This window comes from Hordeum vulgare, chromosome 5H, assembly GCF_904849725.1.
Source record: "Hordeum vulgare subsp. vulgare chromosome 5H, MorexV3_pseudomolecules_assembly, whole genome shotgun sequence".
In the NCBI taxonomy this organism is placed as follows: Eukaryota; Viridiplantae; Streptophyta; class Magnoliopsida; order Poales; family Poaceae; genus Hordeum; species Hordeum vulgare.
The window spans coordinates 272,372,684-272,444,772 of NC_058522.1; the positions used below are offsets into that span (position 1 = coordinate 272,372,684).

Below are 72,089 nucleotides of genomic sequence, written 5' to 3' on the forward strand. Positions count from 1 at the left end.
TCCCGTCTTATCAATCATGTTGTTGGACAACAATGAACCTGCAAATTATGAAGAAGCAATGGTGGGCCCAGATTCCAACAAATGGCTAGAAGCCATGAAGTCCGAGATAGGATCCATGTATGAGAACAAAGTGTAGACTTTGGAAGTACTGCCTGAGGGCCGCAAGGCTATTCAGAACAAATGGATCTTTAAGAGGAAGACGGACGCTGACGGCAATGTGACCGTTTATAAAGCTCGACTTGTGGCAAAGGGTTTTTCACAATTCAAGGAGTTGACTACGATGAGACATTCTCACCCGTAGCGATGCTTAAGTCCGTCAGAATCATGTTAGCAATAGCTGCATTTTTCGATTATGAAATCTGGCAGATGGATGTCAAAACGACGTTCCTTAACGGTTTCCTTAAGGAAGAATTGTATATGATGCAACCCGAAGGTTTTGTCGATCCTAAGAATGCTAACAAAGTGTGCAAGCTCCAGCGATCCATTTATGGACTGGTGCAAGCATCTCGGAGTTGGAACAAACGCTTTGATGAGGTGATCAAAGCATTTGGGTTTATACAAGTGGTTGGAGAATCTTGTATTTACAAGGAAGTGAGTGGGAGCTCTGTGGCGTTTCTAATATTATATGTGGATGACATATTGTTGATTGGAAACAACGTAGAGTTTTCGGAGAGCATAAAGGATTACTTGAATAAAAGTTTCTCTATGAAGGACCTAGGAGAAGCTGCTTACATTCTAGGCATTAAGATCTATAGGGATAGATCAAAACGCCTGATAGGACTTTCACAAAGCACATACCTTGATAAAGTTTTGAAGAGGTTCAAAATGGAACAGTCCAAGAAAGGGTTCTTGCCAGTTTTACAAGGTACGAGATTGAGTAAGTCTTAGTGCCCAGCAACTGATGAGGATAGAGAGCATATGCGCTCCGTCCCCTATGCTTCAGCCATAGGTTCTATCATGTATGCAATGCTGTGCACTATACCGGACGTTAGCCTGGCCATAAGTATGGCAGGTAGGTTCCAGAGTAATCCGGGAGTGGATCACTGGACGGCGGTCAAGAATATCCTGAAGTACCTGAAAAGGACTAAGGAGATGTTTCTCGTGTATGGAGGTGACGAAGAGCTCGCCGTAAAAGGTTACGTCGATGCAAGCTTTGACACAGATCCGGACGACTCTAAGTCGCAAACCGGATACGTATTTATTCTTAATGGGGGTGCGGTAAGCTGGTGCAGTTCCAAGCAAAGCGTTGTAGCAGATTCTACATGTGAAGCGGAGTACATGGCTGCCTCGGAGGAGGCTAAGGAGGTTGTCTGGATGAAGCAGTTCATGACGGATCATGGAGTGGTGCCAAGCGCACTGAATCCAATAACCTTGTTCTATGACAACACGAGTGCCATTGCCTTAGCAAAGGAACCACGGTTTCACAAGAAGTCCAGACACATCAAACGACGCTTCAACCTCATCCGCGACTACGTCGAAGGGGAGGACGTAAATATATGCACATGGATCTGAATGTAGCAGACCCGCTGACTAAACCTCTTCCACGGCCAAAGCATGATCAACACGAGAACTGTATGGGTGTTAGATTTATTACAATGTAATTCGCATGATGATGTGAGGGCAAGATTATTGACTCTAGTGCAAGTGGGAGACTGTTGGAATTATGCCCTAGAGACAATAATAAATATAGTTATTATTATAATTCCTGTATCAAGATAATCGTTTATTATCCATGCTATAATTGTATTGAATGAAGACTCATTTACATGTGTGGATACATAGACAACACACTGTCCCTAGCAACCCTCTAGTTGGCTAGCCAGTTGATCAAAGATAGTCAGTGTCTTCTGATTATGAACAAGGTGTTGTTGCTTGATAACTGGATCACGTCATTAGGAGAATCACGTGATGGACTAGACCCAAACTAATAGACGTAGCATGTTGATCGTGTCATTTGTTGCTACTGTTTTTTCTGCGTGTCAAGTATTTGTTCCTATGACCATGAGATCATATAACTCACTAACACCAGAGGAATACTTTGTGTGTATCAAACGTCGCAATGTAACTGGGTGACTATAAAGATGCTCTACAGGTATCTCCAAAGGTGTTCGTTGAGTTAGTATGGATCAAGACTGGGATTTGTCACTCCGTGTGACGGAGAGGTATCTCGGGGCCCACTCGATAATACAACATCACACACAAGCCTTGCAAGCAATGTGACTTAGTGTAAGTTGCGGGTTCTTGTATTACGGAACGAGTAAAGAGACTTGCCAGTAAACGAGATTGAAATAGGTATGCGGATACTGACGATCGAATCTCGGGCAAGTAACATACCGAAGGACAAAGGGAATGACATACGGGATTATATGAATCCTTGGCACTGAGGTTCAAACGATAAGATCTTCGTAGAATATGTAGGATCCAATATGGGCATCCAGGTCCCGCTATTGGATATTGACCGAGGAGTCTCCAGGGTCATGTCTACATAGTTCTCGAACCCGCAGGGTGTGCAGACTTAAGGTTCGACGTTGTTTTATGCGTATTTGAGTTATATGGTTGGTTACCGAATGTTGTTCGAAGTCCCAGATGAGATCACGGACGTCACGAGGGTTTCCGGAATGGTCCGGAAACGAAGATTGATATATAGGATGACCTCATTTGATTACCAGAAGATTTTCGGAGTTACCGGGAATGTACCGGGAATGACGAATGGGTTCCGGGAGTTCACCGGGGGGGCAACCCACCCCGGGGAAGCCCATAGGCCTTGGGGGTGGCACACCAGCCCTTAGTGGGCTGGTGGGACAGCCGAAGAAGGCCCTATGCGCCATAGGAAGAAAATCAAAGAGAAAAGGAAAAAAAGGAGGAGGTGGGAAAGGAAGAAGGACTCCACCCACCAAACCAAGTTGGACTCGGTTTGGGGGGGGACCTTCCCCCCTTGGCTCAGCCGAGCCCCTTGGGGCTCCTTGAGCCCCAAGGCAAGGCTCCCCCTCTTCCCCCTATATATACGGAGGTTTTAGGGCTGATTTGAGACGACTTTTCCACGGCAGCCCGACCACATACCTCCACGGTTTTTCCTCTAGATCGCGTTTCAGCGAAGCTCGGGCGGAGCCCTGCTGAGACAAGATCATCACCAACCTCCGGAGCGCCGTCACGCTGCCGGAGAATTCTTCTACCTCTCCATCTCTCTTGCTGGATCAGGAAGGCCGAGATCATCGTCGAGCTGTACGTGTGCCGAACGCGGAGGTGCCGTCCGTTCGGCACTAGATCGTGGGACTGATCGCGGGACGGTTCGCGGGGCAGATCGAGGGACGTGAGGACGTTCCACTACATCAACCGCGTTCACTAACGCTTCTGCTGTACGGTATACAAGGGTACGTAGATCACACATCCCCTCTCGTAGATGGACATCACCATGATAGGTCTTCGTGCGTGTAGGAAATTTTTTATTTCCCATGCGACGTTCCCCAACACACATTTAGTTAACTTTTGTGGGCATTCCTGTTTTGTGTCTATCACAGAACCCTCAAAGGTTGCTGAAGCCTTTATGGAATCTAAGTGGATTCAATCCATGCAAGATGAGCTTCTTCAGTTCAAGCTAAATGACGCGTGGGAACTCGTCTAAAGACCTGATCCTCACAAGCACAATATCATCGGCACCAAGTGGATCTAACGAGACAAGCGAGATGAGGATGGTCAGGTTGTGAGCAACAAGGCACGGCTTGTAGCCCAAGGCTACACACGGGTTGAAGGAATTGATTTTGATGAAACTTTTGCACTTGTTACTAGACTTGAAGCTATTCGAATATTACTTGCTTATGCTAACCATCACAATATTGCTCTATAACAAATGGATGTGAGAAGTGCATTCCTCAATGGTAAGCTTGAGGAAGAAGTATATGTTACTTAGCCCCCAGGTTTTGAAGACCCAAAGAATCTTCACGTCTTCCTCAATGGTAAGCTTGAGGTCTTCAGACTCAAAAAGGTACTCTATGGCGTCAAGCAAGCCCCTCGGGCGTGCTATGATACATTGAAGGAATTCCTCGTGAAGAAAGGATTCAAACACGGTTCACTTGATCGTACTCTTTTCACAAAATCCTATGACAATGAACTATTTGTTTGTCAAATATATGTCGACGACATTATCTTTGGTTTTACAGACAAATGTTACAGTGATCAATTTGCTTACATGATGAGTGAAGATTAGCAAATGTTTATGATGGGGGAGCTGAAATCCTTCTTACGCCTACAAATTCATAAACAACGCAATGGCATATTCATATCTCAGGAGAAATACCTCAAGGATGTTTTGAGGAAATTCGGTATGCATGAATGCAAAGGCAGCAAGATTCCTATGCCTACCAACGGTCACCTCTGCACTGACGAAAATAGTAAAGATTTCGATCAGCACGTATATCGTTCTATGATTGTCTCTTTATTTTACCTATGTGCATCTAGGCTAGATATTATGCTTAGTGTTTGCATGCGTGCTCGTTTTCAAGCAAAACCGAAGGAATTATACCATAAGGTTGTGAAACATATTCTTCGATACCTAGCTCACACACCAACACTAGGATTATGGTATTCCAAGGGCTCAAATCTTCACCTCGTTGGATATTCTAATTCTGATTACGCTGGTGACCGTGTGGATCGCAAGTCAACATCAGGCACATGCCATTTCCTTGGAAGATCATTAGTCTATTGGTCCTCAAGAAAGCAGAACTGTGTTTCTCTCTCCACTGTCCAAGCTGTATACATTGCTGCTGGATCTTGTTGTGCTGAATTGCTATGGATGAAGCAAACCTTCAGAGACTACGTCATCAATATGAAGAATGTGACCATCTACTTCGACAATGAGAATGCAATCAAGATCGCCTACAACCCAATACAACACTCAAAGACTAAGCAAATCTAGATTCGTCATCATTTTCTTAGTGACCATGTCCTCAAGGGCAATATCATCATCGACCATGTGAAGACTGAGATCAACTAGCAGATATCTCCACAAAGCCCTTGGATGAGAGAAGGTTTTGCAAGTTGCGGTGGGAGCTAAATATCCTAGAGTCTTCGAATGTCTTGTAAACATGCTCACATCCTAACACTTATGCAAAATTGATGACTTAGGTGTGCAACAAACAAAGTAACGATTTTCTTCAATCAATGAAGAATATCACACTAAGTGTGAAGAAATCAATGAAGAATTTGGTTCTCAGGGCCCTACGACAATTGTACGTGGCGCGTGAAATCATCATTCTTATACAGTGGGTCACGCCACCACCCCACTTTGAAATTATTCAAGTTGGAAATTCTTCAAAGTTGAAATTCTTCAATCTGAGACATTGTCACAAAAACCTCAAATTCTCAAAGTCTTCAAAATCTTCAAAACTTTTTGATGATCTTCATTTGAATATATATATATATATATAATGAGCTTTCAATGTCCTCAACATCATTCACTTATCGCTAAGTCTTCAATTTGATATTTCCTCTAAGTGAATGTGATCGGACCCGACTCCCCTCTATGCTAAGCTCAGCCCACTCTATTCACAATTCTTCACATGCGTTCTATTTGACACTTGTTCAAAATCCTCACTGAATTGACTTTGCAACGAAATCCTCAAAATTCAATTTTTTTAATGTTACAACAGTAACCACACCCACTACTCACGTTCGGACAACCATGATCTCCACCGCTTCAATCGTGAGCACCAAATGTCACGCGGAGACGAAGGGGCAAGGGCAGTTCGGTCCAAAAGTTTCGGATCGAACCATTTTTCACCTGAGCTATGAATAGCGCCTTACCCCCCTCAGTCAAAACTCTTCTCTTCCTCTCGTCTTCTGGCTCGAGCTGAAACCCTAACGCCGCTGCTAACATCTTTGTCGCCGGTGAGGAAAAGCTTCACTGCCTCACCCTTGCCGTCGGCGGACTCACGTCGACAGCGAAATATCTTCCTCCGCCGCCACCGTAGCTGTCTTCAGTCGCCAAGTTAGGACACTAAAGATGTGAACCAAAGAACTTCTTCTTTTTACTGCTCCAGTTCATCGTGTTCTTCGCACAAGGTATATAAAATCCTATTTTACTTCTCGTGTTGATCTCTTAGTTCTCTTTAGATTCGCAAAATCTGTTTTTCCTCAGAAATTCTCTCAGCTGTGCACACTCATGCCTAGAACACTTGATGAATTTCACTAAGTCACTAAAATTCTTCACGAGATTCCTCAGTTGTGTAAATTTTCGAATATGCACAACTCTAGAACCCATGATGAGAATGCTTGGTCAAATTATTCAACTCACTAGTCAAATTCCTCAACTTTTGAAAATTTTCAATTTCCTCAAATCCGAGAATGCATATGACCTTTCCAAATTCTTCGCACCTATACTCTATTCACAGGTAAAAAATGTGAGCTGATGAATCACTAGGTTCTCATCAACTTAACTCATTTGCAACATTTCTAGAAGAAACCTTACGTGTGTCTTCAGAATCATCAAGAGTTCAAATTCCTCAGCAAAAATCCCAGCTGAAGAAAATTGAAGAAGACCGGAAACAGAAGGTGGCAAGAAGCTGGAACAGAATACAGTCTTTGAGATCACAGAAGAAATCTATGCTGACTAGTGTACACCTGATGAGGAAATTCATTGTAGAGAGACCATGGCAAAAAAAGATAGAACACGGGTGGGAAAAAGAGTGGAGACAGTACAAATATGTAACTCCAAAATATGGCATGAAGTTTTCCCTCAAGCCTCCATGCAAAAGGTTGCCACAGGGAGATAAACAAGCAGCTCATCCCTCAAGTGTAGCCACTATTGACGATTACCGTCATGAAAAAGACAAATACTTGTCTAAATTTGTTGTGACGAAATTCAATGAAGACTCTTTTGCTGTAGCCACTTCTGCCACTTCTTCAGCTGTTGAGGCCTTTGCCACTGAAATTCCTCAAAAGAAGGCTCTGGTGAAGAAACCAAAACCCTCAGCTACTGCATCAAAAGAGTAGTTTCCTCAAAAAGTTGCAACGACTGCAAAATCCTCAACTGGAGCACAGTCTTCACCTCCTCCGCAAAAACAGCTCAGTAAGATTCAATCTGAACACCCTAGTTCCTCCATGGCATCTGCCACTGGCTTAGCTTCAAAATCTTCACCAAGTCTGCTAAAGACTAAGATGACTACTGGTAGAGGTACCAGACCAAGTCCAAGCAAAATCATAAATGTTCCTGCTGCATCAGACGGAAGTGAAGAATTTGACAATGAAACACTTCAAGCCATTATTAAAAACAAACAAGAAAGAGTTGCACAAGCCACTGGGAGCTCCATTCCTCTTGCAATGGATCCGAAGGTATTGCTGGACTTCATAGATCTGTGGTATGAGGATCCAAACACTCCTATTGATGATTTTAAGCTTCCCCCTGGTGTAAGCCACATGGTTTCTATTTTCATCAATGAAGCTAAATGGAAGGAACAACAAGCCAAACAAGCCAGGGCTGCAAAAGTTAAAAAGGGGACATTTCTGAAGAATCTCCTCCACATGTTGCGTGAAAAACTAGGTTCAACTCAGGCTGAACTCAAAACCCTCATGGACAAGTATACAAGTCTTCACGCTAATCGTAAGGGGGTCAAAGTGCAATTCATCAAAGCTACAACTGCTGCAATTGATGAATACAATATCAGAATGGCCGCTCCAAAGCGGCAGATAAAACCTTAGCCAAGCTACACTATTCAATTGCTTGAGGAAGATGAAAATGAAGAACCAGTTGCTGAACAAAATCCTCAGAATATTCCAGCTGAAGAATCTGTTAAGCCTGACTCTGATAAAACAGCGCCTGATGAAATTGCGCCTTCACCTAAATCCTCAAAGGTGAAGAAAGTAACTCCGTGTGCAGCAGACGTGAAGAAAACCAAAGCGGCTAAAAAATAAAAGCTTCAATGGCTTCAGAATCCTCAGAAGCAAAACGTCTGAAGATTATGCCTTCAGAATCTTCATCAGCCCCTGTGGATCCTACTCCTCTAAATGTAGCACCATCGTATATTATGGTTCCATTCGGTGAGGAATGTCATTCTCGAAGAAGATGAAGAAATGGAAGACACTCGCTCTCATGCATCCACACTGATGGATGAGGAAATTCAAATTGATGATATTCCTCAAACCACCACACCTCCAATGACAACTGAAGAAAAGGAGGGTGATGAAGAAATTGGATGCAACACACATATGATCAATGATGAGTTCTGGGAAGCGACTCATCCAAACTCACCAAGAACAGCTCAAATTCCTCAAACTCCAGTTGCCACTGAGATTCTCACCGTCTCTGATGAAAAGAGCATTTGTGAGGAATCAACAAAAGAATCAGCTGCATCAGCTGAAGAAAATGCAGCATCAAAAACTGCAACTGCTTCCTCAGATAAGAAAATTCCTCGAGATGAAGAAAATGCTCATGCTCCTAATGCTGAAATTGCAATTGTCTTAGTGAATCCTGAAATTGTAATTGTGGTGGCAACTACTCCTCAAGAGCATAATATTCAACTGAAGCCTCATTAGTCCTTCACCAAGAGGCCTAAGTTTCAGAAGGAAGCATTCTATGAGGAACGTCAGTACTTCACACGAGAAAATCCCTATGACAAGCTTCGCATCAGGGCTAGAAAGTTTTGGACCAGGAATGAACTGAACTACTATGCTTCTATGCTATGTGGAAGAAAGAAGATATTTCTTCACACTCACATTCCTCAATGTGACATGGAGGAAATACCTTGCTTCACCCCAGTCCTCAATGTTCTTCACAAGCAAGGCTCCTGTCATTCTGTACAGATGTCGGTGACTGGAATACTAATATAATTCTTCAATTCTATGCCACGCTGCATATCTCAGGAGACCCCAAAGACGTCAACACATGGGTATTGGAATGGATGACTCAGCACACACATTATAAAGCTTCACCATAGAGTTGCTTCGAGCTCTTCCAATGTCAATACCTTCAGAAGATACAGTGAGAATATATGATGAAAGAGAGCTTCTTGACAAGCTCATGAAGCCTTTGGTCAAGGGGCAACCTTCAAAGACTCAATTTCTGGTGCAGGATTTGAAGTATGATCCCAAAATTGTGTACATGATCTTGTCCTATTCCTTCGCACCTATCAAAGGGCATGAGAATGAAGAAGATGCCGTAGGCATCATGAAGAATATCTTGTTTAACGTCATTCATGGCATCCCTATGAATCTTCATGATTTCTTCTTGAGGACTTTGGCTGACAATGCTTTGAAACCATATGAGTCAAAGATTTATGCGCCTTGGATCATGCGATTCATGCGGAACATATCAGGCATCAACTATCAAGCTGACTTTTAGAATCACCTCGGATATCTGCCGCCTATCAAACTCATCAAGCAATCTTTTGAACCAGTTGAAGGCAAAGGCAAGTCCCTGATAGATGAAGGAAATTGGCGCCTAGATGGCCAATTTTACAAAGCTGACTCATATTACTCATATGATGACACTGCTACTCAAGATCCTCCAAGCCCAACTGCCCCAAGGGTGATGACTAACAGAGATCTTCTCCTCAGTCTTCACCAGAAAGTCGATTGCAATCACAAGTGGGTGAAACGCCAGTTTAGTGCCATTGTGAAAACCCTCAATGACACTCAAAAGGCAGTGAAAAAAATCACTATTATTTTCATAAGGTATTTGATCGCACTTGGGCCACCTTGGCTCACCCGAAAACAGCCGAGGAACTTGAGGAAATGGAATTTACTCAAGACTTTGACTGGTCGTGGGTTCCAAAGAAGAAATTCAAGCCTATTCCAGTTCCTGACTTGGAGGATAGTTCATTTTCTTTATTTCGCACTACCGAATCAGATGAAGAACTAGAGGACACTGCAACTGGTCCAAGAAAGAAGCCTGTCTCCAACGATGCTCATGCCACTACATCAACAAAGAAGTGAATTTCTTCAAGGGCGTTAGTCCTCAGTTTTGTCCCTTTTCGTCACTTGATGACAAAGGGGGAGAAATCTAAGAGTTAGTCTTCAAGTGGGATTCACTATGGGCTCATAAACTCTATTAAGTTACAAACGCTTGGCTCTTCTGAAGTTTTTGATGTAATGAGTTGTAACTTAAGCCCGATGGTGTTCTGACTCTTTTGAACGTTTTTCTTAGCATGCTTATTCCATAAAGTCTATTAATGCAGGCATGCTGAAATTCGTGAGACACCATTTTTCACCATGCATTTTTAATTCCTCATACTATATGTCAAATGCATGCATGAATTGCAAGATATAGGGGGATCTCTATGATATAGATCATCAATGTGCATCTGTTGTTCAAAGAAAATTCCTCAAAATATGCACATCTTTAGGGCGAGTTTCTATGTATCTCGATTTCAAATTCCTCAAACTCAGTACTTACATTTCATATTATTATCCCCATTGAAAACTTAACCTAATTGTCATCAACCACCAAAAAGGGGGGAGATTGTAGGTGCATCTAGTGCCCTTAGTGATTTTGGTCGATAGGTTAAGAGACTAATATGTTTGTGAGTGTACACAGGCTCTATAAGTCGCTGAGGAGTTTGAGTTATACGATGAATATAGACGCCTTAAAATTTATGTCTTCGGATGAAGACTTTGGTCCTTCCTTAAAGACTTTGATCGTGAAGAAATTCGAATGAAATTGATATTCCTCATGAAGATATTGAAGATGAGGAATTCGATGTGTCCTAAATAAAACACTCTAAAAAGTTTAAAGCGTGAAGATTTACTCTTTCTGTTTCATTTTCTTTACACTTGAGTCAGAGGAACACCGTACTGTTAAAGGGTGTCGAGGTAAAACTACGGAATGATTTTCCTCATGAGGATCAACCCGAGCCTAAATCTACCAAAGCCTCAAAGTGAGGAATATGAGAGACATGAGGACTTTCATAGTTGAAAGTTCCGACCGTTGCCGCGCCACATGCCACCTCACCGATCTTATCCACCCAACGGTCATATTATTTACGGGCATTTCTATCAAACCATGTCGGAATGCTCCCAGGCTATAATTAGCCACCCCCCCCCCCCACAACCATTAGCTGGTTGACTGCTCCGAGAGAAACTGACACTTGTCATTAAGAGCAACCCAAATTCCTTAGAGTCTTCTAGAGAAAATCATCAAGCAAGGAAATATCCCAAACACCAAACCCAAAGCAAAAACCAAGTGATTGAGCATCACTGAAGATGTTGATCCTGGGTGAAACCGAAGCATGTTACCTTTGAGGATTGTGCATCCCCCGGACGGTTACGCGTCATGGTCTAGAGCATCTAGCAGTCAATTATGGATCATCGGGTGACCGAGTTTGTGACTGTGTGTCCTTAGCTCAAGGAGAATACGGTAGGGACTGTGTGTCCTTTTGGGTTCAATACCAAGCCGCTCTGAACCAGACGTACAACTGTGTGTCCTTTCTCTGAATTTCCTCAAACTCAAATTCTTCACTTGAGTTAATCTTCACCTACTTACTCTCTACTTGCTAAGTGTGCAAATCGAATATCAGAAATCTCATTGAGTTCTTTGTTGTAGTCGTTTTTGCACTCCTGATCATGTACTATTTCCGCTGCATTTAGTTCACGATTGAGGACTTTCTTCACAAGCAATTTCCGCAGTGATGAAATTCTAAAAATCGCCTATTCACCACCCTCTAGACTATATAACACACTTTCACTAAGCAACAAAGTGCTATTGGAAAGCTTCAGAAACTGCTAGACAAAAGCGATGATGTGTTGAATGATGAAATGGATCGTACTCAAGTTCTCGCTGAATATGCTCAAAGTCTTCAATCTATATTTGTTAGTCTTCAAGATCGCTATGGAACACTCTTGGCTGATCATGAGAAACTTTCCTATGAATTTCTTCAAAGGAAGCTTGATCTTTAGAAGTTAAGAATGTCCCATGATGAGCTTCGAATGGAAAATGATTCATTGCTTGCTCAACACATCAGTACCGCTCAGAACGAATTCATTCCACCATGTATGAAATGCATCGAACGGGAAATTGCTAATTCTTCACCTGAAACCTCAAATGCTTCTATCGCTACATATTCTTCAAAATTTCATGTGGTATAAAATTCTTCACTTGAGTAAACCACAAATGCTACTGAGAAAAAATTAGGATTGAAGGAATTGTATGTGAAAGGCATATACAAAAGTCTCAAAGGGCATCAAACCCTTTGCGATGTTCTCAAAAGGCAGATTCTAAACAGGAACCCAATGAAAGAGGGCTCGCGGAATAATGAACTCTTTGCCACCCCTTCAGACGTGGGTGGTGAAGAAATTGAACTGATCACTTCTTTAGGTCAGGTCTCGAGATGAAAGTCATCATTTGAAGAATTTGCTCGAGACCTAAGGAAATTGCTTGATTGGATGCAAGCTAAAACATGATGAAATGATCTAACATTTCACACGTCCTGAAATTTACTGTTCATGATGAAATTCAAGTCTGATGAGATTGATATCATATTCTTCAAGTCTGAAGCATATGAGATGGTAAGTTGTACTAATTCATCTGTAGGATGACAAACCCAAGAATACAGAGTGGGTTCTTGACAGTGGTTGCATAAATCACATGACTGGCGATAAAAGCTTATTGATGAATATAACACTGACTCCATCACCACTGGAGCAAATCACTTATGCTGATAAAGGTAAAATCAAGGTATTGGGACTTGGTAAAGTGGCTATCTCTAAGGATCGGCACATGGACAAAGTCATGCTTGTCGAATCCCATGGGTTTAACCTCATGTCAGTCTCAATGCTTTGTGATCTTGATATGATTGTCATCTTCGGAAAATATAGATATGTATTCATCATGGAATCTGATAAATCCAAAGTCTTCGAAGGCTTTAGGAGAGTAGAGTTGTACATTGTTGACTTTTCTACAGGTCCTCAAGCAGCTACATGCTTACTAGCAAAAACCTAAGAAGGATGGCTATGGCATCGACGACTTGGTCATGTAGGCATGAGGAATTTGCAGACACTCGCGAAGAAGAAGCATGTCATTGGCATCGAATCTGTCAAAACCCTCAAGGACCATCTCTGCGGTGCTTGTGAATGTGAAAAATGACCAGATCAAAACACCCCTCAAAAACAATCATGATTACTACTCGTCCATTTGAATTACTTCACATGGATCTCTTTGGACCTACCCATTATGCTACTCTAACCAATGCAGCATCCTTATAAGGCTTTGTCATTGTTGATGATTATTCACGATATACATGGGTGCATATCATTCTGTATAAAACTAAAGTGCAGGAAGTCTTCAAACTATTTTCCTCACGGGCCTCGACGAACTTCGGCGTCAAGATCAAACACATGAGGAGTGACAATGGGACAGAATTCAAGAACACTGGCCTTGATGATTATCCTAATGAACTTGGTATTACTCATGAATTGTCTCCTCCTTATACTCCTCAACAGAACGACGTCGTAGAACGCAAGAACATGACTCTGGTTGAAATGGCACGGACTATGCTTGAAGAATATCAGACTCCTCATCGCTTTTGGCTGCAAGGAATCAACACTACTTGACATGTCATCAACATGGTATATCTTCACAAATTCATCAAGAAAACCTCATACAAAGTCCTCACAAACAAGAAACCCAATGTAAGTTATTTCAAAGTCTTAGGTGCAAGATGCTGTATAATAGTTCCTCACCATAGCTCAAAGTTTGCACCTAAAGCACATGAGGGTTTTATGCTTGGTTACGGAAAGGATTCACACACCTACAGAGTCTTCAACACCTATCACAACAAGGTTGTTGAAACTGTAGATGTGCGGTTCGATGAAACTAATGGCTCACAAAGAGAGCAACTGCCACCTGTGCCAGATAAATTGACTCCTGGGGAAGCTATGAAGCACAAGGCTATCAAAGATATCATTCCTACTGAGGAATAACCCCTCGTCGAAGAAATCGTCCCCAACAATGATGAAATTCAAGGAGGTGCACCTGAGGAAAATGCTATAGACCAAATTCCTGAACCCAACCAAAGTCTTCAACGAGCTCATTCTCGGATTGCAGCAAAATCATCGATGACATCAATGCGCCAGGTCCTCTCACTCGCTCAAAAGCTTCACATTTAGTTAACTTTTGTGGGCATTCCTCTTTTGTGTCTATCACACAACCCTCAAAAGTTGTTGAAGCCTTCATGGAACCTGATTGGATTCAAGTCATGCAAGATGAACTTCTTTAGTTCAAGCTAAATGGTGTATGGGAACTCGTCAAAAGACCAGATCCTCGCAAGCACAATATCATCGGTACCAAGTGTATCTACCAAAACAAGCAAGATGAGGATGGTCAGGTTGTGAGGAACAAGGTACGGCTTGTAGCCCAAGGCTACACACAGGTTGAAGGAATTGACTTTGATGAAACTTTTGCACGTGTTGCTAGACATGAAGCTATTCGAATATTGCTTGCTTATGCTAACCATCACAATATTACTCTATATCAAATGGATGTGAAAAGTGCATTCTTGAATGGTAAGCTTGAGGAAGAAGTATATGTTGCTCAGCCCCCAGGTTTTAAAGACCCTAAACATCCTAACGAAGTCTTCAAACTTAAAAAAAGGCTCCCTATGGCCTCAAGCAAGCCCCTCAGGCGTGGTATGATACATTGAAGGAATTCCTCATGAAGAAAGGCTTCAAAACTGGTTCACTTGATCCTACTCTTTTCACAAAATCCTATGACAATGAACTATTCGTGTGCCAAATATATGTCGACGACATTATTTTTGGTTGTACCGATAAACGTTACTCTCATGAATTTGCCTACATGATGGGTGAAGAATATCAAATGTCCATGATGGGGGAGCTGAAATTCTTTTTAGGTCTGCAAATTCATCAACAACGCAATGACATCTTCATCTCTCAAGAGAAATACCTCAAGGATGTCCAGAAGAAATTCGGCATGCATGAATGCAAAGGCGTCAAGATTCCTATGCCTATCAACGGCAACCTGTGCACCGACGAAAATGGTATAGATTTCGATCAGCAGGTATATTGCTCTATGATTGGCTCTTTATTGTACCTATGTGCATCTAGGCCAGACATTATGCTTAGTGTTTGCATGTGTGCATGTTTCCAAGCCAACCCGAAGGAATCACACCATAAAGCTATGAAACATATTCTTCGATATCTAGCTCACACACCAACACTAGGATTATGGTACCCCAAGAGCTCAAATCTTCACCTTGTTAGATATTTTGATTCTGATTATGCTAGTGACCAGGTGGATCACAAGTCAACGTCAGGCACATGTCATTTCCTCGGATGATCCTTAGTCAGCTGGTCCTCAAAGAAGTAGAGATGTGTATCACTCTCCACTTCTGAAGCTAAATACATTGTCGGTGGATCATGTTGTGCTCTACTGCTATGGATGAAGCAAAACCTCAGAGATTACGACATCAACATGAAGAATGTGACCCTCTACTACGACAATGAGAGTGCAATCAAGATCGCCTAAACCCCTGTACAACACTCGAAGACCAAGCACATCCAGATTCGTCAACATTTTCTTCGTGATCATGTACTCAAGGGCGATATCATCACCGACCATGTGAATACTGATGGCGAGCTAGTAGATATCTTCACGAAGCCCTTGGATGTGAAAAGGTTTTGCAAGTTGTTGTGTGAGCTAAAGGACTTTTTCACTATTCTGACCTTCATCTGAAACTATAGCACAAAATGAACTCTGTACAAAACTATTTCATGATATGACCCTGTTAGAAACGCCACAACCCATGGCATTGCTACGTAGCAACGCCAGTGTACCGTGGCGTTTCTGCTCCATTCACATGCCTAACTAGCCCGCGTTGCAGCCCACATAGAAACGCCAGTGGATATGGCGTTGCTACCCACTCGAGGCGGCCGGCCAGGACCATGTACCTGCACCACAATCATCTCACTCGCCTTCTACATCAGCCCGGGCCACGCACGTGCACCACCATGTGACCATCAATAGTGACTTACGAAGCACTAGCTATATAGACTCTAGTACGGCCATATTCGTCAACATCCGACGCGCGCCCTCTCGTGAAGCTGGTGACAAATCAAAAGAGTACACCATAGATATGTGATATGTACGCACGCACAAATGAACAAACATGGCCCGTAAAAACCAGGTAAAAGAAAATCATCACTGCAGGAATGCACCGTGCAGCGTAAAAGACCTATCCCAACGACCCACAACGCGCACAACACGTGGGGAACGACCCGCCAAAAGCTGTTGACCCGAGAAAAAAGGACGACGCCTCTGCCTCCCCCTCACCAGAAACGTGGACATAAACGCCAGCTAGGGTGGAATTTCGGCTTGGCAGGAACGCCAGACAGTGTGGCATTTCGGCCTGGGCAGCAACGCGAGCTAGTGTGGCATTTAAATGTGGGGCAGAAAAGCCAACGTGGACACGCGTTTCTATGTGCAGCAGCAACGCCACGGCTTGTGGCATTTCTGAAAGGGTCAGATCGTGAAATACTTTGAAATCGTGTTCATTTTGTGAGAAAGATTACCAAAAAGGTTGAGAACAATGATTTTGTCCTGAGCTAAATATCCTAGAATCTTCGAATGTTCTGTAAACATGCACACATCCTAACACTTATGCAAAAATTGATGACTTAGATGTGCAACACACGAAGTAACGTTTTTCTTCAATCAATGAAGATAAAACACTAAGTGTGAAGAACTTAAAGAAGAAATTGATTCTCAGGGCCCTACGACAGTTGTACACGGTGCCTGAAATCATCATTCTTATATGGTGGGTCAAGCCACCACCAAACTTTGAAATTCTTCAAAGTTGAAATTTTTTAATCTGATACTTTTCACAAATTCTTCAAATTCTTCAAAACTTTATGTGATGATCTTGATTGACTATATATTATATAATGAGCGTTCAATGTCCTCAACAACATTCACTTATTGCTAAGTCTTCAAGTTGGTATTTCTTCTAAGTGAATGTGATCGGACCTGTAAGTGCATCTAGTGCCCTTAGTGATTTTGGTCGATTGAAGACTTATAGTTTAAGAGGATCATATGTTTGTGAGTGTACACAGGCTCTATAAGTCGATGAGGAGTCTGAGTTATACGATGAATATCGACCCCTAAAAATGTACGTCTTCGGCTAAAGACTTTGGTCTTTCCTTGAAGATTTGATCGAGGAGAAATTGCAATAAAATTGATATTCCTATTCGACATATTGAAGATGATGAATTCAGTGGTTCTTTAAGAAAACACTCTAAAGACTTTGAAGCGTGAAGTTCTATTCTTTCTATTTCATTTTCTTTACACTTGAGTCATAGGAACGCCGTACTACTAAAGGGGGTCGAGGTAAAACTACGGAATGATTTTTCTCATGATTCTCAACCCAAGCCTAAATCTACCAAAGCCTCAAAGTGAGGAATATGAGAGACATGAGGACTTTCACAGTTCAAAGTTCTGACCATTGCCACGCCACGCGCCACCTCACTGATCTTATACATCCAACGGTCATATTATTTAAGGGCATTGATGTCAAATCATGTCGCGATGCTCTTAGGATATAAATAGCCGCCCCCACAACCACCTGCTGATTGGCTGCTCCGAGAGAAACTGACACTTGTCATTTAAAACAACCCAAATTCCTCATAGTCTTTGAGAGAAAATCATCAAGTGAGGAAATACCCCAAACCCCAAACCAAAAACCAAGTGATTGAGCATCACTGAAGAAGTTGTTCCTGTGTAGAACTAAAGCATGTTACCTTTGAGGACTATGCATCCTCGACACGATTAGGCATTATGGTCTAGAGTATCCAACGGTCAATTGTGGATGGTCGGGTGACCGAGTTTGTGAGGGTTTGGAAGTCGGCCCTGAAGACTTACCACGATTGTTAGGTGAGTACTGTGTGTCCTTAGCTCAAGGAGAATATGGTAGGGACTGTGCGTCCTTTTGGTTTCAATACCAAGCCGCTCCGAACCAGACGTACAACTGTCACAGCAGTTTGAACTGGGTCATCAACTACTGTCTTCATCGAGCTATGGGTTCTATTTGTTCAACTCTTTCATTTCCTAAACTTTATGTTGAAGACTTTCATCTGTGCTATTTGAAGAATTTTTCTGAAGACTTTCTCTGAATTTCCTCAACTGCAAATTCTTCACTTGAGTTAATCTTCACCTGCCTACTCTGTACCTGCGAACTGTGCAAATCGAATCTCAGAAAACTCGTCGAGTACTTTGATGTAGTTGTTTTTGCACTCCCAATCCTGTACTATTTCTGCTGCACTTAGTTCATCATTGAGGACTTTCCTCACAATGATTTTCCTCAGTGATGAAATTCTAAAAATCGCCTATTCACCCCCTCTAGTCGATATAACGCACTTTCACGACCTGAGTCCCCTCTATGCTAAGCTCAACCGAGTCTATTCTCAATTCTTCATATGTGTTCTATTTGACGCTCGTTCAAAGTCCTCACTGAATCCTTGTCAGCTGATGACTTTGCAACGAAATCCTCAAAATTCAAAAATTATATTTTAACGTTACCACTGAAACTGCACCCACTACTCATGATAGGATAACCACGATCTCCACTATCTCCACCGCTTCGTACGTGGGTAGCACGTGTCATGCGGAGACGAAAGGGCAAGGGCAGTTTCGTCCGAAGTTCTCGCCATGGACAGTTTTCACCTGAGCTATAAATAGCCCCTTCAACCCTTCAGTAAAAACTCTTCTCTCCCTCTCATCTTCTCTGCTCGAGGTCAAAACCTAGCGCCGCCACGAGCAATCTTCATCGCCGGTGAGGAACAACTTCACTGCGTCGACCTCGCCGTCATCGGACTCATGTCGACTACGGATCATCTTCCTCTGCCACCGCCGTAGATGTCTACAGTCGCTGAGTTAGGGCACTGAAGATCTGAATCGAAGAACTTATGCTCCTTCTTCCCCAGTTCATTGTGTTCTTCATTCGGGGTAATTAATATCCTATTTTACTGCCCCTGCTGACCATTTACTTTCTTTAGATCCCCGAAATCAGTTATTCCTCAGAAACTCCATCAGCTGTGTACACCAATGTCTAGAACACTTCATGAATTTTACTAAGACACAAAATTCTTCATGAGATTCCTCAATTGTGTAAATTTTAGAATGTGCACAACTGTGGAACCCAAGATCATAATGCTTAGTCAAATTCCTCAACACTGCACTAGTCAAATTTCTCAACTTTGTGAGTTTATTTCCTCAAAACTGAGAACGCATATGACCTCTCCAAATTCTTTGCGCCTATACTCTGTTCACGGGTACAAAATGTCAGCTGATGAATCTCTAGGTTCTCATCAACTTAACTCATTTGCAGCATTTCTTGAAGAAACATTACCTGTGTCATCAGATTCCTCAAGAATACAATTTCCTCAACAAAAACCTGAGCTGAAGAAAATGGAGGAAGAAAGAAAACAGAAGGGTGGCAAGAAACTTGAATAGAACATTGCTTTCAAAATCTCGAAAGATATATATGCTGAGTATTGCACGCATGATGAAGAAATTCATGGAAAAGAAACCACTGCTAAACGCAACATAAGGCTTCAAAGGATTGAACACAAATGTGCAAATGAGTGGAAGGAATACAGGTATGTCACTCCAAAGTATGCCAAAAAGTTTTCCCTCAAACCTCCCTCCAAAATATTGCCACAAGGAGAACAACAAACTGCACATCCCTCCAGCATAGCCACAATTGAAGACTATCCTAATGAAAAAGACAAGTATTTGTCCAAACTGAAGAAAAAGGCTAATGTTGTTGTAACAAAGTTCAATGAGGATTCTGCTGCTGCAACTACTACTGCCTCCTCGTTTGCTGCTGAGGCTTCTGCTACAGAGGAACCTCCCAAGAATACATTGATGAAGAAATCAGATGTCAAGCCAAAATCCTCAACAGCGTTATCCAAAAAGAAAATTCCTCAAAAAGATGCAACAATGGCTGCAAAGTCTTCAACTGCAGCAAAATCTTCACGTGCATGTGGCTCAGCTCACAAATCTTCACTTGGCATACTGAAGACAAAGATGACTGCTGGAAGAGGAACAAGGCCGAGTCCAAGCAAGATTGTCAATATCCCTTTTGCATCAAAGGGAAGTGAAGAATATGATGATGAAACTCTTCAAGCCATCATCGGGAACAAACAAGAAAGGGTTGCACAAGCTACTGGCAACACCATTCCCCTAGCACTGGATCTGTAAGTGGTGCTGAACTTAATCGACCTTTGGTACACCTAGACTCAACCATATGGTTACTTCATTCATCAATGAAGCAAAGTGGAAGGATCAGCAAGCAAAACAAGCTCGGGCTGCAAAGGTGAAAATGGAGAAGTATTTGAAATAAAACATCCTTAACCTCACGCCTGAGAAACTTGTTTCTACTCAAGCAGAGCTGAAAACCCTCACTGACAAATACACCGGTCTTCATGCAGACCAAAAGGGTGTCAAAGTGAGGTTTGTCAAGGCACCTACTGATGCCATTGGTGAATACAACAATAAGGTTGCAGCTCCAAAGCAACCAACAATTCCTCAGGCGAGCTACACTGTACAACTGGTTGATTCTGATGAAGATGACGAACTAGTTGCTGATGAAACGACTCGGAATGTTCCAGCTGTAGAATCTGCCAGGCCTGAAACTGCTCATGCAATGCGTGAAGAAAATGCTCCTTCACTAGTATCCTCAAAAGTGAAGAAAGTGACACTTCCGTCTGCATCAGATGTGAAGAAAACAAAAGTTGCTGGAAAGGAAGCCAAGAAGAGAAAGACATCAACTTCCACAAAGTCTTCAAAGAAAAAACGCCAAAAGACTCAGTATACTTCATCATCCGCTCCAGTTGATGCAACTCCTCTCAATGTTGCACCATCATACATGCTTGTTCCATTCGGTGAAGAGCATATCATTCCAGAACAAGATGAGGAAATGGATGAAAATCGCTCTACAACATCAACAACAATTGATGGGGAAATTCAAGCTGACAAATTTCCTCAAGTCCAAACACCTCCTCCTCAAAAACCAGAAATGTCTGCTGAAGAAAAGGCGGCTGATGTGGACATTGGTTGCACCACACCTATCATCCATTATGAATTATGGGAAATGGCTCACACAAACTCACCAATGACCACTCAAATTCCTGAAACTCCTGCATCTCCTTCAGCTACAATGAATATTCCAGTTCCTGACTTGCTGGACCTCTCATTTTCTTCATTCCGCACTGCTGAATTAGATGAAGAACCTGCGAATACTACATCTGGTCCAACAAGGGAGTCTGACTCAAAGAATGCTCGCGCCTCTCCTTCCACACAGAAGTGAAGTTCTTCAAGGGCGTTAGTCCTCAGTTTCGTCCCTTTTTATCACATCATGACAAAGGGGCAAAATCTTAGAGTTGGTCTTCAAGAGGGTTAAATTTATGGGCTTATAAACTTTATTAAGTTACAAACTCTTGGTTCTTCTGAAGTGTTTGATGTAATGAGTTTTAACTTAAGCCCGATGGTGTTCTGACACTTTTGAACATTTTTCTCGCATGCTTATTACTCAAGTTAATTAATGCAGGCATTGTCGTGGGAATAAACCTGATAGTAGAGGTGTAGGGTACGAATGGAGAGGGCAGATCCTAGCTACGGTAAGCTTGTACACATGATGTATGAGTTCAGGCCCCTCTCTTGCAGTGTGGAATGTGTGTTACAGGTGGTGCGAACCCTTGTGCTAGAGGGGAGGGGTGGCTTATATAGAGTGCGCTACCCCTCATCAAGGCCTCAGCATCTAAGGGCTCGATCAATATGGTTTAAAGGTGTATGTTACTGATGTTGGGGAACGTTGCATGGGAAACAAAAAATTTCCTACACACACGAAGACCTATCATGGTGATGATCATCTACGAGAGGGAGATCGGATCCACATACCCTTGTAGATCGCTAAGCGGAAGCGTTAACAAACACGGTTGATGTAGTGGTACGTCTTCATTATCCGTCCCACGAACCGTCCCACGATCCGTCCCGATCGAGTGCCGAACGGACGGCACCTCCGCGTTCCGCACATGTATAGCTCGATGACGATCTCCGCCTTCTTGATCCAGAAAGAGGGGGCAGGGAGGTAGACGAGTTCTCCAGCACGGCGGCGTGGTGGTGGTGTTGGTGGTGCTATTCCTGCAGGGCTTCGCCTAAGCACCGCTGAAACTAGAGGAGAAACAGATCTAGAGAGAGGGCAGCACGTGGCTTTTTCTGCTGTCTCTAAAACCCTCAAAACCCAAAGTATATATAGGAGGAGAGGAGGGAGAGGGCTGCAGCCTAGGGCAGCCTTTCTCTTCCTTGCGCAAGGGAGAGGAGGAGGAGTACTACTCCAATCCTATTTGGACTAGGATTCCTCCTTCCCACTTGGAAACTCTTTCCACGTTGTTTTTTCCTTCTCAAACCTTATGGGCCTTAGTGGGAACTTATTCCAGCCCACTAGGGGCTGGTTTATCTCTTCCCGCAGCCCATGAGACACCTTGGGGCATGAAACCCCTCCCGATGGTCCCCGGCACCCCTCTCGGCACTCCCGGTACAGTACAGATGAGCCTGAAAAAAGTTCGGTGACCAAAACAGGACTTCCTATATATCAATCTTCGTTTCCGGACTATTCCGGAAACCTCGTGGCATCCGGGATCTCATCCGGGACTCCGAACAACCTTCGGTCACCAACACATATAACTCAACTATACCGAAACGTCACTGAACCTTAAGTGTGCAGACCCTGCGGGTTCGAGAACTATGCAGACATGGCCTGCGACACTCTCCGGTCAATAACCAATAGCAGGACCTGGATGTCCATATTGTCTCCCACATATACTACGAAGATCTCTATCGGTTGAACCTCTATGTCAAGGATTCAATTAATCCCGTATGTTGTTCCCTTTGTCCTTCGGTATGTTACTTGCGCGAGATTCGATCGTCGGTATCTCCATACCTAGTTCAATCTCATTACAGGCAAGTCTATTTACTCGTTCCGTAATACAAGATCCCGTAACTAACTCCTTAGTCACATTGCTTGCAAGGCTTGTTGTGATGTTGTATTACAGAGTGGACCCCGAGATACCTCTTTGTCACACGGAGTGACAAATCCCAGTCTTGATCCATGCCAACCCAACAGACACCTTTGGAGATACCTGTAGAGCACCTTTATATTCACCCAGTTACGTTGCGATGTTTGATAACCCATGAGGTATTCCTCCCGTGTCCGGGAGTTGCATGATCTCATGGTCATAGGAACAGATACATTGATATCCAGAAAACAGTAGCAATAAACTGACACGATCATACGCTACGTTTATAGATTGGGTCTTGTCCATCACATCATTCTCCTAATGATGTGACCCCGTTATCAACTGACATAACTTGTCTATGGTTACGAAACCTTAACCATCTTTGATCAACGAGCTAGTTAACTAGAGGCTTACTAGGGACAGTGTTTTGTCTATGTATCCACACATGTATTTGCGTTTCCAATCAATACAATTATAGCATGGATAATAAATGATTATCATGAACAAAGAAATACAATAATAACTAATTTTATTATTGCCTCTAGGGCACATTTCCACCAACTGATAATGTATGTATATGCTATTCATGACCATTAGCTGAGCGTACGCCCGTTGGCCTCCCTGAAGGTGGATTTTGGTCTTCTGTATCGGCTCGAACCTTCCGAGTGAAAGTTGGTTATCGAGTAAAGGGGAATATCTTTCGAATGACTTTGTATCGAGTGATTTTTAGGTGCCATGGCCATCCATTCTGAATCTTCTTTGTGACCCTCCAGCTAATAATGAGGTACCCTTAGGTAGGACACTTAGATCAGGCATGTGACCCTACCCTAGGTACATATCCCCATCATTAGCCCCCGAATGGGTTGATGCGGATGTTGTCGAGCCATACTGACCTTGGACATACTTCTGGGTTTGACTGAACTTCGTGTCGACTGAAATCTTCATCATTCACCTTGATTGATTCTGTTGCGAAGCATGTCCGAGTGAATTTAAGTGCTTGAAGTTATTCCGAGTGACAGGCGAGAGCTTGGGATGTGACGGATCACTTCGTCAGGTCCGAATTTCACAGGATTTGAAATTTTGGTTTCTACGCGCTTCATCGGGATGACGCAACTGCCAGGGCAAGTGGGGCAACAACGCCTCGATTATCGCGCTGTCATTATCGCCACGCGTTACATCTAATCTGTTATCAGGATAGGCTGGGATCTGGGGGCCCACCAGTAAGCGACTCACTCAGGCGATTATATAAACCCGGCCAGCGCTAGGGTTGAGGTTGTGCCTTCTGTTGATTCTTCCTCGCCTCCTCTCCACCTCCATTCTGCAAGCATTTCTTAGGCTCGCCTCCACCTCTCTGACCATGAGGAAGAGCAAGACCACCAAGCTCAAGCGCACCGAGAAGGGAGGCAAGACGAAGAAAATAGGCGGCCGAACTGCGCTGCCATTGGGGTGGATTCAGGGGGATTTTCTCACGTCCACCATGAAGACGGAGGACATCCTGGAGCTCGTTGAGCACGGGATGGTAGCTGAAAAATCTTGGAGGTTGCAGGAGGGCGAGCTTGAGCCGGAGCCCCACGAGGAGGAACAGGTTCTTCTCCTTACCCACATCAAGCGAGGTTTCTCTCTGCCTCCGCATCCTTTTATTCGCGATTTTCCCTATTACTTCGGAGCAAAACTTCATCATATTCCTCCGAACATTGATACATCTCAATCATATCTACTTTTCCAAACTCTTTTGCCCTTGTTTTGGACTCTAATTTGCATGATTTGAATGGAACTAACCCGGACTAACGCTGTTTTCAGCCGAATTGCCATGGTGTTGGTTTTGCGCAGAAATGAAAGTTCTCGGAATGACCTCGAAATTTACGGCGATTTTTTGTGGAATATATAAAAAATATTGGTGCAAGAATCAACCGAAGAAGTGGAGCATGGATCCCACAAGCCCACCAGGCGCGGGCCCCATGGTCGCGCCTAGCAGACTTGAGGGGCCCACGTTACTCCGTCGCCTCCAATTCCAGCTCTATTTAGTCCTTTTTATTCGGAAAAAAATAAAGGAGAAGAGTTCATCGCGTTTTACAATACGGAGGCGCCGCCACCTCGTGTTCTTCCTTTGAAGGACAGATCTGGAGTCCGTTCTGAGCTCCGGAGAGGGGAGATCGTCGCCAACGTCATCACCAACCTTCCTTCATTGCCAATTCCATGCCTTGTCAAACATTCGATGTTTTGCATGCCTTTTATATATTTTTTGGGACTAACTTATTAACCCAGTGCCAAGTGTCAGTTCCTGTTTTTCCATGTTTTTGACCCCTTCCATAGGAGATTTTGAAATGGAGTCCAAACAGAATAAAATCCCCAAAAAGAAGTTTTCCGTAACGGAAGAAGATTAGGAGACTTGAGAGCCAAGGCAGGGGGGCCTAGGGGCCCACAAGCCCTCACCCTGCGGCCAGGGAGGCGGTCGCGGCCCACATGCTTGTGGGCCCCCTGGAGACCCTCTGCCCTAGGGGTTCGCCTATATATTCCCTAAAAATCCCAAAAATATCACGAGATCATCGAAAGTACTTTTCCGCCGCCGCAAGCTTCTGTCTCCGCAAGAGCCCACCTGGGGTTCGTTCTGGTGCCCTGCCGGAGGGGGGATTCGGACACAGAGGGCTTCTTCATCAACACCATGACCTCTTCGATGATGCGTGAGTAGTTCACCATAGACCTACGGGTCCATAGCTAGTAACTAGATGGCTTCTTCTCTCTCTTGGATCTTCAATACAAAGTTCTCCATGATCTTCATGGAGATCTATCCGATGTAATCTTCTTTTGCGGTGTGTTTGTCGAGATACGATGAATTGTGGATTTATGATCAGATTATCTATGAATCTTATTTGAGTTTCTTCTTATCTCTCTTATGCAGGATTTCATATCCTTGTAATTCTCTTCGAGTTGTGGGTTTTGTCTGTCCAACTAGATCTATGATTCTTGCAGTGGGAGAAGTGCTTGGTTTTGGGTTCATACCATGCGGTGACCTCACCAAGTGACAGAAGGGGTAGCGAGGCACACATCATGTTATTGCCATCAAGGGTAAAAAGATGGGGGTTTCATCATTGGTTTGAGATTATCCCTCTACATCATGTCATCTTGCTTAAGGCGTTACTCTGTTCGTCATGAACTCAATACACTAGATGCATGCTGGATAGCGGTCGATGTGTGGAGTAATAGTAGTAGATGCAGAAAGTATCGGTCTACTTGTCTCGGATGTGATGCCTATATGTATGATCATTGCCTTAGATATCGTCATGACTTTGCGCGGTTCTATCAATTGCTCGACAGTAATTTGTTCACCCACCGTAATACTTGCTATTTTGAGAGAAGCCTCTAGTGAACACTATGGCCCCCAAGGTCTACTCCACACTATATTTTCAGCCTTACACTTTTTACTTTGTTGCACTTTCCGCCTTCAGATATCACTTTGCAAACAATCTTGAAGGGATTGACAACACCTTTGAAGCTTTGGGTGCAAGCTTGTTTGTGTTTGCGCAGGTACTCTGGACTTGACGAGACCCTCCTTCTGGATCGATACCTCGGTTCTCAAACTGAGGGAAATACTTACTGCTCCTGTGCTGCATCACCCTTTCCTCTTCAAGGGAAAAACCAACGCAAGCCCAGTCTCCGTCAACGTGTCAATTTCTGGCGCTGTTGTTTGAGAAGTAGCAGCTTGCTGGACGGTGATGGGTTGGATGAGATCTATCGTGTAATCGAGTTAGTTTTGACGGGGATTGATCCCTAGTATCTACTTTATTCTGAGATTGATGTTGCTACTACTTTGCCATGCTTAATGCTTGTCACTAGGGCCCGAGTGCCACAATTTCAGATCTGAATCTAGTATATTGTCGTCATTTTATGTGTGTTCTTGATCCTATTTTGCAAGTTGTTGTCACCTACTATGTGTTATGACCCAGCAACCCCGGAGTGACAATAGCCGGAACCACACCCGGAGATGACCATAGTATGAGGAGTTCATGTATTCACCAAGTGTCAATGCGTTGGTCCGGTTCTTTATTAAAAGGAGAACCTTAATATCCCGTAGTTTCCATTAGGACCCCACTGCCACGGGAGGGATGGACAATAGATGTCATGCAAGTTCTTTTCCCTAAGCACGTATGACTACATACGTAATACATGCCTACATTACATTGACGAACTGGAGCTAGTTACATATCTCTCCGTGTTATAACTGTTGCATGATGAATAGCATCTAGCATAATCATCCATCACCGATCCAATGCCTACGAGTTTTTTCTACTGGTCCTTGCTACGTTACTCTGTCGCTACTGTTGTCACTGCTGCTACAGTTACTGTGCTGCTACTATCGTCACTTTGCTGCTACTGGTTACTGTTGCTACTATTGCTATCATACTACTTTGCTACTGATACTCTTCTGCAGATACTAAATCTTTCAGGTGTGATTGAATTGACAACTCAACTGCTAATACTTGAGAATATTCTTTGGCTTCCCCTTGTGTCGAATCAATAAATTTGGGTTGAATACTCTACCCTCGAAAACTGTTGCAATCCCCTATACTTGTGGGATATCAAGACCTTTTTCTAGCGCCGTTGCCGGGGAAGCATATCTCTATTCTTTGAGTCACTTGGGATTTACGTCTGCTGATCACTATGAGGGATCCGAAAGATCCAAGAACTAAAGTCTTGCCCTGAACTAGGAGGACAGGTAAGGAACTGCCATCTAGCTCTGCACTTCATTCACCTTCAGTTATGAGTAAGTTTGCGACACCACCTCGTGCTAAAAAAATTGATATGTCGCCTGTCCTTGATGATGCTACTTCTGTTGTCCATGATGCTTGTGATGATGCTATGCTTGATACTGCTTTGCCACTAGGTGCATTTCTTGATGCACAAATTGCTAGAGTTGGTGCTAGATGTGATGATACTTCTGAAACTGCTGAGATTATTGAAGTAGAACCTGCTATTTCACCTGTTAGAACTAGCTCTCCTAGATATGAATTGCCTGATATGCCTGAGAGTTATGTTATGGAGGGAGAGATAGTTGAGGACTTTCTTGCTTGTAAGGATAGCTATGATGTTGAGAAATTACTGCGCAAGTGGAAAGAAAAATCTTTGAACGCTAGGATGAAATACGACCCGAAGTTTGCTACTTCGCCTATCTTTGTAACCGATAAGGATTATGAATTCTCTGTGATCCTTTTCACGATTATGAGTCTGAAATGGTTGTAGCCCATCTTACCAAACTGCATGATATAGCCACCCTATTCACGAGTGAGGAAAAGATCCGCCACTACTGTATCCTTAAGTTGTTTCCTTTCTCGCTAAAGGATGATGCTAAGACTTGGTTCACCTCTCTTGCTCCTAGTTGTGTGCGTAGCCCCCAGGATATGATCTACTACTTCTCTGAGAAATATTTTCCTGCCCATAAGAAGCAAGATGTCTTGCAGGAAATATACAACTTTGCGCAAGTTGAAGAAGAGAGTCTCCCACAAGCTTGGGGGAGGCTCGTCCAGCTACTGAATGCTTTACCTGATCACCCTCTTGAGAAGAATGAAATACTTGATATCTTCTATAATGGACATACCGATGCTTCTAGAGACCACCTAGATAGTTGTGTCGGTTGTGTTTTTAGGGAACGAACTATAGAACAAGCTGAGATCCTATTGAATAATATCTTGTGCAATGAGAATGCTTGGACTATTCCCGAACCACCTCCAAAACCAACTCCTAAGAAAAGAGGTATTCTATTCCTCAGTCCTGAAGATATGCAAGAAGCTAAGAAATCTATGAAAGAGAAAGGCATTAGTTCTCAACATGTCAAAAATCTACCACCTATCGAAGAGATCCATGGTCTCGATAACCCAATACAGGTAGTAGAGGTAAATTCTCTTTGTAGATTCGATGAGAGTGATATTCCTTTTGATAAACCTGCTAGCTTATGCCTGGATGAATTTGATAACTTTGTTGCCAATCAACAAAGTTTCAGTGATTATGTTAGCAGACAATTGGAACAGAATGCTCGTATGCTTAGTCATTTAAGTGCTTCTGTGGGCAGAAATGTCAATGATCTTAAGCTTTTGAGTAAACATACCTCTATGGTTACTACTCAAGTAGAACAAGTACTTAAGGCTCAAAATGACTTGCTAAATGAGTTGAATGACAATTCTGTCAGAGTCGTCACTAGAGGCGGTAGAATGACCCAGGAACCTTTGTATCCTAAAGGTCACCCTAAGAGAATTGAACAAGATTCTCAAGGAGTTAGCACTGATGCACCTAGTCATCCTAGGAAGAAGAAGAAAGATGATAGGAACCTGCACGCACCTGAGAGTCCAAACGATGTCTCTGTTTCTGATGCCGAAACACAATATGGTGATGAACGTGAGCCTAATGATAATATCGATAGTGGTGTTCATGAAGATGCTCAACCTAGCGACGATAAGGATGTGGAGATTGAACCAGTTTATCTTGCTAACCCACAGCCTAAGAATAAGAGATAGGATAAGAATGACTTCGTTGCTAGGAAGCATGGTAAAGAAAGGGAACCATGGGTTCAGAAACCGATGCCCTTTCCTCCCAAACCATCCAAGAAAAAGGATGATGAGGATTTTGAGCGATTTGTTGAAATGATTAGACCTGTCTTTCTACAAATGCGTTTAACAGATATGCTCAAAATGTCTCCGTATGCTAAGTACATGAAGGATATTGTGACTAATAAGAGGAGGATACCTGAGGTTGAGATTTCCACCATGCTCGCTAATTATACCTTCAAGGTTGGAACTCCTAAGAAACTAGGTGATCCCGGAGTGCCCACTATACCTTGCTCCATTAAAGGAAACTATGTAAGAACTGCTTTATGCGACCTTGGAGCCGGTGTTAGTGTTATGCCTCTCGCTCTTTATCGTAGACTTGAATTGGAGAAGTTAACACCCACTGAAATCTCTCTGCAAATGGCCGACAAATCAACTGCTTTCCCTATCGGCATTAGCGAGGATGTTCCTATTGTGGTTGCTAACGTTACTATCTTAACGGACTTTGTTATTCTGGATATTCCCGAGGATGATGCCATGGCGGTCATCCTTGGAAGACCCTTTTTAAACACTGCAGGGGCTGTTATAGATTGCAACAAAGGCAATGTCACTTTCCATGTTAACAGTAATGAGCATACGGTGCACTTTCCGAAGAAACAATATCGAGTACATTGCATCAATGCTATCGAAAAACGTCATCGATTCTTATTGCGATCTTTGAATGCCCTATACCTACTGCCAAGATGAAGTATGATTTGATTGTTGGGGATATGCACATCCCCATTGAGGTAACCTAGTGACTATTTGAAAATTCTCCGTTCCTTTTTTATGCGATTCAAAAAAGTTTGTCAAGGAGACTTGATCAACCTCATTGACGGATTTCTTTCGATGACCATGGGATGGATGAATCGAGGAGTCACAAACCTCTGTTCCAAGCTTTCACCTTCGGTTGCTTAGAAGAAAAATGATAGATTTAGCTTTAGTTTTCCCTGTTTTCTGCTTTTAGTGTCCCGTAGAAAAGTACCCCAAAAATAAAAGTTCTCCGAATGCCGTGAAAATAAAGTATGATTTTTTCTCGAATTTTTGAAAAATTATGAGACGCAGAGCTAGTCAGGGGGGTGCACCAGTGGGCCGCAAGCCCTGGAGGCGCGAGCACCCCCCTGGCCGCGCCTACCAGACTTGTGGGGCCCACGTGTACCCCCTCCACTCATTCTAGCTCCCATCTGCTTCTCCTACCTCCAGAAAAAATCGTTTCGCAGATCAAACCCGTGTTCTTGCTCTTCTTGCTGCGATTTTCGATCTCCTTGTGCAAAGCCCCATTCACCAAACTGTTTTGGGGAAATTGCTCCTTGGTATGTGACTCCTCCATTGGTCCAATTAGTTTTTGCTCTAGTGCCTTATACGTTGCATATTTTTGCTGCCTTGGTGACCCTGTTCTTGAGCTTTGCATGCTAATTTTAGCTGGTCCCAAGTAGTTTTGATGCGTGATATGGCCTCTAGGCACTTGTCGGAGTAGCTGCTATGAGTTTAGTTGAGCCTTGTTCACTTTTCCTTTGCGTCACTGAAAATTTCAGAAAAGGAAGATATTCAGGAGAAACTATAATGGTGGTTCCTCAAGCAAGAAGGGTCCCCGTCTCGCAATTCGGGAGCCCGATCCTTAACAACCGAGGAACGCACAGGTACAACCATGTGAATGGCCTTCTGATGAATTCATGATTGAGGTAGGTTTCAAAGACGAGTTTGATACACTTGTTCACAATGTCGGACTCGAAGAATTCATCTCCGATAAATGTGAACAGTATGTTACTCTCACTGCCTCTTTTGTTCGTAGATTCAAATTTTCAGCTGGTTGTGACACATACGTATTGTTTGATCTCTATGACAAATTGTATACCATGGATTTAGAGGATTTCAATAGAATTTGCAAGATACCTATTTGGGTTAGTCTCAATGATCCTCCTAAATCTTTGGTTAGAGTTTTTTTTCTCTAGTATAACTGTTGGCGAAACTAGAGATATTACGTAGGCTACCATGGGGAGCATTCATTTTCCTACCTTGCATTACTTTGCCCTCTTCATAGGTAGATGCATTAACGGCAAGATTGAGCATTATCACCTCTGCGCGCCCGACCTTAGTATTCTTAAGAGCGCAGTAATGGGTGATAGAAGTTTCAACATGGGAGCTATAATAGCAAGGAGGCTGAATAATAATGCTAATGAAGGGGATTTCTTTGGTGGGATCTATGCCACTCGCATAGCAAATTTTCTTGGAGTACCCATCTGCGAAGAAGATCCCCGCTCCATACAGCCTTCCTTGATCGCGCCGCTATGACACGCTATCAGTTCCTTGAGGGGGATAATGAATCCCTCCTATACTAGTTAATATTTAACCGACAACGTGTTTTCCATATTACCCTTCCTTCTCCTGCCTTCTTTGACTTTCAGGTAAAACGGAGATATTACATAACCAGAGGAGAGGCAGAGGAGTATGAGAGGGAGGCAAAGGTTGCTCGCCTCCGTGAGGCAGATATTTAGGCGGTAGCTACAGCGCTCCCGTACAACCCCCTTTATGATTTTGGGTATCGCCCGGACCATCCATGGGAGTAGACCAACTTAGGCCAAAAGCCTAAGCTTGGGGGAGTACGTGTTTCTCACCGACTTTACATCCATGCTAGTTTATTTCTTTTTCTCATTTTCTTCTCGTGTGTTTGTCTAGTTTGAGAAAACCAAAAAAGATTTTATTTTCTTCTTTTGCTTGTTGGGAGCTTTCCCGTGTAAATAGTTTTCTTTTTCTTTGGGTCAAGGTAGAAGACCATGGTTACAATGTTTAGTGGCTCTCACATGCGTATCTGTTTATCTGTCAAAGAGCCGTATTACTTTGTCTTCTCCTTTGTGTTTGCCTGCAGATTCCAGCGTAGTCCAAAGCACGAGCACTCTAATTATTGTTCACATCATTTGGTCGTGCAAGTGAAAGGCAATAATGACGATATATGATGAAGTGACTGAGCCTGGAAAAGCTGGTATGAACTCAATCTATTTTGTTTTTGTAAATATGACTAGCTCATCGTTCCTGATTCAGCTTTGTTGTGAGAGAAACATGTTTGCATTGACAACTTAGAGATCATAGTTTCTGATGCCATGCTTAATTAGCTAGGAGCTTATAATTGTTTGTCTTGGATACCAACATGAATCTTGAGATGATTATGATGTAGTATGATAGGATGGTATCCTCCTTTGAATGATTCAAGTGGCTTGACTTGGCGCATGGTCACGCATGTAGTTGAAACAAAATCAACATAGCCTCTATGATATTCATGTTCATGGTGATTTATGTCCTACTCATGCTTGCACTCAATGTTGGTTAATCTCAATGCATTTTGATGACTGTTGTCGCTCTCTAGTTGGTCGCTTCCCAGTCTTTTTCTAGCCTTCACTTGTACTAAGCGGGAATACTGCTTGTGCATCCACTTCCATAAACCCAAAGTTGTTCCATATGAGTCCACCATACCTACCTATATGCGGTATCTACCTGCCGTTCCAAGTAAATTTGCATGTGCCACTCTCTAAACCTTCAAGAAATAATTTGTTTTGCATGCCCGAACCGCTCATGTGGTGACAAGGGGCGATTAGTATCTTCCATGCTAGGCGTGTTATCCTCGATATGTGTTTATTCACTATCATTCACGAGAAAGGGGTCGGTAATTGGAATGCCCAGTTCCATGCTCAGATCGAAAAGATAATTGCAAACAAAACTCCCCCTGGATTGTTGTTGGTATGGACGGCACCCGAGTATTCGTCTAGTCATGGAGTGTGATTGATCGGTGGTGGGGGAGTCAAAACTTTACTTTTTTGTTTGGGAACCGCCTATAGCATGTGTAGTGTGGAAGATGGTGAAAACTCTTGGTCATTGTGTTGAGAATGAAAGCATGCCACCCAAAATTATTATCTCTGTTTTCAAAGCTTGAGCTCTGGCACCTCTGCAAATCAATGCTTCCCTCTGCGAAGGGCGTATCCATTTATGTTTCTGTTGAGTCATCCTCTTCTTATAAAAGCACCAATTAGAGAGCACCTATGTCATTTCTATGCTTTCCTTTTAAGAGTGATTGAGTATGACTGTGACTGGATCTTCTTTGCCATGAATTACAATGTTTAGTCAGCCCTTGGTCTTTGAAGGTGCTCTGCATTTATGTTTTGCGGTCTCAGAAAGAGCTAGCGAGATACCATCTGTTCACACTACTTCATAATTGTTTTGATTGAAGTTTTGACGTTTGAAACTTATCATTATTGCTCGCTAGGTTATTATGCCATTGATATGAGTTTACCATGAGACCTAGATGTCATTTGCTTATGTGCTTTGCTTGTGATCTTGCTGAAAATCTGGATATGAGTTAGGCATAGTTGCAACAACAAGATCAAACAGAGTTCATAAAAGTTTTTCTTTTCTCTCTTTCAGTTTGTCAACTGAATTGCTTGAGGACAAGCAAGGTTTTAATCTTGGGGGAGTTGATACGTCTTTGTCGTATCTACTTTTCGAAACTCTTTTGCCCTTGTTTTGGACTCTAATTTGAATGATTTGAATGGAACTAACCCAGACTAACGTTGTTTTCAGCAGAATTGCCATGGTGTTATTTTTGCGCAGAAATAAAACTCCTCAGAATGACCTGGAAATTTACGGGGATTTTTTGTGGAATATATAAAAATACAGGCACAAGAATCAAATGAAGAAGTGGAGCATGGAGCCCACAAGCCCACCAGATGCGGGGCCCCTGGCCGCGCCTAGCAGGCTTGTGGGGCCCACGTTGCTCCACCACCTCCAATCCCAGCTCCATTTAGTCCCTTTCGTCCGGAAAAAATCAAGGAGAAGAGTTCATCGCGTTTTATGATATGGAGGCACCGCCACCTCCTGTTCTTCCTCTAGAGGGCAGATCTGGATTCCGTTCTGGGCTCCGGAGAGGGGAGATCATCGCCATCGTCATCACCAACCTTCCTTCATCGCCAATTCCATGATGCTCTTCACCGTTCGTGAGTAATCTCATCGTAGGCTTGCTGGACGGTGATGGGTTGGATGAGATCTATCATGTAATCGAGTTAGTTTGGACGGGGATTGATCCCTAGTATCCACTATGTTCTAACATTGATGTTGCTACTACTTTGCCATGCTTAATGCTTGTCACTAGGGCCCGAGTGCCATGATTTCAGATCTGAACCTATTATGTTGCCGGCAAAATATGTGTGTTCTTGATCCTATCTTTCAAGTTGTAGTCACCTACTATGTGTTATGACCTGGCAACCCCGGAGTGACAATAGCCGGAACCACTCCCGGAGATGACCATAGTATGAGGAGTTCATGTATTCACCAAGTGTTAATGCGTTGGTCCGGTTCTTTATTAAAAGGAGAACCTTAATATCCCGTAGTTTCCATTAGGCCCCCGCTGCCACGGGAGGGATGGACAATAGATGTCATGCAAGTTCTTTTCCCTAAGCACGTATGACTACATACGAAATACATGCCTACATTACATTGACGAACTGGAGCTAGTTACATATCTCTCCGTGTTATAACTGTTGCATGATGAATAGCATCCAACATAATCATCCATCACCGATCCAATGCCTACGAGTTTTTCCTACTGGTCCTTGCTACGTTACTGTGTCGCTACTGTTGTCACTGCTGCTACTGTTACTCTGCTGCTACTTCGGTCACTTTGCTGCTACTGGTTACTGTTGCTATCATACTACTTTGCTACTGATACTTTTCTGCATATACTAAATCTTTCAGGTGTGGTTGAATTGACAACTCAACTGCTAATACTTCAGAATATTCTTTGTCTTCCCCTTGTGCCGAATCAATAAATTTGGGTTGAATACTCTACCCTCGAAAATTGGTGCGATCCCCTATACTTGTGGGTTATCAAACACCATTGCATATCTGTCTGCATTTATCACACTGTGCCAGTGTTTCCTGGGATGTCCTCCTCACTGGGGGTTGTTCAAGCACATATTCTCTGTGCGATCCCAGACAGTAAAGAAAGTGAACCCGAGTGACAGTAGGACCAATGTTATCCAATTATGTGGCGGTTTAGGGCTCCAAAAGAGGGGTAGGAGTACTTATCCCCAAATCACCCTTCCTGGATCGGTTCGGAATTGGCAGCCGACATGGTTCTATTGCAATGATGTTACGTCTCCGAACATGTCGACTGGCCTTCTTCCTTTCACCTTGGATCGCCCAACTTCCCCTAGGTCGATAAATGTATTCGAAGATGAGAAGGCTCAAGTGGAGATGTTGGTAGCTGAGGTGATCAACTTGGTCCGGAGTGGAGTGATGGGAATCGATCTTCTTGAGACATTCCTTGGCCAGCGCATTCAACCCCTTCAGGCGAGGGACCACGCCATGTTGCACTACTCTGGCCCTCGAATTCCACTTGGTCGCATCCTGAGGAAGTTTCGGAAGAAACTATGGCCCGGTGGATCAAGAGCATCACGAGACCTTGTGATAATCCCATAGGATCCAAGCGAGTTGCACCTTATTTTGCTAAGAATAAACCACGGAAACTGGTATGTTGTGCCCTTTCCGATTGTTTTCACGACTCTGTCGAGTGACTGAATATTTGACCGGCTGGTTTTGCTACATTTATTCCTTCTAGGAGTGGATGAACTTGCATTCTCCTGTATGCAACGGGGAGCAGTTCGACATTGGAGGGGAGAGTGAAGGCGATAGTGTCGACAGCGATTACGCTCACGATAGCGAGGAGACTAAAGATGACCCGGAAGACAGTGAAGAAAAAAATCAGTCTCCTCCATGACCGGAACCACGGTCCAAGCAACGCCACGACCCAACGGTTGCCCCGAGTAAGACCTTAGCATCCAGCAGGAGGAACGTGAAGCGCGACACGGCTGTTGCGACTGATTGTGCGGAGAAGGCTGCCAAACAGCCCAAGCGTGATGCGCCCAAGCCTCGAAAGACTCTGCCCCATATGATGATTGTCGTGCCAGTTGCTTCAGTGTGAGTATTCGTCTCTTTTGTTTTGTCATTGTGACTTTCTGGGTTTCTGACGATCGAGTGTAATTTTCTTGTCAGGTATGCTACCTCGGTGACGATGCCTGTCCAGGCCGAAGAAGACCACATCGACTTCGACGTCGTGGATCTGCGTGCTCCTCAACTAGGTATGATAAGTATTTACTTTATTCTGTTTTCTGGATTGGATCTGTCGACTGATCTAACCACCAATGTCGATTGATAGGCTCAGACGTCATTCTCTTGGATGATGAACAAAAGCCCTAGCGTACAGCTGCGGAACAGACTCAAGCCATGCCTGCAACGACTGTGTCGAGTGTTCTTTCGGCCAGTTCGACTGCTATGGTTATAGCTCCTCCAACTGGTTTGACTATTGTGACAACTGTGCCGACTGTGCCTCCTCCGGTAACTCGCGTTACCACTGTTGCGATACCGACCTCTTTGTTGCTTGCATATTCTATGCAACATGTCGCAGAGGATCAGACTGGAGCCGCGAAAGAGGCTATGATCCAAGATGGACTAATGATGCAGCGGACTAAGGAGGCGTTTGAGGCTAGTAAGTTGGCATATGATGCTAGCTCGGTGCTACAAGCGAACATCCGAGTAAGTGCAATTGTAAGTTAATTTCCGATTGAATCTTGCCAATCTTGCTTGCGGATTGAATCTTGCCAATCTTGCTTTCTACACCCACTAGGGGTACGATGTATGGTAGTTTGTCTTTATTCCTGTGGGGGCACGCTGAGTGAACCCACTGGTGTAATCCCCGAGACCGTTGTCGAATGCTTGCATCAGTAGGGGTCTGATTTGAAGAGTTATGCTCCTTTTTTACTCGGCCAGACCGGACATGGTCGGGTATCTTTGTATCAAGTGGGGGCATGCTCAGTGCACCCACTGGCAGTAGTCCCCGAGACCGTTGTCGAATGCTTACCTCGACAGGGGTCTATTTGGAGAACACTTTGTGTTTCTTTTTGGTTACTCGGCCAGGACGGACCTGGTCGAGTGGTTTCATATCTAGTGGGAGCACGCTAAGTGCACCCACTGGGTGTAGTCCCCGAGACTAATGTCAATCATTTACGAAGGGCATTAGTCTTAAGAAGTTGGGTGGGTGCGGCGGGCCGCTAGTTGGTTGAATGAACTTTATTTCTCCACTCGGAAGTAGGAAAATACTAGCGTCAACTGAACTGTATTTCTCCACTCAGAAGTAGAAAAATACTATCATCAACTGAATTATTCCCTCGATGTTTTTAGAAGGCTTGTGAGATTGGGTCTAAGTACACCAAGGTAGAATCAGAAAAGAACCAGCTGCAGCTGGATTATGATGCTTTGAAGAAGACACTTGAAGACAAGGACAAAGTCCTTGCAGAGCTTAAGGAAAAGTCTGAAGCTGCTGAGAAGAAGCTCTCGGATGTTGGTAAGTTGGTAGATGAAAACACAAAATTGAAGAAAGAAAGACTTGAATGTGGAAAAAAGGTTGATTCCATGGAGAAGAGGGGAAACGTCGTGGAAAAGTTTGTGAAGATCTTTCTGACCAAGATGCTTGCGATACTTATTAGTATGTTTCCTTCACCGAATGAATTGTGACTGATTCTTCATTTTTCCTTTCACATCGATTTCTGCCCGGACTTCAAGAAGGTGACTTTCGAGGTGGAGCCGCATATGGATCCCATCAAGACGCCTGTTACAGACGCTATGACCGTAGACATGTTTCGCCTCAACTTTAGCCTCCTGAAGGTTTAGGGGTATATTGCTCGGCTACGAGCTGCTCTGGGGAGAATTGACAAGGAGTTGTGGCTTGAAGACACTTTCCAGATTGATCTAGAAGCTGTGATGAGCCGCCTGGGTCAGATTCCCGAAGGGTGCAGGCGTGGAAGAAGTCTTCTGCGTGGAAGAAGTTGAAGGCACTCTAGGTGGCGAACACGAAGAAGCTCCAGTTTGAATATTTTATGGAGACCTTCATCAGCACAGCGACTCGCATTACTGATGGAATCGGCCTTGATACCTTCATCGAGCCTGCAAGTCCCCGGGAGCCTTGAAATGAAACCACGGTCACAACCAAAACTTTAATTTGCCTCGGTATGCCGAGTGTTTATGTATCGTTAAAACTTCGTCCGGGTGTGGAACCCGAGTACTTTCCGTCTGCATGGATGACTTTGGTCCTGCTGAATTCCTTTGAATTTATCTGCATTTGAGATTTGCTTGATTTCTGAATTTAACGAGTGAATAGGTTGCTATTCATTTGGAAAAGTTTTTTAACTTAGGCGATTTACTCGCGGCTAAGCCCCCGGGTGAAAGGATTTCCTTTTGCTCGGAGTTTACGTTCTACTTAGCTGAAGACTGGTTCGGAGGTAAGCATCCAAGTGAGTACGTTGTTATTCACTCGGAAGGGTTTTTTCACTTAGGCGAAACATGTTCGCACCTAAGTCCCCGAGTGAGAGGATTTCTCTTCACTCGGAGTACATTTTGTACTTAGGCGAAAACTGGTTCGCAGCTAAGCATCCAAGTGAATAGTTTGTTTTTCACTCGGAAGGGTTTTTTAACTTAGGTGAAGCATGTTCGCAGCTATGCCCGCGAGTGAGAGGATTGCTCTTTACAGGGAGTAAGTTTTGTACTTAGGACAAAATTGCTTCGCAGCTAAGCATCCGAGTGAATAGTTTGTTATTCACTCGGAAGGGTTTTTTAACTTAGGCGAAGCATGTTCGCAGCTAAGCCCCGGAGTGAGAGGATTGCTCTTCACTCTAAGTATGTTTTGTACTTAGGTGAAAATTGGTTCGCAGCTGAGCATCCAAGTAAATAGTTTTTTATTCACTCGGAAGGGTTTTTTTAACTTAGGTGAAGCATGTTCGCAGGTAAGCCCCCGAGTGAAAGGATTGCTCTTCACTCGGAGTATGTTTTGTACTTAGGCAAAACTTGGTTTGTAGCTAAGCATCCGAGTGAATAGTTTGTTATTCACTCGGAAGGGTTTTTTTAACTTAGGCGAAGCATGTTCGCAGCTAAGCCCCCGAGTGAGAGGATTGCTCATTACTTGGAGTACGTTTTGAACTTAGGTGAAAGCTAGTTCGCAACTAAGCATCCGAGTGAATAGTTTGTTATTCACTCGGAAGGTTTTTTTACTTAGGCGAAGCATGTTCGCAGCTAAGCCCCCGAGTGAGAGGATTGCTCTTTGCACGGAGTACGATTTGTACTTAGGCGAAAACTGGTTCGCAGCTAAGCATCTGAGTGAATAGTTTGTTATTCACTTGGAACGCTTTTTTAACTTAGGCGAAGCATGTTCGCAGCTAAGCCCCCTAGTGAGGGGATTGCTCTTCACTGGGAGTACGTTTTCTACTTAGGCGAAAACTGGTTCGCAACTAAGCATCCGAGTGAATAGTTTGTTATTCACTCGGAAGGGTTTTTTAACTTAGGCGAAACATGTTCGCAGCTAAGCCCCTGAGTGAGAGGATTGCTCTTCACTCGGAGAATGTTTTGGGTGAGAAACTGCTCGATCAAAATCGACACAAATTTAAGAAGTTATAACTTTGACAAGCAACCTTTTTTAGTAACCTCTCTTATTACATCAATCCGATCGGCTGTCAAGCGTAAAAACGTCAAAGCATGTTTGCATTCCAAGCTTAGGGTTCGTCAACTCTCTTCTTGAGGTTGTAGAGATGATATGCTCCGTTGTTCAGTACCTTGGTGACGACGAATGGTCCCTCCCAGATAGGGGCTAACTTGTGAGGTCTTTGTTGATCCACTCGGAGCACCAAATTGCCTTCGTGGAACGCCCGACTCCTCACATGCCTCGCATGGAAGCGACGAAGAACCTGTTGATATGCAGTCGACCGAATTAAGGCCATCTTGCGCTCTTCCTCCAAGAGATCCACTCCATCTTGCCGCGCATGTTCAACTTCAGCTTCTGAGTACAAGTCCACACGATGGGAGTTGTGAAGTATATCACTCGGCAGGACAACTTCACCTCCATGCACGAGGAAGAAGGGTGCGCGTCCAGTCGACCGGTTAGGGGTTGTTCTCAAGCCCCATAAGACAGACGTCAATTCAGCTATCCAGGCTCCAGCTGCATGTTCCAGGTCCCGCATGACTCGTGGTTTCAGCCCTTGAACGATAAGGCCATTTGCCCGCTCAGCTTGTCCATTGGTTTGGTGTGTGCGACTGACGCATAATCCACCTGAGTGCCTTGAGCAGAGCATAAGCGCCTGAACTCTTCTGAATTTAAGTTGGAGCCATTGTCTGTTATGATACTATGAGGAACTCCGTACAAAAAATGTTATGCCTCTCATGAACTTGATGGCGGTGCGTGAGTCCAACTTCTTTATTGGCTTGGCTTCAGTCCATTTAGTAAACTTGTCGACTGCAACAAGCAAGTGTGTGAATCCACTCTGGCCTGTTCGGAAAGGGCCGACCATATCCAGACCCCAAACAGCAAGTGGCCATATGAGTGGAATGGTCTTCAAGGTAGACGCATGCTTGTGGGACATATTGAATAGAATTGGCAACCTTCACAGTGATCAACCATATCTTTGGCCATTTCATGGACACGTGGCCAGAAGAACCCAACTCGGTATGCTTTGGCAACAATGGTCCGAGAGGACACATGATGACCACAGGTTCCCGAGTGGATTTCTTCCGGGATGAGTAGGGCCTCCTCACGGGAGATGCACCGTTGAGCTACGCTGGTAATACTTTCTCTGTACAGTTGATCACCCATCATAGTAAAAGCTTCTGACCTTCGGACAATTTTCTTGGCTTCGGCTTCATCTTTAGGGAGTTCTCTTCTCAGGATGTATGCGATGTATGGTACTGTCAACTCGAGTGTGATTACCAAGATTTCCATAACTAGATCAACCACTGCTGGGACGTCAATCTTAGTCGGATTGGAGGTGCTCACTAGTTGTGGGGGCTCTTTAGTGAAAGGATCCTCTTGCACTGAAGGAGTATGCAAATGCTCCAAGAACACATTCATGGGGATAGGTTTCCGAGTGGATCCAATCTTGGCCAATTCATTAGCTGCTTGGTTTTTCAGTGAGGGAACATGGTGGAGCTCCAGACCTTCAAACTTCTTTTCAAGTTTCCTTACTATATTGCAGTATACATTCATGGTGGGGTTCCTGATATCCCATTCTTTCATCACCCGATTGACTACCAAATCTGAGTCGCCGTAAATCATCAGGCGTCGGACGCCGAGTGAAATGGAGATACGCAGCCGGTAGAGGAGAGCTTCATACTCAGCCTCATTGTTGGAGGAATCAAAATGAATCTGGAGAACATAATTAAGCTTCTCGCCTTTTGGAGACACAAACACCACACCAGCACCGGACCCATTTAACATTTCTGAGCTGGCTGTTGTTGTTCCACCCACACGACCATAAAATCAGCAAGGGCCTGAGACTTGATGGCTTTCTTTGCCTCAAATTTGTTGTCCAAATATAGCAGCTACCGGCTAGGTGGAAAGCAGGGCTTTGAGCTCTACAAACGCTGCTTCTGCTTCGTCATTCCACTCGAACACATCTCAGTTTTTCATCAGTCGGTATAAAGGAAGTGCCTTCTCACCGAGACGAGAGATGAACCGACTCAATGCTGCCAGACAGCGTGTGAGCTTCTATACATCATGCACCCACACAGGGCTTTGCATCCCGACAATGGCGCCGATCTTCTCGGGGTTAACGTCAATTCGTCGTTCAGAAATGAGGAAACCGAGTAACTTGCCGCCACGGACTCCGAAAGTGCACTTAGCTGGATTTAGCTTGATTTCATACTTCCTCAAAATAACGAATGTCTCTGCTAGGTCAGCCAACAGGTCGGAACCTTTGTGTGACTTGACCACAATATCATTCATGTATGCTTCAACTTTCCGACTGATCTGGTCGAGCATGCACTTCTGTATCATACGCATGACAGTTGCACCGGCATTTTATAGACCAAAAGGCTTGGTGATATAACAGAAACACCCTAAAGGGGTGATGAAGACCGTTTTTATTTCGTGTGGACCAAACAGACGGATCTGATGGTAGCCAGAATAAGCATCAAGAAAAGATAAACGCTGACACACCGCAGTTGAATCGACAATTTGATCAATGCGAGGGCGCGAGAAGTGGTCTTTCGGGCATACCTTATTAATGTTTTTGAAGTCGATACACATGCGAAGGGATTTGTCCTTCTTGGGGACCGTGATGAAATCCGCAAGCCACTCGGAGTGGTAGACCTCGCGAATGAATTTGGCCTCCAAGAGTCGTGCCAACTCTTCATCGATTGCTTTTCTCTTCTATGCCGCAGACCGTCGCAGACGCTCCTTGACAGGCCTTGCCTTCGGATCCACTCTCAAGCGATGCTCAGCCAGCTCCTTGGGTACACCCGACATGTCAGTAGGCTTCTATGCAAAGATGTCCCAGTTTTCACGGAAAAACTGGATGAGCTCGGCTTCCTATTTACTGTCGAGTGTAGTGGATATGTTGGTCGGAGCAGCATTGGGATCCGTCGGGTGGACGTTCACTTGTTTGAGCTCGCGTGCCGACTGAAAAGCGGACTTAGAAGCGGGCTTCTTGGAGCGCATCAGGTCAGTAGAGTTGGCATTCTTCTGATATTCTTCTAGTTGGACCACAACCATCTGTTGATCTGCAATTTTTGAGCCTTGTTGCAAGCACCCTTCAGCTCTCTGCCGATCGCCTGAGACAGTGATGACTCCTTTAGGTCCTGCCATCTTCATCTTCAGATACACGTAACATGGTTTGGCTATGAAACGAGCATAAGCAGGACAACCCAGAATGACACGATATTCACTCTGGAAGTCCACCACCTCGAACGTCAGCTTCTCTATGAGAAAGTTCTTATCAGAGCCGAAAACACCATCCAATGCAATCTGGCCGAGTGACTTGGCCTTCTTTCCTGGGATGTCTCCATGAAACTGCATGGTTCTCTCGCTGAGTCGGGACATTGTAATGCACATTCCCTTGAGAGTTTCTGCATACAAAATATTCAGTCCGCTTCCTCCATCCATGAGGACCTTGCGCAGCCGAACACCCTCAACAACTGGGTCGACCACCAGAGCCTATCAACCAGGGGTAGCGACAAGAGCTGGATGATCCGACTGATCAAATGTTATGGGCGTCTACAACCATTTGAGGTATGTGGGGTGGAGGGCATAGCCATATTGACTTCTCTGTTGATGACCTTCAATCGACTCCTTTCTCAACGTCAGCAAAAATAATGAGGGTTGCTTGAACCTTTGGGAAATCATCTTTCTCTTCATCATTATTCTTCTCACGATCTTTTTCACTCGACCAATCCTCTTTAAATTGTTGGATCAACAGTCTGCACTGACGGGTGGTGTACTTAGGCAATATCAGGTTGTCGTCTTCATCTTTCTTCGTGTGAAGTACACACGGCTGATCCAGAACATCCGACTAACACTTGGAATTCTTGGGGGGAAACTATTCTTTGGACTTTCCCTTCTATTTTCCTTGTTCCTCCAGGGCGGCTGCTTCGGCTGGAGTGGAACCACCAGCCTTGCGCTTCTGCTTCCGATGGGAATTGCCGCCAGCATCGTTGTCGACTGCTTTCCCTTTACCGATGCGGATGCAGTCTTCCTTTTCGTCGTTGGCGTATCGGGCAACAATATCCATCATCTTACTCATGGACATATCGCCTGTATGGCCAAACTTCGAGTATAGCTCTCTGTATCTGACGCCAGCCTTGAAAGCACAGACTGCCTGGTGCTCAGAAACATTCTCCACCGTGTGATGAAGGGTGGTCCACCGCTGAATGTAATCTCTCAATGACTCGTTTGACTTCTGCACACAAAGCTTTAGCTTGGATAGACCGGCTGGACGCTTGCATGTGCCTTCGAATGTCTTGATAAACACTCGAGCGAGATCCTCCCAACAGTAGATGCTAGAAGGAGCCAACTGATTCAGCCATGCCCTGGCCGAACCATCCAACATCAGAGTCAAGTGCTTCATGGTGACGCTGTCATTTCCTCCGCCAATCTGCACAGCCACTCGGTAGTCATCAAGCCATGTTTCAGGCTTGCATTCTCTTGTGTACTTGCTGATTCCAGCCACCAACCTGAAGTTGGGGGAATATCAACAGAATGGATTGCTCTGCTCAAGCACCCGGGACCAGAAACTGCAGTAGCACTTCCACTCGGATGATCTCTGTTGAAACCATCTCTGTGAGCTCTGCCCCGGTCGATCCTTCTCTGCGTGAGTACATTTCTCGCATCAAATCCTGAATTCCGCTCATCACCGAACGGGTGCCGGTCATCATAGTGTCGGGACACATACGTGCCGCTCCGTGGAGGAGAATGCACTTGACGGCGGTCATCACGGTGATAACGAGGAGGGAACTGGTTCTGTCCCTGGTCTCTGTGTTGATTCTCTCGGTAACCCCGTCTCTGCGACGCTGGGGCGAGCCTGGACTATAAACTGAACGGAATGTATCCTCTGTGGGTGAATTGTTGTGTGCCCTATTGAGCGACTGTGATACAGCTGAATTTTGTTGCTGCGCTGCTTGAAGCAAAGTGTGAATCTGCTCTAAGCCTCTACCAGCCTCTGAATCTGATAGCTAAATAGAATCTGCTATCATAGTCGCAACTGCAACTTAAGTACTGGAGTATGATATACCTCAATGTTGTCATGTCGACCACTCGAGAAGAGTTGTCGGTGACGTCGACTGGAAGTTGGAGGACGACTACGACCGTGTCCAGTCGACGGTTCGTCGAACTCGTGTTCGCCGCGACCGAACCCGGGTGAGCTCTCCGCAGAACCCGCCATGAAAACCTCCGCTGCTGGATTGTAGCTCTCGCACTCGGAAGGAACATCAGACTGATCTAATGTCGAGTGGATCGGGTCCCGAAGAGGTACAACATGCTCGGTGGCGGCGACCTGAGGAGTCGACGGAGATGACGCCTGGCAAGCCACCGCATGCTTCACCCGTCGCTGGAGTCGTGAGCGACCGGATCGCTTGTGACGATGAACAGCAGAGTGAACGGTCGACAACCGAGTCAACGGCTGCCGAAGGAGTACGCCGAAGGAGCTTGCACGGAAGTGCGTCGCTCCACGGATCGGGAGCGCCTCGATATCGAGTGGCGCTTCCTGAAACCATGTCGAGTCATCGGCTACAAAGATGAGTGCGCCGAAACGGATCTTGCCACCCATGACTGAATCACAGTCGAAAGACATGACGGTGAGTGAAAAATGCAAACTTGCCGGAAGTCGCTTAGACGCCTGACCCACGGTGGGCGCCAACTGTCGTGGGAATAAACCTGACAGTAGAGGTGTAGGGTACAAATGGAGAGGGCAGAGTCCTAGCTACGACAAGCTTGTACACAGGATGTATGAGTTCATGCCCCTCTCTTAGAGGTAATAGCCCTACGTCTCAGTGCTTGGGAGCTCTTGCAATGTGGAATGTGTGTTACAGGGGGTGCGAACTCTTGTGCAAGAGGGGAGGGGTGGCTTATATAGAGTGTGCTACCCCTCATCAAGACCTCGACATTTAAGGTCTCGATCAATATGGTTTAAAGGTGTACGTTATTGATAACGTATGTATGTAATTAATGATATTCATGACCATTAGCTGAGTGTACGCCCGTTGGCCTCCCTGAAGGTGGTTTTTGGTCTTCTCTGTCGACTGGAACCTTCCGAGTGAAAGTTGGTTGTCAAGTGAAGATGAATATCTTCCGAGTGACTTTTTAGGTGCCATGGCCATCCAGTCAGAATCTTCTTTGTGACCCTCCAGCTAATAATGAGGTACCCTTAGGTAGGACACGTAGGTCAGACCTATGACTCTACCCTAGGTACATATCCTGATCATGCATGCTGAGATTCGTCAGACACCATTTTTCATCATGCATTTCAAATTCCTCATACTATATGTGAAATGCATGCATGAATTACAAGATAAAGTGGGAGATCTCCATGATATAAATCATGAATGTGCAATTGCCGTTCAAAGCAAATTCCTCAAAACATGCACATCTTCAAGGGGAGTTTCTCTGTATCTTGTCTTCAAATTCCTCAAACTTAGTTCTTACATTTCATATTATTATCCCCGTTGAAAACTTAACCTATTTGTCATCAACCACCAAAAGAGGGAGATTGTAAGTGCATCTAGTGCCCCTTAGTGATTTTGGTGGTTTGAAGACTTATAGGTTAAGAGACTGATATGTTTTTAAGTGTACATAGGCTCTATAAGTCGCCGAGGAGTTTGAGTTATTCAATGAATATCGACCCCTAAAAATGTATGTCTTCGGTTGAAGAATTTGGTCATTCCTTGAAGACTTTAATCGCGAAGAAAATGCGAAGAAAATGATATTCCTCATGAAGATATTGTAGATAAGAAATTTGGTGTGTCCCGAAGAAAATACTCTGAAGACTTTGAAGCTTGAAGATTTACTCTTTCTGTTTCATTTTCTTCATACTTGAGTCATAGGAACACCGTACTCTTAAAGGGGGTCGAGGTAAAACTATGGAACGAATTTCCTCATGATGCTCAACCCAAACCTACATCTACCAAATCCTCAAAGTGAGGAACATGAGAGACATGAGGACTTTCACAGTCGAAAGTTTCGACCGCTGTCGTGCCACGCGCCACCTGTCACATATCTTATCCACCCAACGGTCATATCATTAAGGGCATTTATGTCAAATCATGTCGGAATGCTCCGAGGCTATAAATAGCCAGCCCCCACAACCACTAGCTGGTTGGCTGTTCCGAGAGAAACCGACACTTGTCATTTAGAGCAACCAAAAATCCTCAAAGCCTATGAGCGAAAATCATCAACTGAGAAAATACCCTAAACACCCAAACCCAAACCAAAACCCAAGTGATTGAGCATCACCGAAGAAGTTATTCCTATGTAGAACCGACGCTTGTTACCTTTGAGGACTGTGCATCCTCCAGACGGCTAGGCGTCATGGTCTAGAGCATCCAGCAATCAATTCTGGATCGCCCGGTGACCGAGTTTGTGAGGGTTTGGAAGTCTACCCTGAAGACTTACCACGAGTGTTGGGCGAGGACTGTGTGTCCTTAGCTCAAGGAGAATACGGTAAGGAAGGTGTGTCCCGGGACTGTGTGTCCTTTGGTTTCAATACCAAGCCGCTCCAAATCAGACGTACAACTGTCACAATTGTTGGAACTGGGTCATCAACAACTGTCTTTATCGAGCTACTGGTTCTATTTCTTCAACTCTCTCATTTCCGCAATTGCATGTTGAAGACTTTCATCTGTACTGTTTGAAGAATTTGACTGAAGACTTTCTCCCAATTCCTCACCTCAAATTCTTCACTTGAATTATTCTTCAACTGCTTATCCTATACTCGTTACCTACGCAAACCGATTCTCTTAATTCATGCTGAGTACTTTGTTGTGGATGTTTTTGCACTCCTGACTAAGTACTATTTCCGCTGCACTCAGTTCATTATTAAGGACTTTCCTCACTAGGAAGTGATGAAATTGTAAAAATTGCCTATCCACCCCCTTTGTTCGATATAACGCACTTTCACATCCCCTTTTTATCTTTCTCCCTTCGCAATGAACGCATGCGCAGAGATTTCAAAGGCCATCGCAGGGTGCCCAATTACACAGCCGGTCTTGAGCTAGAGCATGGGTTGAGAGTTATGAGATCGCTATGGATATGCTTGACGTTAGCGATGCAGTATGTGCTAAGTATTTCACGATGATGTTGGAAGGACCGACGCACACGTGGTTGAAATATTTACCACCCAACTCTATCAATACTTGGGCGGAGCTGAAGGAGCGGTTCATCAAAAATTTCCGAGGGACCTGCAAGCGCCCGATGACTATCGTAGATCTGCAACACTGCATTCAGCGCGTGGATGAGTCGGCCCATCATTGGACATGGCAGGTTGCGGAGATTATTCACTCATTGGATGGCATCACGAAGGCTCAAGCCGTGTTGATCTTAGAGAAGAACTGTCACTTCCAACCTTTGGTATTGAAGCTTGGTCGGCTTAAGCGGAAGGTGGAGGATATGGGTGAATTAATGGACACCCTCACCAGATATGCCGAGTCGGATGGCACGAAGGATCCCAGCTCAGATGATGATAAACACGGTGCATTTAGGAAAGGAGATGGAACCAAGGGTCACTTTCAAGCTCATGGGCGCAATGGTTACCAGGGAGGTCAAGGAAGGAAAAGGCAACAAGATGGCATGTCACATTTCGTTGCCAATACCAACGTCGGGCCTAGGAATCAACGTCATAATACTAGCCCACGTCGAGGCTTTAGTGGGAGAAAACCGGGTAATTACGAGGAGTTGCTCAAGGGACCCTATCCTCAGCACAGTACCCCGGACACCCAGTCTAACCATTCTTGGGAAAACTGCTTCGTGATACAGGAATTTCGTATTCAAGCATCTAGGAACTACCAAGGGAGGAACGGTGATGGACATACGGGTCAGTTTGGTTCCGATGGATCACAAGGGGGCTCGTTCGGCGGGTTCCCTGGTCCTGGCCCTCATGGGCAGGGCGGTTCAAGTAATGGTGGTGGACAACTCTCTAGCCAGGGTAACCCACAGTACAACAACGAGGGTGGCTTTCAGCAGCAAAACAACCCGGGTGGTTCCCAACAACAAAACAACCAGGGTGGCTTTCAGAGTAACCCTAAGCAGTTGAACAGTGGTCAGTACCATGTTGTCACCACCAACACGTGCAAAAGGGACAAAAAAGTCAAACAAAGGGCCATCAACATGGCTGAGCCGGCGGTTCCGAGGTACCTCAATTGGTCTGAGCAGCCTATCACGTGGAGTAGAGAAGATCACCCGCCCCGGATTGATAATCCCGACGACTTAGCATTGGTGGTGGCGCCGCAAGTTGGGGGATACACCCTCTCCAAGGTCCTCATGGATGGAGGCAGCAGCATCAACATTTTATACTATGATACCTTACGGCGGATGAACTTTTCTGAGGGTGACTTGATGCCATTGACCACGGTGTTTCACGGCAGAGTCCTAGGTAAGTCGGCGTATCCGGTTGGGAGGATCAAGTTAAATGTGGCTTTTAGTACTGAGTCCATTTACAGGAGCGAGGCTCTGATGTTTCAGGTTGTCAAGTTCAAGAGTCCTTACTATGCTCTGTTCTGGCGGCCGGCTGACGCCCTGTTCATGGCCCGGCCTTGTTTTGTGTACCTCAAGCTCAAAATACCGGGTCTTAGCGGTACTATCACAGTCAATGGGGACCGAAAAATAGCACAGGATTGCGAAGAAGGAGACGCCGCTTATGCTGAGTTGGCCTGCGCTGCGGAAGAGTTGAAGTTTCACAAAGCCAACATGGACCCGGCCGACATGAGTCCGCTCAAGAAGCCCACTGTTGATTTTTAGCCGCCTCTCAAGTTCAAGTCGGCGGCTGACACCAAGCAGGTTGACTTCACTCCAGGCGACTCTTCTAAACAGTTTACTATTGGGACAGACCTAGATCCCAAATATGAAATCGCGCTCATCAAATTCATCTGTGAGAATCGAAACATCTTTGCATGAAAGCCCTCTGACATGTCAGGAGTACCGAGAGAATTCGTTGAGCACCATCTCAATGTGGGTCCTAAGATGAAGCCGGTTCGTTAGTATCTCCGTCATTTTAACGAGGATAGACGAAAAGCAATTGGGGAGGAAATCGCCCGCTGGGTTCATCATCGAATTTTTCCATCCAGAGTGGTTGGCTAACCCGGTCATGGTTCTTAAGAAGAACGTCACCTTTTATATGTGCATTGATTATACAGATCTCAACAAGCTTGTCTGAATGACCCTTTTGCTCTCCTCCGTATCGATCAAATCATTGACTCTACGACAGGTTACGAACTTTTGTGTTTTCTGGATTCTCCGGTTACCATCAGATCAAGATGGCTAAGGAGGATCAGAAGAAAACGGCCTTCATAACCCCCTTCGCTTTCTGCTATGTCTCTATGCCCTTTGGGCTTAAACCCGCGGAAAGACTTATCAGCCCTTCATTCAGAACTGTTTACACACTCAGATTAGTCGCAATGAACTCAGACCCACATGTATATATGGATAGAATGGACGTTGTGCACCTGGGACACGAAAGACCAACGTTGCGCACCCTTGTAGATAGATTTTTCCAACTTTTAATCAAGGACCCGACTATAGAGCGGCACCGCACCCGGGCGTTGCCGTGCAGCGGCTCTTATACTAATATGCATGCATGTCGGTTATTAAAAAAGGATTCAACTCGCCTCGCATGCACATGCACCTAAATATAGACATAAAGATTCTCTCCAGTGTTTGAAATTCAAAAAGTTTTATCTTTAAAACCGTTAATTCAATTGATGATATGTTTTCACCGTTGGCTTTGTCGCGACAAGATCTTCGAAACTAGATCCCATGTCGACATGTTTCGACAAACTTTTTTTCCCTTCCGTAATTGCCACATTGTTCCACTCACTTGCTATATTATTAATCACTTACTTGCCCAATAAAAATAACTTAATTGTCATATTTTTTTATGTCGTTTCGTGCAAAGATTGTCGATGCTTATATATGCAGTCCCCCAAATGTTTTAATGTGCTTGTCATTTTTATTCTACTAAGTTGTCATGTGGTCTCATAAAGCTTGTAAGTCCTTACAAAATCACATTTGCCACGTATATTTTTTGTGCTTGTCATTTTGATCCTACCTCGTCGTCATATTGTCTCATACAATTTGTGAGTCATTGTAAATATGACAAGTTGATATATTTTAAATTGGCAAACAGAACCAATGACATGCTTTTATATCATGTATAATGAAATCTGTTACAAGGCTTTTGTACGAAACAACATTAAAAAATGACAATCAAGTTATTTTTTTAAGGCAAGTAAGTGGTTAATAATATGCAAGTGGGTCAAAAAATGTGGCAATTATAAACGAAAAAAAATAGTTGACGAAATATATCGACATGGGATCTAGTTTCGAAGAACTCGTCGCGAGAAAGCCAATGATGAAAATGAATCATCGATTGAATTAACGGTTTTGTAGATGAAACTTTTTGAATTTCAAACATCAAAATGAATTCACGTTATCTCTAGCATGCAAAACTCTTTCCCCTCTCTAATCTAACGGTCCCACGCGATATGCTTAGATTAGATGGGTCAGTGTGCCCGCCGCATGACAACGCAGCCGTGTGCGCACTGTAAATTACTCCCTCCGTTCCTAAATATAAGTCTTTCTAGAGTTTTCACTAATGGACTACATACGGATGTATATAGACATACTTTAGAGTATAGATTCATTCATTTTGCTTCGTATGTAGACACCTAGTGAAATATCTTAAAAGACTTATATTTAGTTACGGAGGGAGTAGATTTTTCCTTAAATCAATACTTTTAAGTTACAGCCGGCCGTCGCACTGTCACCGGAATGTGAGCATGACCAAGAAAGCTAGGAAAGCTGCAGCGCCGAGGCCTGAGCAGCAGAGGTCAACGATGCTCTCCCGCCTCTCCTTTCGTTCCTTCCTTTCCCGCTTCCCCTCGGCGAACTCCTCGTAGAGCTGCCTCAATGCTTCCTCCGCTCCACGGCGCTGCCTCGCGCTCGCCATGGCCGTGGCGACCGCGGCCAGCCCGTCCTGCCCGTTCACGCCGCCACCCTCGGCGTCCGCCGCGCACAGGTTTATTTCCCTCACATGCCCGTGCCGATCGTCGCACATAACCGCCGCTTCCAACGCGACGCCGCCGCCGAGCACCACGGTGAACCGCACCACGGACTCGCCGGTCAGCCACCTCCTCTCGATGGACACGGGACGCCGGCTGGAGACGTTCACGGCGGCGCCGGTTGCCGGGTCGATCAGTATCCAGTTCAGCCTCAGATCGCCTGGCGTGATCGGCGACGGCGACGTGAAGCCCTCCTGGAGGAGCGCGTCGACGCGGAACGGTGACCCGAGGAACCACGCCGACGAGGCTTCCGTCTCAACGACGCGGGACATGATGCAAACGCCGTTGTGGTGCAGGTCAACGGCCGAGACGAGCCGCGCCGGGAGGGAGCTCGACACCGCGGGTGACGCGGTCGGGAACGGGAACGCGTCAGCGTAGAGAGCCCGGTAGCCGCCGTCGCCGCCGCAGCTGACGACTTGACGTAGCGACGGCCACATCTCGAGGCAGAGCGCCCGCCACGCGTCGGGGTCGTTGGCGAGCTCGCGGAATCCCGCGCTCGCGCACCCAACTGCCGCGAGGGACGCGCCGTCGAGACAGCGGAGCACGGTAACCAGGACTTCCACGGGGAGGTCCTCGATGACTGTCTCAATGCCGCCGTCGTGGTCGCACGCCGGTGAACAACCCCCCGTCATCTCCTCGACGCGAGCTCCCACCATGACCGCAGGGTCGATCGATTGCAGAGGCTGGCACGCAGTAGCGCGCGCACGTGGAACCGCAGTGCAACTTCTGATTGTCGCGCTGCGATCGACCGGCGATACCGTGACTTTTCTCAAAATCTTGTGTAGGTTGTGATGTGAGGCTCCTGCAAGTTCCTGACGCTTATTAAGATAAGATCACGTGTAGGATACTTTTGGGCTTTGATTGGGTTTGAAGCTAATAATAACTTGGTTATATATATTTGTCTGGAGGGTGAGTGATCACGGTCTGAAAGGGAAGCGACCGCCGCCGGGTCTACTCGTTCGTTCCTGTAGAACGGAGACGCCACGGTGACGCTCCGGGGCGTCTCCCCAACGCAAAGCTGACTGGAAGGTTCACGTGGCCACGATTTCGCCTCTCGCTTCAATGCGTTCGTGTGTGCACCTACATTTCACTGACGTGCGGGGCCAGGCCGTGCAGGAATGGGCATGGCTCCTTTGACCGGCGCGGCAGCGAATGGGATTACATTAGGTTGGAGGGTAACTTTCATATACTGATCTGTTCTCGTGCTTACAAATTTCAGTCGTATTATTTCACGTTCTGGTGTTCAGAGAAACGACGATTGCAGTTGCACTAGCAGGAGTGGTACGTTAAACTACGTTTATTGTGACGGGCAACAACACATGGTCCCATTTTTCTCCCACACTAATGCCCCGACCTAAACGCTCTGAATCCTTCAAAGATTGGCGTGTCTCCCTGTGCTCAACACACACGGTTTGTCGTTGATATTTGACATTGGAGGCTATCCTTTCGTGAGTGTTTGGCATGTGCGGTTTTTATTCTACACTTGTGTTATTTTAGGCCCTGTTTAGAACCACCCAGATTATATAATCCAGTTTTTATAATCTATTCTGTCTCCAAACATGACAGTTTATGGTGTAGATTATAAAAACTAGATGGATAGATTATTAAAAACTCATAATCTACTCTATACCAGCTAAAATCAGATTATGGATTGTTAATGACCCATTACCCTTGTAAAATTGGAGATAATTACATTCGTACCACCGCCACCCTCCTAATTTAAAAAAAAAACAGAGGGCAGACATGTCATTATGCAATGTAAAACATGTATTATAGTTTATATAATCTGGCCTCCAAACATGTCCACCTAGATTATTTTTATAAACCAGATTATATAATCTATTGTCACAATCCAGATTATCATAATCTATTATGGTTCCAAACAGGGCCTTAAACGATTGGACAATTGATTAATTTGTTAAATTGTTCCATTCTTTTCGCTAACAGTTGCCCGTCCGGAGTTACACAGGAGGTGAAAATAATTATAAATATTTTTCAAGAGGTGTTCGAGCCAAAGTATTTAGGCTTGCGAGTCCCTCAAGGTAAAATGAGCAAATAATTACTCCAACCCATACACGCAAGGCTAAGCAAAAGGCTAGTTGATTGGAGTGAAACGTGCATATCCATGAGACCATGACAAGTAAGGAGGTTTTAATTAAGACGGTGGCTCAAGCAATACCGATTTACATGATGAGTATTTTCAAGCTTTCCATGTCAGTGTGCGATGATCTGTCTCGATTAATTCGGCAATACTGATGGGGTGTCGAGGATGGTAAGAGGGAGATGACATGGTTCACTTGGGATAAATGATACTTTCGAAATTTATGGGCGACATGGGTTTTAGAGACATGCAAGCCTTTAAGGCTGGCCATAATGGGGATATTATAGCTAGTAATATAGTCTTGAAAGTAGTAAACATGGTGATGTGGCAAGTAATTAAAGAAGAGAGAGAGGGTTATGATAACATAGGTAGATACCGTATCATGTTAAATGCTATGCTACTATGTGTGACGCATGTCAATAAATAAGAACATATATGATACTAGTTTATAATACTATGCACTATGAAGGTAGTATCATACAATAGTAACATATGCATGATACTACTATATGTTACTCCTCACTATGAGTAGCCTAACCAGGCGCTTCTGGCTAAACAAGCTTGGAGACTGGTAGATCATCGAGAGAGTTCGGTATCCAGATTACTAAAAGCAAAGTATTTTCCAGCAGGACATTTAGTAGACAATGTCTTTACGGGGGAATGTGTCCGAAGTTTGTCGTGGAATTGAGCATGGACTCGAGCTAGTCAAATGTGGAATGATCTGGCGAGTGAGAAACGGTAATAACATACGGATGTGGAGAGACCACTGGATACCTAGGGGGTCTTCCCTCTTTCCTATAACTCCGAGTTAATTGCAAAAGACTACCACAATTCGGGCCGTATTCACAAGTTGGTGCCATCTTTTAATTTTTTTACAAATACGTATCAAGATACATGCCGTATTTTGAAGATCCTGTATTTCTACGTATAGATGCTCTTTCTGACACATATGATCCACCGGTCAGTCTCTTACAGAAAAAACCGGTCAGGACCGCTTCGATCCAGAAAAAACCGACTCTCTCTCTCTCCATCCGGACCGGACAGAAAAAAAAAACCCTTCTTCTCCTCCCGAGCCCACCCTGCTCCTCCAACCCGCCTCCCCCTCACCGCCACCGCCGTCACACCCCGCCGGCCACTCCCTCCACCCCACCGCAACCACCAGCACCGCCCCTCCCTCCTCCGCCCCCGCCCCCGCCTCCTCACCATCTCCCCTGCTCCTCCACCCCGCCTCCCGCATCACCCCCACCACACACCGCCGCCCAGATGGACAACGGCGAGCAGCCGGCGCGGCGCGGCGTGGCGAGGGTTGGCGACAGGCAGTACTCCTCCGTCGAGCACCAGCACGGCGGAAGGTGCTCGCCGGCGCCGTCGGCCATGACGGAGCTGAGCCCGAGGGCGAGCAGCTGGCACGTGGACGACCACATCTCCAATGATATGATAGTTGTTCCCAGGCTAATCATAATCCAACAATATTTATGATCAGGGTAGCTCTATCTGGTTCAGTATTTGTGCAGGAAAGAATAAAAACACCAAACTTTTTTCTAGATCGAAAGGAACTTAATTAGCCTATAAGAGGAACTGAAAATGCTGATATTCTGTACTCCCTCTGTAAAGAAATTCAGTGATCTAAACGCTCTTATATTTTTTCACGGAGGGAGTATCAACTTACGGCTGTGCAACCGAGTTGTAATTTTGTGACTTAGATCCTCTCCTTTTGCTGGATACTGAACTTGGGGAATTTCATGAATGCTATTGAGCTTCAGTGTTACCTTGCATAAAAATAGCATAGCTAGATATCATGTCAACTCGTGCATATTGACAGTTCTGAAGTTTCTGGATTGGGCATCCACTGTTTAATAATATCATCTCTTTTATGGGAAGTCTAGCTGCATACACTTGGATGCTTTCATGCCTGACATTACTTTGTGTCTGACAGTTTTGTTTCTTGGTATCAGGTGCCAGTTTATATAGCAGAAATTGCTCCAAAGAACATGAGAGGAGCTCTTGGTTCAGTCAATCAGGTCAGCACTTGTATAAACAGTAATATTTGATTTCTTGTAGTCTGTCTTCTGGTCTGACCATTTGTTTGCAAGTTTTAACCCTATCCATAATTTCTTATGCAGCTCTCTGTTACAATTGGTATATTGCTTGCCTACACATTAGGCATGTTTGTTCCTTGGAGAATTCTTTCTCTTCTTGGTAAGATAGACAAACTAGTTTGTGCACTTCCCCTAGTTTGTGTTCATATTCTTGTTTACTATGATAAAGATGTGCTGCTTGTCTAAATCAGCTTTGCTAAGTTGATGGATTCATTGATAAAGAATACTGTCCTAACTCCTTTCTGTTACTTTCACATTTCTAAGGCATTTTACCTTGCTCAATCCTGATACCTGGGCTGTTCTTTATCCCTGAATCACCAAGGTGGCTGGTAAGTCAAGTGATGCATTGTTTTTTGTTGACATTAACAACAGCAGCTAAACAGAACAACTGTTGTATCAGGCAAAAATGGGAAAGATGGAGGAGGACAACCATACGATTTGCTGAGATCAAACACAAGAGATATAGTGTTCCTCTTATTGTTGGTAATTTGAATTAAATACTTTGCTTTAACACATCAATGTTCCTCTATTTGCTTACTGGTTTTCACTTGTTTAGATAGGAATTGGTCTCCTTATACTTCAGCAACTAAGTGGTGTCAACGGCATTTTCTTCTATGCTGCAAGTATCTTCAAAGCTGCTGGTATGTTCTGCATGATTTGAGAGGCTCTGCTTATTAAGCATGCTTGGATGTAATAGTTTTCCTCACACATCTAATAACTCTACAGCATACGTATGAACATGCAGTTGAACTAAATGGTAAATTCAAATGTTAGTAAGCATGCTGCACATCCATAGCAGTTTGATTGGGATATTCGGAACACATGAAAAATGTAATGCTGCCCTGTTTGTATGTGATTTGTACTCGCAGGAAGCTCATATCGCAGTACTGAGCCTTAATACGTCAGCAATAGCAATAGCAATAGCAGCTCAGCTCCGCCATGGCCGCCGGCGACGGCGAGCACCTGCCGCCGTGATGGTGCTCGACGGAGGAGTACTGCCTGTCGCCGCCCCTCGCCACGCCGCGCCGCGCCGGCTGCTCGCCGCTGTCCATCTAGGCAGCGGTGTGTGGTGGGGGTGATGCGGGAGGCGGGGTGGAGGAGCAGGGGAGATGGTGAGGAGGCGGGGGCGGGGGCGGAGGAGGGAGGGGCGGTGCTGGTGGTTGCGGTGGGGTGGAGGGAGTGGCCGGCGGGGTGTGGCGGTGGTGGCGGTGAGGGGGAGGCGGGGTGGAGGAGCAGGGTGGGCTCGGGAGGAGAAGAAGGGTTTTTTTTTCCTGTCCGGTCCGGATGGAGAGAGAGAGAGTCGGGTTTTTCCGGTTCGAAACGGTCCTGGCCGGTTTTTCGTGTAAGAGACTGACTGGTGGGTCATATGTGTCAGAAAGAGCATCTATACGTAGAAATATATAATCTGCAAAATACGGCATATGTATCTTGGTACGTATTTGTAAAAAAATTAAAAGATGGCATCAACTTGTGAATACGGCCTGAATTGTGGTAGTCTTTTGCAATTAACTCTATAACTCCTAATGGGGCATGCTGGCTCAAGAGAGTATGTGATGTACACTTGATATGGATGGCCGTTGGAACACAGAGCTCCTTAACTGCACTTTTGGCCGGCCGACGTGGATATCAGTCGATATATCTGTACGTCCCCAAGTCAGGAGGAAGATTTCATTGCGTGGTTCCCGGAAAAACATGGTATTTTTTCTATCAAAAATGCATACCAGCTTGCGATTGCTGAACATGTGCAGGAGCATAATGCAGTCGCATGCAGCTTGCAACCGAACGCGAACCGGGTGTGGTGGGACCTGATTTGGCAAGCCTTTATCCTGCCTAAAATGCGTTCATTTGCTTGGAGGGTCACGGTCGACGCCCTTCCAACAAATTGCAGCAAAGCAAGGAGGCATCTGAATGTGCCAGTCCAGTGTCCATTGTGTGGTCACAGGAAGAGGATTCATTCCATGCCCTAATCCCGTGTCCGCATGCAAGGAGGTTGTGGGAAGAAATGAAAATTGAATGGCAACTACCATAGAAGGACAAGTTGATTCATACTGGTTCAGAGTGGCTTTTTGGCATCTTAGCTTAGCTACCGGCCATGATGAGGGCGATGGTCATTATGCTCATGTGGAGGATCTGGATCCTTCGCAATGACATGGTCCATGGAAAAGAGACTCCGCCTCCACATATATCTCGATCGTATTTGTGCAGATATTTGAGTTCATATGATCATTAAGGGCAAGTGCCCAGTTATGGAGTTACCTATAAGGCAAGCTCAGACCCCAGAGACCAATAAGCACTGGCCCAAGCCGCCCGCTGGATGGACTGCGCTGTCGGTGGATGGCTCGTATGTGCAAGACATTCGGGAGGCAAGTACTAGTATGGTGCTCCGTAACACAGATGGCTGAGTTATTCTCTCATCTTACCAACATTTGTTTCACTGTAAAAATGCTTTGCAAGTACATATCAATGCCATCCTTGATGGACTATCTATGAGTTTGCAACGAACCAATCTACCGATAGTAATCCAATCCGATAGTTCAATGGTCATTGCTGCATTAACTAATGATTCACTTGACAGATCTGTCTATGGTCATTTGATGACAGAAATCAAGAAGCTTCTACAGCTTCGTGGGTTTGTTCCGCTGAAAATAGATTGACATCAAAATAGTTTTGCTCATAGTCTAGCTAAAGTTGGAAGAACTGGAGATTGCAGCGCTTGTTGGTTCCATCGTGTTCCAGACAGTGTCTTAGATCTTGAATTAGCTGAGTGTAACGCTATTTCTGAGGAATAAATACCCACTTTCTCCACAAAAATAAAACTAGTGATCCATCCATTGACAAAAATAGAGCAACTTCCAATAGTTCACATATCCCTCAAACAAAATACCATTTACAAAAAGTTGGAAAAAAAGCCCTCGAACGTCCCAGAAACTGGAAATGTTTTTAAGGGATCCCGTATTCTCCCTCACGTTTACGGGAAGCTAGCTTTCCTGTAAAATACTAGTGGCCTAAAGTCTCATGATAGGAGCGTCGCATGCAACCCCTACACGCGCCACCGCGCCGCTCCACTACACGGCCGCGCAACCCTGCTTCATCCCCGCCTAGTGTCCTGCTCTGGCCATCGTCGGTAGTCCTTCATGATTGTAGCATCGCCTCCCGTGTTCCACCTCTCCTCGCATGACAAGCGCAACTCCGCCTCTCCTCCGTGTAATGAAGGTATTTGATGATTTTCATGACACGGGTTTTTCATACTCGAAAGGAAAATAACCATAATGTTTGTTCTCATATTTTTGACATTGCGTTCATTTAGAATGAACGATCTTGCTCAGTTTTTTACGAGGACAAGGAGATCGAATTGGCAGTATCTTTGTATGCAAATATGTCTAAATGAGCGCTCTTGCTCAATTTCTTATGAGGACGAAGAGATCGAATTGGTAGTGGTTTTGCATGCCGTTACGATGGCAAAAAGGAAGTGGAAGTAGGGAAGCTCAGTGTCTGGTCATCTTGTGCTCCGTCGGAACAGGCAAGCCGGTCACCAAAAGTTGTTGAATGACAACTTTGGTGAGAATATGGTATATGTTATAAAAACTTTAAGGAGAAGATTTTGAATATCAATGGGTTGTTCTTGCGCATTGCTCGTTCCATGGAAGATCATTGCTCGTTCTTTACGCAACAAAGAAATGCAGCTGGTCCAGAAGTTCACACTAGTTTGGAAGATTTTTCCGTGGATGTCCAACTACTGACATATGGTTGTCTAACTAATTATGTTGACCAGATTGGAATGGCAAAGGGTACTTTATTTACTCCCTCCTTTCCTAAATATATGGTGTATAGTTTTTGGCACGGAAATTAAGAAACACACATAGAGGGAAAATTTCACAAATTTTGGGTGAGATTACACCTCGCTAATTGACATAAGAAAATACAGGAGCTTGCTTGATGTAAGGAAATGTAATCAAATCGCTTAAAAAATATCCAAATGAGTGGTGCAACGCAATACACCTTATATTTTGGATTTTTTCTCAAAAATCTATACACCTTATATCAAGGAACGGAGGGAGTATCTATTAAAAAAATCTAAGGTCCATCATTGAGATATTCATAGAAGAATATCTCCGAGGTCCAAATGAAAAGGACATTGCAAGACTTTCTTAGATGGGTCCATCAAAAGGCTTTCCCGGTATGCTTGGAAGTATCGATTCCATGCATTGGAAGTGGAACCCTTGTCCTACAACATTGCATGGACAATCCAAAGGAAAAGGTAAAGATGCAACTATAATTCTTAAAGTTGTGGCATCGCATGACCTCTCGATTTGGCATTCGTATTTTGGTTTTCCAGGATCTAACAACGATCGAAATGTTTTGCGAAGATAGCCTTTGTTTGCAATACTATCTTTGAATAGACACCTCGAGTGAATTCAAAAATGACTAGGATTCAATAACATGGGCTACTATCTTGTAGATGGCATATATCTTGTATGGTTAACTTTTGTGAAGACAATATCGAACCCTCAAAGTAACAAGCATATTCACTTTGCTAGCACAAGAAGCATGTAGAAAGGATGTCGAATGGGCAAACGGGGTTCTCCAAGATCGTTTCTGTTGGGCTATGCTAGGTGCATCGGCTGCAATATAAAACTTTTCCTAAGCGCAGTACAACCAGGAAGATGATATGGAGATGGATCACGAATCATTACCGGTAGACATGCAGTGTTTTGCAATGGAAGAAGAGTTGGGGCAACGCGTCCGCGGGTTTCATCTCCTCCTTGTCCGATGTCTCTCAAATAGTCGGTCACCGGATCCTAAGAAGAAGGTTAGCCGGAGCGGTGAAAGTTCACCATCTCTAACAGTATTCGCACATGCACGCGGAACACCGTGCGATGGACTGCTAGGTCTGAGTGCATAGCCGACAACGAGTTTAGGTAGCTAGTTGCAACACATGCAAGGTCCTAATGACGACGCTGAAGTGATTAACTCAATACGTGTGCGTATCTCCACTATATATAGGCATTCGTCACGGGCCCAACTCTTGGGTCTCGCACGGATCCTAAATCCCAAAGTCTACTCGGCCAAGATCCCAGTACAGGTTGGATCACATCCGACCAGTAACTTTGGACCCGACCTCGTAGGTTCCTCCCCTTAAGCACGCAACCCCTTAGGGTCTTGTCCACTTGGTCGCGAGTCGGATCACATCCAGATTGGCTAGTCGGTAGCAGCCTCTAGCAAGCATGCCAACTCCATGTGTCCGATGAAGCTTGTTAGGCGAACATGTACATCACACTTCTTTTCTCTTTGCCACATGATATATGTTTTCGGGCTCAAGGCGATATGGTCATCCTTGGTCAGGCCCGACCTCTTTCTTGTTCCAGTGAATCCGGCCAACACTTCAGATTATCTTATAATCCGCATCGCATGGCCATGCTTATCCACGTGAGATGACATGAGGGACCCACAATAATCCTCTCATGATCGAAGAGGAAAATCCTATCTTGCTCGACCATGTCTCGCAACATGGGTCTGGACATGCCCCAAACATACCTTTATAACTACTGAGATATGCATTTGTGTTTGGTCGGCCCAAAGCAAGTCCGTCACCATCCTGGGAACATGTGCATGCTCACGTCCTAGGACACAAAATGTATGTTCTTTCTAGAGACTCATAGGTGACATCACCTCACCGCGTCTCATAGTTCGGTGTGTCTGATTCATGCCTTACGTGAACTCGGATCTGACCAGATATTTTGGACTCCATATTATCCGGCTAGCATCCAGTTCTACATGGTCAGTGAGACCACACCATCCACCATGTCATATGCTAATCTAGCTAGGTGCGCTTTCACACAACCCTTTCGACTAGAGATCATTTAGTACAATCATCATACAATGCATGGTCTCACAAACAAGTCACATACTTGTTGATACACATCATTGATAATGTACAAGGACTATCTTTATTCATAAACACATAAGAAATATCATCATACATTATTGCTGCTAGGGAATATCTCAATAGTATGCCACTTGCGGAAATAGACATGGAATGCACATAGCTCTAACGTGCCCCTCATGCTTGGGTTGTGAAAGCGGCTTAATGAACATATGTGCAACATTGTCATTCGTATGAAATTTTCATATTTTAGTATATCCATTGTTTACGAGCTTTCATATCAGATAATATTTTTGGTCTATGTGCATGGTCTTGTAGTGTTGCCTCCGCTCCTTGGCTTGTGCGATGGCACCTAAATTATTGCAATGGATGTCCAACTCACTTCTCCTCCATTGTGGGAGCACACCAAGAGCTTCCAAGATCTTCCAAGAACTTCCATATCTAGAAAAACCTTCCTTTGTGGCTTTACAAGCGGCAATGTATTCGGCCTGTGTTGTGGAGTTGGACACCGTATCCTGCTCGGAACTCATCCAATTCAGTGCTCCTCCATTCGTGATATACACGAATCCAGTTTGCAATTGATAATCATCCATGTTGGTTTGGAAACTAGCATCATTGTAACCCTTTACGCAGATCTCCCACTCGGATACATAAACTAGGAACATCTCTTTAGTCCTTTTTAGGTACTTCATAATAGTTTTTGCAACTGCCTAGTGACTCTCACTTGGGTCAGCCCTGGTATCTTCTTGTTAAGCTTATTGCACAAGCAATATCGGAATGAGTACATAACATGGCATATATGATGGATCTGATTGCCAAGGCATACAAAATCTTACTCATCCGTCTTCACTCATAAGAAATGGGAGGACTCTGAGTGTTGCTTAGCCTTATACCATATGAGACCAACAAGAACCATTTCTTGGCCTCACACATGTTGAACCGCTTGGACACTTTGTCTATGTACATGCTTTGTCTTAAGCCGAACAACCTCTCGATCTATCTCTATATGACTTAATGCATAAATGTCTAGGTGCGACAATCTATGGGACCGGCAAGGACGCTCCACGGTTCGACTAAGGGGAACTATATGCACAAATAGCAGCACCAATCAGTGCACACACAAGGAGGTGTAATACCCTACGTCCTGCGTGGTTTGTTGATTATGATATGCCCTAATTACAAGGAGCGCAAGCTTGCTAGCAAGGTCGTCGGAAGTGCGGCTACATGTGTAAATGGACAGGGTTTCGACCCTTGTGAAGGTATCCATAAACCTCCTTTTATAGGATAAGGGGTTACCAGAGTGGCTAAGATGGTAATTACGCAAGGGTAAATAGTAGCTACAATGGTGGTCAAACTACTAACAGAGCTATAGTGGAAAATATCTAACGATCACGGTTTAGGACATATGCATTAAATACGCCATGAGGTGTCGTGCTGGCGTCGCTCCACAACAAGGATGGTCTCTCCTTCCATGTCATTCGCTCAATACTTCTTATTCTTCCGCCATGACATTAGGGTGGGTGTCATTAAGAGCCTATTTGGGATTGCTCTACTCTAGAAAATTTAGCTCTGCTCTAGAAAACATATGCCAAATAGGGTAGCTCCACGATATGTCGCTCCACAAAAAAACTAAAATCTCGGGTCCAACTCCTTGTTTTTTTGTGAAGATCTCTAGGAGGTGCTCCATAAAGTTGTAGAAGCTGGAGTTCAAGGAAAATTACCCACCACTTCCACTAGTAAGTGGATACCCCTTCGTTTTCCCCTCTCATCCAATCAAATAGATCCTTTCCAGCAAATTTTCCATTCGTGAAGCTGGAGCTAGATGAAAGCCAAACATTATCTTTGAAATGGTTGCAACCCTTGTATGAAATTGCTCCAAAGTGGATTTGATGAAGCAAAACTGGTTTTGAAGGAGGAGAGCGGTACCAGTCAGGCCCTAAAGTTGGGATCATTATCTACAGCTGCGAGGTGTCCTGACGGCCCCTACATAATAGACTGTACGCTCGACACATCACTCATAGGGGACAATCAGCCCGGTGAGGTGGAGGAGTTGCGTGGTAGTCGTCTCCTGTCGGGCGTGATGCTTGCTAGTTCTTCTCTGGTCGGCAAGAGGGCTTGTGGATGTCTTGATCGTCTCTTGAGTTGTCTTGGGTGTAGTATCTTCCCGGCATGGCTTCACGGACGGGAGGCTGCTTCTGTCTGATACGTCTCCAATGCATCTACTTTTCCAAACACTTTTGCCCTTGTTTTGGACTCAAATTTGCATGATTTGAATGAAACTAAGCTGGACTGACATTGTTCTCACCAGAACTACCTTGGTGTTATTTTTGTGCAGAAATAAAAGTTCTTGGAATTGGACGAAACTTTTTGTGATTATTTCTAGGAATTATAATGATTTATGAAGCAAAGACACACTAGAGGGGGGGTTCCTGTGGCCCATGAGGCAAGAGGGCATGACCACCTTCCTAGGTCGCACCGTGTTGTGTGGTGTGGCCCACGAGGCTCCCTCGACCCTATCTTGAGTCCTATAAATTCACATATTCAGAAAACAATTAGAGAGAAGATTTTATTGCGATCCATGAGACAGAGACGCATCCACCTCCTGTTCTTCCTCGGGGGGGGGGGGGGGGGGGGGCTGATCTGGAGTCTGTTTGGGGCTCCGGAGATTGGGATTCTTCGTCGTCGTCATCACCAAACCTTCTCCATCAACTATCCCATGATGCTCAACACTAGGAGTGAGTAATTACTTTGTAGGCTTGTTGGTCGGTGATGGGTGTGGATGAAATTGATCATGAAATCGAGTTAATTTGATAGGGTTTAATCCCTAGTATCCACTATATTCGGGGATTGATGTTGCTATGACTTTGCTATGCTTAATGCTTGTCACTAGGGCCCGAGTGCCATGATTTCATATGTGAACCTATTATGTTTTCATGAATATAAGAGTGTTTTGGATCCTATATTGCAAGTTGTATGCACCTATTGCATGTCTTGATGTGCATACCCCAAGGTGACAGTAATTGGGATTCTTTCCAATGAAAGCCGTAGTTTGAGGAGTTCATGTATTCACCGTGTGTTAATGCTTTGTTCCGGTTCTCTATTAAAAGTAGGCCTCAATATACCTTAGTTTCCAATATGAATCCACTGCCATGGGAGGGTAGGACAAAATATTTCACGCAAGTTCTTATCTTAAGCACGTGTTACTATATACACAATACATGCCTACATTATATTGATGAATTGGAGATAGTTCTGTGTCTCTCTAGTATGTAACTGTTACATGATTGATGCCATCCATATATTTCCATCACTGCACCATGGACTACGCTTTACATATAATAAATCTTGCTAAGTTACTATTGCTGTTGTCATTGTCCCTACTATTACAAAGTTGCTGCTATCACTGTTACTGCTACTACTATTATTTGCCGTGCTACTAAACATTTGTTCCAGAGAGATATCCCATGTATGGTGGAATTGACAACTCAACTCTCAAGGCCGATAAAAATTCTTTGGCTCCCTTTGTATCGAATAAATAAATTAGAGTGAAATACTACCCACGAAGACTGTTGTGATCCCCTAAGTTGTGGGTTATCAAGACATTTTTCTCGCTCCTTTGTCGTGGAGCATAGCTATATTTATTGTGTTAACTTGAGGATATCCAATTGCTACTATGAAGAATCTGAAAGATACCCGAACTAGGATCGTCCCCTCTTAGACGAGAGGAGGTAAGGAACTGCCATCTAGCTCTGATTTTGATCCACCTACTGTTTTGAATGATCTTATTACACCACCGCATGTTTCTCGTTCTGATATATCGCTTGAACTTGATGATGCTACTTCTAAAATTAATGTTGATACTACTGCTATATTTAATTAAACCGAAACTGTGCCACTGATTGCATTACTTGATGCTCATATTGCTAAAGCCAAAGAACTTGAAAATGTTGAAAGTGCTGAAGATTTTGAATCACCTACTACACCTCGCTCTCCCAACAAATATTAATTGAATTATGTACCTGAAGGTTATGTTATGGATGGAGAAGTAGCTCGGGACATTCTTGCCTGTGAAAATAGAGATGACTTGAAGAAACTACTATGCAAACTGAAAGAAAGATCTATGAGGGAGAAAATCAAACATGATCCTAAATTGGCTACTTCTCCTATATTTTTTACTAATAAGGATTATGAATTATCTATAGATACTAAGTTTATTCCTATAGTAGAATGTGATCCTTTCCATGGTTGTGAAACTAAAACTGTTGTCGGATATCTCACTAAATTGAATGATGTTGCTGCTTTGTTTACTAATCAGATAAAGATACATTACTATTATATCCTTAAGCTTTTTTCCTTTCTTGCTAAAAGGCGCGACTAAATAATGGTTTCTTTATCTTGCTCCTGGTTGTGTGCGTAGTCCCCATGATTTGCTTTATTACTTCTCTGAAAAATATTTTTCTGCTCATAAGAAACAAGTTGCCTTATAACAAACATTTAACTTTGTGCAAACTGAAGAAGATAATCTCCCTCAAGCTTGGGGGAAGCTTCTCCAGTTACTTAGAGCTTTGCATAATCATGCACTTAAGAAAAATGAAATACTTGATATGTTTTATAATGGACTAACAAATGCTTCTAGGGATTTCATAGATAGCTGTGTTGGTTGTGTTTTCAGGGAAAGAACTGTTTGACAAGTTGAAGAATATTTAAATAACATATTGCAAATGGCTATGATTGGACACTTCACTACAGGAATTAGCTTCTTTATTATCTCCCATAACAGACGACTAAGTACCATTTCACTCCCTGCAAAGACCTTTGTTGTCTACTGGATGATGGCCCCACTTTTGGCACTGAAAGTCACAATAATGACATAGACTAGCCGAGGGCGAAGGGGACGGCAAATATCTTTTCCGTCGGTCTTCCTAGACTAGGAGACGACAAAGGGGCTAGACAACAAAGCATAGCTATCGTCCCTGTTAGGTGGATAACGATAGCCTTTGCCGTAAGCTAGCACGTGTGTGCCTTTGCCGTCTACCAGGCCTGGCCTTTGTTGTCTACGAGCCCTCGCCTTTGTCGTGTGCCAGTGGGCCTGCCAACGCCAATCCCTGCCCTTTTGCCATCTTTAAGCCCTGCCCTTTGCCATCAGTCGACTCATGACAAAATGACCAAATGGGTTAGACTTGGTGCTCCTAGGTTGCACGAGTTGCTGCCACGTGTCACCTTTGCCATCATCTGGCTGACGGCAATGGCCTTTTCCATCGGCTCGCAGACAACAAAGTGCCTATGTTACCCATGTTTTATTTGTTTTCTGTTATTTCCCTACATTTTCATATTACATATATAATATATAGAGTTCACAACACATATATGCTATATAGTGAGCTAGGCTAGATTGAAAGAACCAATACATATTAGAAGAACCAAAACATACATAGTTTAACCCTTTTCATCCATATATACATACATATAGTTCCACATTGTTCATCAACACAAATAAAAACAAAAACTAAAGCACTCCATCAATGCCAGCTTCCATGTAGTAAATAAAATTTGCAAAATGGGAATAAGAAAGTTAGAAGAAGAAGAAGAAGAAGAACACTAGAAGAAGAAGAAGAAGAAGAGTATATGACATTTTTGAGCTTATTATGTCATTTCGGAGGAAAATAAGCTAAATATATGACATTTATGAGCTAACCAAGGTTATTATGCCATTTTGACCTAACAAAGCTAATTATCTCATTTTGGAGAAAAATTAGCTAACTATATAACATTTATGAGCTAACCAAGGTTATTATGCCATTTTTGAGCTAACTAAGCTAATTATGTCATTTTAGAGGAAAACAAGCTAAGAATATAACATTTATGAGCTAACCAAGATTATTATGCCATTTCCGACCTAACTAAGCTAACTATGTCATAATGAACTAAATAAGCTAATTATGTCATTTTGGAGGATAATTAGCTAAGAAGAAGAAGATGATGATGATGAAGACGAAGACGATGAATAAGTAGTAGTAGTTCTAGTAGAAGAAGTAGAAGAAAAAGAAGACTAGAAGAAGAAGAAGACTAGAAGAAGAAGAAGAAGAAGAATACGACTAGAAGAAAAAGAAGAAGAAGAAGAAGAAGAAGAAGAATACGAGTAGAAGAAAAAGAAGAAGAAGAAGAAGAATACGAGTAGAAGAAAAAGAAGAAGAACAAGAAGAAAAAGAAGAATAAAGAGACATAAATGAATAACAAATAAGAAAGAAGAAGCTCATTCATCTTCTTTTATTCTTTCTTTTCCTTCTCTTTTCCTCGTCTATTCTTAATTTTTCTTTTTACGCCATTTTGAGCTTATTATGTCATTTTGGAGGAAATTAAGAGTATATGACATTTATGAGATAACCAAGGTTATTTTGTGATTTTTGACCTAAATAAGCTAATTATGTCATTTTAGAGGAAAATAAGCCAAGTATATAACATATATGAGATAACCAAGGTTATTATGCCATTTCTAACCTAAACAAGCGAATTATGTCATAAATGAACTAAATAAGCTAATTATGTCATTTTGGAGGATAATTAGCTAATAATAATAAGAAGAAGATGAACTCGAAGATGACGAAGAAGTAGTAGCAGCAGCAGCAGCAGTAGTAGTAGTAGTAGAAGAAGACTAGAATAAAAAGAAGAAGAAGAAGACACAGAAGGAAATGAATACGCATAAAGAAAGAAGAAGCTCATTCTTCTTCTTTTATTCTTTCTTTTTCTTCTCTTTCCTCTTCTATTATTTGTTTTAATGCCATTTTGAGCTTATTATGTAGTTTTGGACGAAAATAAGCTAAGTGTATGACATTTATGAGATAACCAAGGTTATTATGCCATTTTTCACCTAACTAAGCTAATTATATAATTTTAGAGGAAAATAAGCTAAGTGTATGACATTTATGATATAACCAAGGTTATTATATCACTTGTGACCTAAGTAAGCTAATTATGTCATAAATGAAATAAAGAAACTAATTATGTCATTTGGAGGAGATTTACCTAAGAGGAAGAAGCAACAGAAGAAGAAGAAGATGAAGAAGTAGTAGTAGTAGTAGAAGACTAGAAGAAGAAGAAGAAGAAGAAGAAGTAGTAGTAGTAGAAGAAGAAGACTAGAAGAAGAAGAAGAAGGAAAAGAAGAAGAAAGAGAAGGAAATGAATAAGAAGAAAGAAAGAATAAGCTCATTGTTCTTGTTTTATTCTTTCTTTTTCTTCTCTTTCCTCTTCTATTCTTTCCTTTTATGCCATTTTTTAGCTTATTATGTCATTTTGGAGGAAAATAAGCTAAGTATATGACATTGATGAGCTAACCAAGGTTATTATGCCATTTTGACATAGCTAAGCTAATTATGTCATTTTATAGGAAAATAAGCTAAGTATGTAGTATAATAGGGCTAATTAGTATGAACGAAGCTAAGTACACATCTGTTAAGTAGAACACTAGATAAAACCTACCGTCGTCGTCATCATGGATGTGAAGCATCGAGGTTGCTTGAGCCGGTTTCACCTGGAGAAGGTTGTGTGATGCGGCATGGTTGTTAATTCTACACCAAAGATCATTTGCAGTGTCTTGTTAGCATGATGATAATCAAATGTTAAGACTAGTAACTAATGACCATTCAAATGAAACTCACCGTTCCCACCGCAGTAATGACTCGCATCGGTGGAGGGGTGTGACCGGTTTTATCGCACATAGACTACACATTTGGTTTTGACGTGTCAATCATATTAGTTAGTAATGAAACGGAAATTAGATGCATGATTTGTCTAATATAAAGAAGAAACTTACCACGAGGAGGTTGTAAATGGTCCGGTGAGCCGCCTCATTTTGTGCCCTCTCCTCCTCCGACAATCGAGTCGTCTTTTCCTCCATGGCCCATTCCTTCTCTGCCGCCACACAGTCCCTCTCCTGCAGAAGCGTCTAGGTTGTTGCTCTCTCTTTGAAGACCAGCCTACAACACCACTCCTTGTTAGCATTGTAATCATCGATGGCCACACACACAATGTAATGGAGGCAAGTTATCTAAGTCCGTATAACTAACCTCGATGGCTAGATCGATTGGCCGTGGACGAGTCCTTATCTCAGGACAGGAGCTCGTTTGGGGCGCCATGATCTCCGGGAGAGTGAGAGGAGAATGTATGATCCCATCTCCAATGGCTATCGAGCCATGGGGCCTCCCGCCAACAGATATCATCACCATCTCTGGATCCAAAGGTTGGTGGCTCGAGTTAAAGTCCTCCCCTTTCCTTGCCTTCCCCTCCTCGTTGTACCTCACGAGCTTGTGGTGGGAGCAGATGTTGCTGTACTTCTATCGATGATCGAGGTCAGACTCAAAGAATGCCTTGGACTTCTTGTACAAGGCAGTATGGGCCATGGAATAGAGGTCGTACACCTCTGGCACCTCCGTGTTATTGTGATGCCTAAAAGGGAGGATCAAAGTATTAGTAAAGGGATCTAGCTAGCATGAAATTATGACGCAAACCACATACCCAATTCCGCCAGAACTGAAATTGGTAATATTAGTAGACATCAGGAAATGCCTATGAATTACTCTCTAGTTATTGAACCATTTGATGTTTGGGGTTTTGAATCTATCGGACCTTTTCCAAAATCCAACGGGTATACTCATATTCTAGTTGATGTTGATTATGTTACTAAGTGGGTAGAAGCTATTCCAACTAGTAGTGCTAATCATAACACTTCTATTAAAATGCTAAAATAAGTTATTTTCCCTAGATCTAGAGTCCCTAGATATTTAATGACTGATGGTGGTTCACACTTTATTCATGGTGCTTTCCGTAAATTGCTTGCTAGGTATGATTTTAATCATAGAGTTGCATCTCCTTATCATCCTCAGTCTAGTGGGAAAGTAGAATTGAGCAATAGAGAAATTAAGTTGATCTTGCAAAAGACCGTTAAAAGATCTAGAAAGAATTGTTCTAAGAAATTTGACGATGCATCATGGGCTTATATAACGACTTACAGAAACCCTATGGGTATGTCTCCTTATAAAATAGTTGGTAATGCATGTCACTTACCTCTAGAGCTAGAACATAAAGCTCATTGGGCAATCAAAGAGCTTAATTATGATTTCAAACTTGCCGATGAAAAGAGGTTATTTAACATTAGCTCACTTGATGAATGGAGAACCTAGAAAAAAGTTAAGAGATGGCACGATAGAAGGATACAAAAGCATTAATTCAATGTAGGTGATCATGTCTTGCTATACAACTCTCGTTTTAGATTTTTTGCAGGAAAACTTCTCTCAAAATGAGAAGGGCCTTACATTATTGAGGAAGTATATCGTTCCGCTGCCATCAAGATCAACAACGCCGAAGGCACTAATACGAAGGTGGTAAATAGGCAAATAATCAAACATTATATCTCAGGTACTCCCATAAATGTGGAAACTAATATTATCAATACCATAACTCTGGAAGAGTACATTAGGGAGACCTATCAGAACGCCTTGGACCCCAAAAGGAATAGGTATGTGCTACGGTAAGCAAACCGACGCCAAAACGTTTTAAATGGCAATTTTTATCAGATTTGGAATATTTAAAAAATTAGGAAAATTTAAAGCAGCCCGAAGCATGCACGAGGAGGCCACAAGCCAGCGTATCATGCAGGCTTGTGGCCACCCCGTGCATCCTCCGGACTGCGTTTTCTTGTGGAATACTGCTTCGGGTCGGCAAAAATTCATTATATAATCTCCCAAAGGTTTTGACCTTCGTATCTCGACAATACCTCATGTTTTCATTTTGAGCTGTTTCTG

At 43.9% G+C, this 72,089-nt stretch overlaps 1 protein-coding gene and 2 long non-coding RNA genes across 3 annotated transcripts; 2 read left to right on the plus strand and 1 right to left on the minus strand.

Moving 5' to 3' along the window:
* Positions 1-51,842: 51,842 nt before the first annotated feature.
* LOC123398986 (probable F-box protein At2g36090) lies at positions 51,843-53,090 on the minus strand. The gene has a single exon (XM_045093426.1). The coding sequence runs from the start codon at positions 52,862-52,864 to the stop codon at positions 51,911-51,913; it is 954 nt and encodes a 317-aa protein (XP_044949361.1). The 5' UTR covers positions 52,865-53,090; the 3' UTR covers positions 51,843-51,910.
* Positions 53,091-55,558: 2,468 nt separating this feature from the next.
* On the plus strand, positions 55,559-57,533 carry LOC123398987. The gene is made up of 6 exons (XR_006610297.1): positions 55,559-56,330; positions 56,433-56,508; positions 56,673-56,737; positions 56,809-56,891; positions 56,965-57,049; positions 57,278-57,533. It is a non-coding gene; the product is annotated as an uncharacterized LOC123398987 (long non-coding RNA).
* Positions 57,534-57,608: 75 nt separating this feature from the next.
* Positions 57,609-59,304, plus strand: LOC123398989. The gene is made up of 2 exons (XR_006610298.1): positions 57,609-58,103; positions 58,180-59,304. It is a non-coding gene; the product is annotated as an uncharacterized LOC123398989 (long non-coding RNA).
* The last annotated feature ends 12,785 nt before the right edge of the window (positions 59,305-72,089 follow it).

What these genes read in the sequence shown, in the direction of transcription:
- LOC123398986 (XM_045093426.1), bottom strand. Translation starts at nt 52,864, where the DNA reads ATGGTGGGAGCTCGCGTCGAGGAGATGACGGGGGGTTGTTCACCGGCG.